Source organism: Xyrauchen texanus, chromosome 26 (genome assembly GCF_025860055.1).
Source record: "Xyrauchen texanus isolate HMW12.3.18 chromosome 26, RBS_HiC_50CHRs, whole genome shotgun sequence".
Taxonomy (NCBI): domain Eukaryota; kingdom Metazoa; phylum Chordata; class Actinopteri; order Cypriniformes; family Catostomidae; genus Xyrauchen; species Xyrauchen texanus.
Window position 1 is genome coordinate 25,465,567 of NC_068301.1, and position 57,660 is coordinate 25,523,226.

The 57,660-nt window shown below is 36.4% G+C and overlaps 5 protein-coding genes and 1 pseudogene across 6 annotated transcripts in view; 5 read left to right on the top strand and 1 right to left on the bottom strand.

Moving 5' to 3' along the window:
- Positions 1-569: 569 nt before the first annotated feature.
- LOC127619940 (V-type proton ATPase subunit C 1-A-like) lies at positions 570-8,905 on the bottom strand. 2 transcript variants are annotated; one of them, XM_052092974.1, is made up of 13 exons: positions 8,631-8,905; positions 8,114-8,253; positions 7,968-8,035; positions 6,206-6,291; positions 5,895-5,989; positions 5,707-5,798; positions 4,284-4,382; positions 4,067-4,135; positions 2,366-2,458; positions 2,014-2,107; positions 1,721-1,818; positions 1,482-1,605; positions 570-1,234 (listed from the first exon to the last, which is right to left on the bottom strand). In XM_052092974.1, the coding sequence occupies exons 2-13, from the start codon at positions 8,243-8,245 to the stop codon at positions 1,139-1,141; spliced, it is 1,146 nt and encodes a 381-aa protein (XP_051948934.1). In that variant the 5' UTR covers positions 8,246-8,253; positions 8,631-8,905; the 3' UTR covers positions 570-1,138. The 2 variants fall into 2 exon arrangements, with proteins under 2 accessions (XP_051948934.1, XP_051948935.1); XM_052092975.1 differs by lacking the exon at positions 8,631-8,905 and having other exon boundaries at positions 6,206-6,338; positions 8,114-8,192.
- Positions 8,906-12,344: 3,439 nt separating this feature from the next.
- LOC127620119 (antizyme inhibitor 1-like) lies at positions 12,345-25,025 on the top strand. Its single transcript, XM_052093222.1, has 12 exons — positions 12,345-12,510; positions 13,505-13,648; positions 14,961-15,137; positions 20,683-20,856; positions 21,002-21,174; positions 21,279-21,407; positions 21,495-21,576; positions 21,693-21,767; positions 21,859-22,012; positions 22,789-22,904; positions 23,510-23,727; positions 23,905-25,025. The coding sequence occupies exons 3-12, from the start codon at positions 15,036-15,038 to the stop codon at positions 23,978-23,980; spliced, it is 1,299 nt and encodes a 432-aa protein (XP_051949182.1). The 5' UTR covers positions 12,345-12,510; positions 13,505-13,648; positions 14,961-15,035; the 3' UTR covers positions 23,981-25,025.
- Positions 25,026-26,924: 1,899 nt separating this feature from the next.
- LOC127619658 (putative nuclease HARBI1) lies at positions 26,925-28,308 on the top strand (annotated as a pseudogene).
- A 3,936-nt stretch (positions 28,309-32,244) lies between these two features.
- LOC127620051 (ribonucleoside-diphosphate reductase subunit M2 B-like) lies at positions 32,245-37,360 on the top strand. Its single transcript, XM_052093134.1, has 9 exons — positions 32,245-32,404; positions 32,893-33,042; positions 33,253-33,369; positions 33,628-33,761; positions 35,052-35,146; positions 35,251-35,384; positions 36,037-36,141; positions 36,231-36,344; positions 36,454-37,360. Exons 1-9 carry the CDS (start codon positions 32,357-32,359, stop codon positions 36,604-36,606), a joined length of 1,050 nt encoding a protein of 349 aa, XP_051949094.1. The 5' UTR covers positions 32,245-32,356; the 3' UTR covers positions 36,607-37,360.
- A 188-nt stretch (positions 37,361-37,548) lies between these two features.
- LOC127620050 (protein LYRIC-like) lies at positions 37,549-49,073 on the top strand. Its single transcript, XM_052093133.1, has 13 exons — positions 37,549-37,565; positions 37,636-38,003; positions 38,883-38,999; positions 40,848-40,932; positions 41,207-41,368; positions 41,519-41,566; positions 42,976-43,140; positions 44,876-44,956; positions 45,176-45,259; positions 45,360-45,460; positions 45,566-45,667; positions 47,464-47,578; positions 47,733-49,073. Exons 2-13 carry the CDS (start codon positions 37,656-37,658, stop codon positions 47,798-47,800), a joined length of 1,476 nt encoding a protein of 491 aa, XP_051949093.1. The 5' UTR covers positions 37,549-37,565; positions 37,636-37,655; the 3' UTR covers positions 47,801-49,073.
- A 2,808-nt stretch (positions 49,074-51,881) lies between these two features.
- LOC127619536 (lysosomal-associated transmembrane protein 4B-like) overlaps positions 51,882-57,660 on the top strand; it is a 15,257-nt gene continuing 9,478 nt past the window's right edge. Inside the window, exons 1-5 of the mRNA XM_052092384.1 lie at positions 51,882-52,165; positions 54,372-54,489; positions 56,465-56,538; positions 56,654-56,776; positions 56,889-56,987. Coding sequence (XP_051948344.1) covers positions 52,073-52,165; positions 54,372-54,489; positions 56,465-56,538; positions 56,654-56,776; positions 56,889-56,987 — 507 coding nt within the window. The 5' untranslated portion in view covers positions 51,882-52,072. The remainder of the gene's footprint in view (positions 52,166-54,371; positions 54,490-56,464; positions 56,539-56,653; positions 56,777-56,888; positions 56,988-57,660) is intronic.

Sequence of the window (57,660 nt, forward strand, 5' to 3'; positions counted from 1 at the left end):
CATGAAAACAATCTCGGAATGGGGATAATGCTTAATGCTCTATTATATACACTAAAAACTAACACAATTAAATTTAAATTAAATTTATTGGTGGCTCAGTGGTTGAGGCTCAGGGTTACTGACCAGAAGGTCAGGGGTTCAAGCCCCAGCACCACCAAGACGCCACTGTTGGGCCCTTGAGCAAGGCACTTAACTCCACATTGCTCCGGGGGGATTGTCCCTGTAATAAGTGCACTTTAAGTCGCTTTGGATAAAAGCGTCTGCTAAATGCATAAATGTAAAATATTTATATACGTACACTGATACTCCATTATTATATTTTTTTTTACATGTAGGCCTTTTAGTACCACCATGGTATTTACCATGGTTTCTATAAATACTATGGGGTATTACCATCACTGTGATAACACCAATGTACTTAGAGCTCTCAGAGTGGAGAGCTATATTGATGGATTTCATTAATATTGCTACCTCTTGATAATAATTATTCAGGATAAGTGCAAATAAATCTTGATTTTAACATGGATCTTTACCTTTGACCATTAAATGAATTAATAGCAAACTTAGGTTCTATAATTTTATTAACTCTGATTGGTCTTTTTATCCAGCATGCGACCATGTATTTCTCTTTTCCATCAAAATATATAAATAATTGTAATCCCACATGAGAAGCACAAACACAGACAAACATGAACATATTGGTTCTTGACAACATAATTAAAGATAAGCACTGCAATACCTGCGCATGTCATAGAGTAAGCTGAGAAAATTAAAAACAAAAGCAATAATTAAATGAACAACCACAATGGGCTTACTGAAAGAGTAGTGATGTTACTGCCTCAGTGTTAAATATTGGACCACACATCCTCAAAAGGACAGATAAAAAAAAAAAAAGGAAAACAAATCCTAATTTGTAAACATATTAAAGCAAAAGCAATTTAACAAGCAATAAAACAACAGATGTGACAGCAAATGCCAAACAGCCATCTGCAGGAATGATGAAGGAATGAAACAGTAAAAGAATGTTACCTGCAGAGAGGTAAAAAGGTAAAGACAGAATAAACAATAAGTCATTAATAAATTATAGAGGCCAGTCTTTGTGTCTCACAAAGGCAGGATGGAATGGTGCATTTTAATTCTATTTGAAGTCTAGGAGGTTGCATTCAATCTTGTAGTAAACATATGGATAGTACTCCTGCTGGCTGAGATTCAGGCCTGGGATGTCCATAGATGCCTATAACGCAGTAAAAGTTAAGTAATTAGCAAAGTTGTCTTGGTGGCTGTAAATCAGGACCCAGATTTTACATTGGACATTGAGTGGTGACCCAACACAGTCCCAAAAAGATTTATCATACACAAATGTTAGCAAAAAAGTATATATTTTTATATGGCTAGTTGCATTTTCTTATTTGCTTTTAGCATTGTTTTTCCCTGCTGTCTGCAACCAATTTTTCAATCAAAGTCAGAGAAAGCTCACTCACATCAATAATATTTGCACTGCTGTCCAAGTGCTTGTAAAGGTCTTGCAAAACTTCTCTCAGCTTCTTCATATTTTTCTTGCTGGGCTGCAACAGCATGGCCTGGAAATTGACGGGCAGCCCGTATCTGTTAGGTACAAATATGGAGGTCATCTTTCTGAATCCCACATCATTACACAATCTTACATACAATAGGGAATGAGATGTGTGGTTTTTCTTCAGCACACATCGACAAACTGTACCTCAAGACGGACTCTGTAAAAACTCGAAGTGCCTTGATGTGTATCCATGCGATAAAGGCCTCACTGAAGTTTACTTTAAGCCAGCGTACCAAAGGCCCCTGTGTGGATGTGCAAAATCAGATTGTACAATTTTATCAAAATGTATCTTTTCTCTTAACTATTACTTAAAATCAAGGCTAATCAAGGCTCAGTGCCTCTCAAGCTGCCAGTGATTTTGAGGTTCTTCATTAATATAATTGTGTAGGAATCTTAATATTCAATAGTGAGTCAATTTTAAGCAGCTGCACGCATACAAATTGCTTCTTCTTGTCTGTGGAGAGCCGATTCATCTCCTCTTTGTCTGCTTTCATCTCCTCTTCATTGTACTGAAATTCACGCACTGTGAACCTGAAAAAAATAAAATCAGTAATGCTGGGTCAGTTTCCCAATATCTACTGAAAAAGGCAGCATCAATGAGCATCAAAAACATACAAACATTCAAACACAATATGATATACGTCTTTGCTTTGTACAACAGTATCTTCTTCACAATCTGAGAATAGATTTCACGTACTCAAAGCATAAATCCAAAACCTAATGGAATTATCTGTTTTATATTTGACTGTGTTAGAATAGGCTGTAAGGCTAAAGACTAAAGAGACTCACTTGTTTTCTCTTGCTTTGTGTTTGAAGTCATCAATAGCCTTCCTGAATAGTGTGACACTAAACAACCCACTGTCTTGGTCCTCAAATAAAAGCCTAATAGGAGAGCAGATGAAAATCATTATAAGATCAACGAACAGTCATTTTCTCTGACTAAACTGAATGCAAGAATAAACTGCTAGTTTAGTTAACAGGGACACAATAAAACACACATCTCATTGGCAATACAAAGTATGTGAACCCTTTGGAATGACCTGCATTCATTTAAAAATTTCAAATCTGGTTTGATCTAAATCTAAGTTTTAATGAACAAACACAATCTGTTTTAAATAATAACACACAAATTCTTATATTGTTCTTGTACAAACTGAATACATCATTCAAACATTCACAGTGTAGTTTGGAAAAAGGATGTGAACCCCTAGGCTAATGACATCAACAAAAGCTATTTAGAGTCAGGAGTTGGCAAACCTGGCATCCAATTAATAAAATGAGATTGGAGGTGTGGGTTAGATCTACTTTGACTTATAAAAAGCACTCAAACATTTTGTGTTTGCTTTTCACAAGCATCCTCTATCGACGTGCACCATGTCTCGCAAAATAGATCTCTGAAGACCTATGATCACGGATTGTTGCTTTGCATAAAGCTGGAAATGGTTACAAAGTTATTTGTTTAGACAAACTGAAATAACTGAGACGATTTAGTACTCTGGCTACTCTCCCTAGAAGTGGCCGTTCAGCCAAGATGACTGAAAGAACACACCACAGAATTCTTGAGGTAAAACATTTTAAAACCTAGAGTGACAGCTAAAGCCTAGAAGGAATCAATTGGAACTGGTTAACATCTCTGTTCATGAGTCTACTATTTGGAAAACATTAAACAGGCATATTGTCCATGACATTATGACCAATTAATGCAAAAAACATCTAATTCCAAAGGGTCCACATACTTTTTCTTATTACTGTATGATACTGTTTTATAGTCCCATCACATTGCACCTGTACTGTAGCAACTACTTACATTTTAAGATGCATTCATTTTTTGCCATTCAGCAACACAATGCACTCAATGTAAAAATTAAGATATTCTCCTGAAATTTTACTGAATTATTAATTATTTTGTATTATGTCTGCATGATAATTGTCACTTTTATTATTATTTATAACTCACAAACTATTACAAATCTACCTGGCATCCTTTTGTATGACAAACACTGATGTGCCAACAGTAACAGTACCTATAAAATCTTTACATTGAGAAGGTTGTGATAATAAGATTGATCTTCATTCAATTGACATTCATTAAATAATCTATTACATTACATAGGCTAACTTGAATAAAATCTTGTATGGCAGCTACCCTGTAAAGCAGCTACATTTTAAAAATAAACTAGATCTTCAAAGGTATCAACACTTTAGGCAGCAGAAGAAAAATACTGGACCGAATCCAAAATGCCGGTTAAGCTAGTTCATAACTCTAGCTTGTTTGTGATTTGAAGTTTAGCGTGTTACATTTGCCCCCATGTTCCCTATTTAAAATATAGTGTTTAAGTATATGTGTATATACAGTAACATGTAATAGAGCAGTGACATAGCATAATGATGTCATGTTTCAAATAATGTATTGTAGTTATGTAATAACTACACAGAACGCTCATAATACTTTTGACAAATCATTTTTGAGAGACTCTGAATGTTACTTACACTGTGGATCTTGGAACAACCATTTCAGCAAGAGTTTCGTAAGTCTTCTGCCAGTCAGCATAACTCATCCTTTTGGCCATAAAGCAACAAATAAGGTTTTAGCTTATTATTTTAGCCAAAATGTATACTGAGTTAATGCAATGAGGAAAAATAAAAAAGCAATTTCTTCAGCATAAATTACAGAAAATGCTAATACAAATACTTTGTTTTTACTTACTTCGGAACAACTACAAGTAGAGTAGTCAGGTATTCAGAGTCTAGAATAAAATCATCTTTCTTGACAATATCAGCCAAACTCCTAGACATCAGACTCCCTCTAGTGGACAAGAAATCTAATTGTAATACATTCAAATTGATTTATGTAACTTTTTCAGTGTTAAAATACTTTCTTCTATCCCAGCTTAATATGCAGACGCAACTATAAGTAAGCCATGCATAGGTCAATTTTCTCAAAAACTGTAAACATGTTCTCTCTATGGCACTATACATTTCCTGTGTTTGTTTTGAGAGACTCACTTAGACCTGTCCCAACAATGTTACTCAACCAATGGTGTTGGGAGCAGGATTGTCTCTTTGTTTGACCAACAGCAGATGTGGGACATATTCAAAAATCTGTTTTGAAAACATTGTTTATTTTTGCAATTCCATTCGGTGGCACTAGTCTGTGTAATTTTGTGTCCATTCTTTTTTCTTTTTTTACCCCAAAATGAAATACTATTTGTTTTTTCTCTTTATTGGTTTTAACACTGATAAATAAAATAAGCAGATACAAGCTCATTTCCTCTTGACCATTTCATTTTCTATTTAAAAAGGAATAAACAAGATTCGGGGGAAAGGCTCAATTTTTGTTTTCCTTCAGTGTTTAAAACAAATAAACTTTGAATATTTAATACGCACATGTGAGCATCACTGAAACGCCCCTTTCATCTGATTGGTCAACTTGCCCTGTCTTCTGTATCCTACTGCCTTCAGCTAGAATTAAGAGTTGGGATCGCTCTGCAAATTTGTCTCAGTTTTCATTAAATATTGACCTGAACCACCACTAACTGTAAACTATGCATGCCATATGTATTAGAATTTGCTGCAATCCCAACTCTAATTCTGTCTGATAGGATTAAGGCACTACAGAAGACATGGCAGGTTCAGCAATCAGATAAAAGGGGCGTTTCAGTGGCGATCAAGTGTGCGTATCAAATTTTCAAGCCAGAAATACATTTTTTAAACAATGACAGAAAATGAAAATTAAGCCGTTTTCCCCTTTCTCTTTATTAATTTTTAAATAGAAAATAAAATAGACAACAGGAAATGAGTTTGTATCTGCTTATTCTATCCATCAGTGTTAAACCCATTAAAGAAGAATCTGCATTTTTCGTTTTTGGGTTTAAAAAGTAAAAAAGAATGGGCGCAAATGTACACGGACCGTAGTGTTGCAGAAATGACATACTTCAGCTTTAAAACCAAAAATGAATTGAGGATTTATACTTAATTTAACAGATCTGTTTCAGACACTTCCCCTTTACATTTTCTTTTCACAAAGGAAATCTTTATTGCATAACTGTGATTGCAAAAGCAAAGTAATCCTTTACTAAAAGGAGTTTCATTATGTTGCAAAAATGGAAATTTAAAAACCTCCGACTTACACACTCTTTCTCTCCAGGCTCTGCAGGTTGCCTTTAAGGCTATTATAAGATGAAGCTCTGACTTTAAGATCATTGTCAATCTGAGACACTTGCTGTAATAAAGAGAAGCAAGGTGTGATATTACATAAAAACCTCTCTCTAGTCTCTACACACAACAAACAATGATAAATTATTTCAACAATCCTAACCTTGGAGATGATCTCTGAAATGTTCTTAAGGGACTGTTTAATTGGATACTTGGCCATATCCCACTGGAAACGTGTAATATATGTGACCAGATCAACTGTATGGAAATAATTATACATTTAAATATTGCCAAACACCATCTCACTTGTTAGGACACTCAAATACCACTGATTGGTTTAAGAGGGATTCCATGTGCTTTTTTAAGTATAATTTGACATGACTACCTGTTAAATATGCTTTATAGTGACGCTAATAATAATCAAGAGAAAAAGAGTTTACTATCAATATGTATTGAGGTTCATTGTTTACTTGCCTCCATTGGCTAAAAGATTCTCCTGAACTTTATCTCGGGTGTCCTCTAACACATCAGCCATGTACTGGGCCACTTTTCTCATTACAGTAAGAAATTAAAAAATATCAGCAGCACGGGGTCAATATACATTTAACTATAAAAAAAGAAAAATAATGTGATTACAATAAAGGTTTATTCCAGGTTCAATACAAGTTCATCTCAATCAACAGCATTTGTGGCATAGTGTTGATTACCACAAAAAACAATTTTGACTCGTCCATCCTTTTCTTAAAAAAAAAAAAAAAAGCAAAAATCAATGTAAAGGAGAAGCACTTTGGCCTGAATGAGGCCAATTTCTGGAGGGTTTAAGGGCAGAAATGTGAAGCTTATTAAAAAAAAAAATTAAGTTTATTTATTTTTATTATTATTATTTTATCCCCTTTTCTCCCCAATTTGGAATGCCCAATTCCCACTACTTAGGTCCTCATGGTGGCGCAGTTACTCACCTCAGTCCGGGTGGTGGAGGACAAGTCTCAGTTGGGGTTAGGTTCTGAGACAGTCAAACCATACATTTTATCATGGGGCTCGTTGTGTATGACAACATGGAGGCTCATGCTACTCTCCGCGATCCATGCATAACTTACCATACGCCCCATTGAGAGCGAGAACCCCTAATCGTGACCATGAGGTTGTTACCCCATGTGTCTCTTCCCTCCCTATCAACCGTGCCCATTTGATTGCTTAGGAGACCTGGCTGGAGTCACTCAGCACACACTGAATTCAAACTTGTGACTCCAGGGGTGGTAGTCAGCGTCAATACTCGCTGAGCTACCCAGGTCCCCCTACTAAAATGAATTTTTCTGTTATATCTCTTGTATTATTTTAGCTGAAAAGTTGTTAATTTGTAACAATGTGTTAAATTGTAATTTTACGGTCATTTTAGGGTTTGTTGACATTACATCATCATCATGGCAAATAAGACTTTTATAACTGATAATAATTTTACACAAAAGGGTTAGTAAGCGATTTTATCACACAAAATCATGTTAACTAGAGGTCGACCGATAACTAAGGTGGTGGGAAAGAAAGATAACCGATTAATCAGTTGTTAGTTTTTAAAATCGATTCAAAGAATGTAAAAAAACAAAAAAAAGGCTTATTCTTTATTTATTATGGTGGGCAAAGACAAAGAATCCAAAATTAATACAATCCCAGATGCAGTTTATTGTTTAACCAAAACATGAAGATTTGGTGCATAGCGCAGGAATTTTAAGTATAAACAAGCCTGAAACACAACAGGGACTCTTATTTTATATTACGAAATGCTAAAAAAAAAAATATCACCATAGAATTTTGCTGATAACCGATAGTTCTATTGGCACTGATTAATCGGTAAAACCGATATAATGGTCTACCCCTTTACCTCATTGTTTATGTCTAGTGGCTAAACTTTGAAAAAGTATTTTAACATTCAAAAACTGGCCCCATTCACATCCATTGTAAGTGCCTCACTGTAACTGAGATTTTTAAATTTTTTTACAGAAAAGCAGTAAGTGCTTTTTAAAAAAATGTTGTTTGATAATCAATGTAATTCCACATGCTGTTGATTGAGCTTAACCTTTATTGAACCCGGAATATCCCTTTAACACAAGGGGAATTATGAGAGTGGTAATGAATTTGAAATAAGTACAAATACCTAAATACACATATAACACAAAAAATAGTATTTGGTGAAAATGAAAACAGATTTCCTGTAATAAAATTATTACTAGTAGACATTAACCTCTCGACGAAAGCGTCCAATTTGGCAAGCTCATCTGACAGCCCTACAAGGATATCCAGAGTCCCAACCTATTGAGAAACAAAATCATGAGACAGATGAGCTATGTGGTTAATAAAAACCAGAAAACACAAGTAAGAGTAACATACTTTAAGGTCAGGAATGTTGAACTTGTGGTTAGTGGACAGGTTGTTGATGTGGGCTGTGGCCATGCTCATCTTGTCCCATGTCTGCTGGCAGGTCTTTTCTCCAGGAGCAGAGATCAACCAGAACTCTGTCATGATGACTACTGAAATGATCAAGAAAAGGGTCCTTAAATTTGGTGGATACCCAAGCCAACAGATGAGAAACCATAACCAAAATTCATAAATTATAAAGGGCCTTTCAAGGTTGATCAGACTTCACACTTCTTGATTTCATTCCAGGTCACGTGTCATTCTTTAATAATAGAACACAAAGCTATCGGATAAGAAAGACATCATGGACATAAAATTGATTACACCATTTATAATCTCAGTAGTGTCAACTGAAATTCCATACGTGACTAAAAATTAAACATTAAAAGCAGTGGGTTAAACACGCTTTTAGTGGTCTGAAAATATCGTATGTCCAGATTTTTACGCCTATCACGATTACAAAAATTAACGAATCCTTGGTAATACTTACCGATCTGTCACTTCAGTAAACTACAAAATAATCCGTTAAAATGTATGCTGTTTTAACAAAACATTGTTGACATCAGAGTTAATTCAGTTGATGTGCCGCAAACCCTTCGAACGCGTCACACTTCAAGTCAGATGATCGGAGGACGTTGTTTTTTGTTTAGTTGACAGTGCGTTCAGGATGCGCAAAATGGATTTTTAACTGCTCATTTCTTAGCGACTTCAACTGCGCAAACATAGCGCAACTATCTGCTTTCCCATTTTATTTCAAGTAAGTATAACTACAGGCCGGAGACCTCCAAATGGGGGCGGAATCTCCATAATAGGATGTGGTTACTCCAAAAGAGAGCGGTTAACTCCAAAAAGGGGCGTCACTTCCACTCATGGCTAAGGTTAGGGAAAGAGTTAGGTAAGGGGCTCCCTATATCTTTAATTTCGGTTTGGAGCTCCAGCCCCTTTTGGAGCAATGCCTCAATCTATATCCTTCTCTTTTATTTGGAACTACAGCAGAAACGGGCCACTTCGATTAAAATGAATGGGAGAAATTGGAACGGTTAACGGATAAAGATTGGCTGTTTTACCTGAAGGGCGGAACTTCCTAATGCCTTAAAAATACTGACATCACCTGTCAATCAACTCCAGAATGCGCATCCGCTTCCGCTTCAAATACGTTTTTTTTTTTTTATTGTAATTTGAGGTAAAAGAAGCAACATTTATTACACACGTGTTGTCAGAATTTACTGCTGATTTAAAATATGTTCTTTTATCGTAATCTTGAAGAACCGTTTTGGAGATTTCGGACTTTCTCCATTCAAATTGATAGGAGCTGCACATGTATTCCGCTCTTTACATAAAAATAGCTGCCCAGGAGCGTTCCAAAAATGGCCGCCAATGGACTGAATTACTAGAAAGTCTTATATTAATTTTGTAATTATTATTATTATTATTTCATTATTTGTGGTAAATTCTTTATTCACAAAAATTAGGTCAGAAAAACACAAGTTTTTATATCTTATAGGATTACAAAATGATGCTTTGTTGATACCCTGACTGTTGTCAGTTTGTAGGCTGCATGTGCCTGTTGCGAATTAAAACAATAAAAGTCTTTCCATTCAAAACTTTTGTAAGATAAAGTGGAAGTACTGCCACCTTAAGATTTGGAGTGGGGAACAGCAGGGTCACGCCAAATAGGTGCAGATTGCATAATATGTGTCTTAACTACAGCATATTTGTACATGTTATTTGAACATAAAAGAGTAGAACAGGGGTTGGTAAAATTAAATGAATAAACAAAGTATTTTCCCAGAGATATCACAATTCAATCAAACAATGACTCAGAATTGATCCACCTTTACTATTCACTTTATATTGCCAAAAGTCAACTAGAAAAATACTATTACGAATTTACTAGAACTGGATTTTCAGATGTTCTAATACAAATGAATCAGGATATTCAACTAAAGTAACAATTTACCAAACAAGACATACCTTCAGAGTAGGGCATGCACTTGTGTTTGGTACTGATTTGTAATAAGTTATTTGTCTGGAAATTAAGCTTTTTAATCTGTTCAGGGACTTATCTGAAATTCTTTGGCAAACAAGCTAGAATCCAAAACCATATGTGACCCATTACCCATCAAACAGCTATAAAAACATCTACACCATACAATGTTATTTGTTTGTTCATGTGTTTGTTATTACAGCTCTGTCCCTGCAGTGCTGACTGTCATAAACCTCATAATTTTCATTATCTGAATTCTACTGTACATTCAAGAATCTGTGATCTGTCGATTGTCTTTTCAAAGTCTCTTTATTGAATTGTTTTGTATGAATGTGTATACTATCATACCAAGGACCATTTCAATATTATAAAAACTTACCAACAGCTATTGTGATAATATTAATGGTTTCAGAGACCAATTTAGTGGAATTACAACATTTGTTAAAAGGAATTCAATTATTCCTTTAAAAGAAAAAACACACACACATAGTAGCTGACACTCTGTACTGTATCATAACACTTTTGGTAGAAATTTCAATGCATGGGTCTCTGAGGGTTAAATGATTAGTAGTCAAGAATGGAAGAAAGAGGGACCCAAACACAGATACACTTCACGATGGAAGGAAACAAAAAAAAAGACAAGCACGTGAATAAATATAACATAAAACCAACTAAACAAAAATGCAAACATAAAATCCAACAGGCGAGAAATCCAGAAAAGACAAGGTAAGATGGAACATATAACAACTAACTAAGAACAGGAACTAACAGGGACTCACATGGGCCACGTAACAAAACTGTTGAGCAAACACAACGATCTGATAGGGAAGACGAGACAAAGGAAAGAATATAAAGAGGAAGGGAAGATTGAGCAGTGCTGCCAATATTCACAAGCTGCCATGACAATGCTGATTGCTGCTGAGCAGTACCTGTGGCAAACAAAAGGAGGAAAACAAAAGCACATGGACAACCTGAGGGAGAGGTGGAGGAAACTGTCACAGTCGAATATCATATTTGCCACATAATGTATAAAACAATCGAATAAGAAACGAATCACAATGTCACAGTCGAATACCATATTCGCCACATAATGTATAAAACCTGACCAAAATGGCAGGATCATGACATTAGTTCAACCAAAAATGTATATTCAGTCCTTGTTTACTCACCCCTGTGTTGTTATAAGCCTATATGACTTTCTTTTTCTTAACACAAAGGGAGAAATTGTGAAAAAAAGAATGTGTGGTCAGTGATGTCATACAATCAGATTATGATGACCACCTCTTCAAGCTTCAACACAAAATTATAATTCAGAAGTCTCAAAAAATTGTTATAAAAGCATACTAAGCATTTAGTTTGTAGTCAAATAATTTATTGATTTCTATGCCCAGCCTTTAAAAATTATATATTTATTTTAAATAAGGCTGGGCATAGAAATGCATAAATTCTTCAACTAAAAACTATTTAGTCATGTTTAGTAAGTTCTGCTCTCTGTTGTGTGCATCTGTGTTGTGTTCTGTTGTCACCATCGCTGTGGCAGACCTGTTTTTAGATAAACATACAAGGTTTTGGTTGAACGGTCCAATGTCATGAGTGCACTGCGTGAACTTTTGCTGTCATGAACACACACAGAGGCCAATTATCAGAGAAAATTGTCATAAAATAATACATTAGATTTCGTTTTGTTTCTCTACAAATAGTATCATATGCTTTTATAACAATCATAAGTCTAATATAATTTATTTTACTTTTGTGTTATTTTGAAGCGTGAAGAGGTCACCATAAACTGATTGTATGACATCACTGAGCACCAGAAAGTCATGGTGTTATAAACGAACAACTCAGGGGTGAGTAAACAATTATTTAATTTTAATTTTGGGTGAACTATCCCTTTTAGATTAAATAATTAAAACGTTCGTCCTCGAAAAGGATATTTGCCAATTTGACAAAAGGTTAAGCAGTACAAACCTCGGCCCATACATGTTTAGAAGAGCGTTGTTCACGAGTTTTGTAATGAAGAACATAATTCTCTCACGAGTACATTTGTCCACGCCCACTAAACCGCACATTTAGATCATGAATATTAATCAGAATCCAGTCATGCACAATAATTAATATTCATAAGTTGAGCCTTCACCGTACTAGGATTTGAACGTTGGCGCTCCACCCCATGTTATTTCACAGCGCTCCCGCCTTCCTTCACCAACCATTTCTTTTTGAGACTATCAGCAGCGTCCCAGTGTTCGTCGACCGAGCGTTCCTAATTCAAGCATATGGCACATACGGCCGCTTTACTTTCTTCTATCTGTGTCCCCACCACTCTTTAAAAATTCCGCCGAAAAAGAGAAGACGATCTTCCAAATCATTCAAGCCGTTATCTCACGTAAGTACAGCATTTGTTGTTGTTTTTTGTCTCCGATCTCTGTGTTGAGCCCGTGACACACAACATGGCGGTTGGTTGCTTGTAGTAGTAGCGCTTGTAACACGGCAACGTGCTTCGCGAAGGACGACGAGAAATGTATTTGAAAACAATTTATGATAGCTATAGGTTTTTAATGATATAAAACTGTAGTAATCTGTAGTTATTCGAAGCGTGACGGATGTAGTTGGATACATAGTTAGTAGCTGAATCGGTGGACCAACCCAGACGCTTATGTTAAATGACGAGCAAACTTATGACATATTACTTATTATAAAAATATGTGTTTAACTTCGTTTCAACAAGGAATAAGACATTCTTATGTAAGCACACGAAATAGACCATACTAACAGTTTGTCTAAGGTCTTTGTTGTTCTTGTTAAACATTTATATTGGTAAAACATAGCATCATGGCAAGAAGACACAGTTCCCTTACCCAACGTTTATTATACCTTAATAACCTTATATTACCAAAACGTAATATCTTTATCACAGTTAATCAATTAACCCTACAAATAAAAAACATTTGTTATCAAATGAGCATCTATCAAACATATGACAGTGATACAGTATGTTATACATGAAGAAACCATGACCTCTGATAAATGTTCAACAGAAACACAAGTTACTTCATTTATTGATTATAAATGTAGAGAGCAAGATAAGACAGTGTTGTTTAATGCTTAAAAAAATGAAAAGAATACTAAGTTAACTAGTCAGGTACAAAGTACAACAGTAAATTTAGTTACTTGATAAAGCCTACAGATGAAATATTGCAACACCAACTTAATTGGAGAACTGGTTGCTTCCCTATCCCTACCTGTAAATATTATGCTGTATCAAAAAAGTTTGTACTGGTTCTACAACAATTTTTGTTGTTGTATTACAGTTTATTTTAACCAAGCAGCAGTTCTTTTAGCAAATATTTTAAAATGTATCTGTATTTCTGTCTCCACAGGGCTCCCCGATCTCTCTGCGAGTGTATAAGCGTTATCCAGAAGGACTAGGGGAGGCCCTCTACCGCGAGCAATTTGACTTCAACGCTGAGCCGCCTTGGGATCCTAGTTGATAAAGGGAGAGAACCATCTCCCACGTCGTCCATGTGAGTAGCAACATTCTGACCCTAAATACTAGATACCTGACCCCATGAAGCATTGATTAATAAATTAATGCTGCAACACACTGTGGTGGATTGTTTATGGATTTACATAACACCATGGGTAGCTTATATGTAACACCTCTGTCCCCTGGGTGGATCGCACAAATCCTTTGGTAATACCATCAAATGTTCCATTGTGCTTCAAAGCTACTGGGATTTAGCTTGATAGGGTCTGAGTAAAATAAAAAATAGCCCAGATTTAGGGGCCTGGGTAGCTCAGTGAGTAAAGGCACTGACTACCACCCCTGGAGTCGCAAGTTCGAATCCAGGGTGTGCTGAGTGATTCGAGCTAGGTCTCCTAAGCAACCAAACTGGCCCAGTTGCTAGGGAGGGTAGAGTCACATGGGGTAACCTCCTTGTGGTCACAATGTGGTTCTCGGTGGGGCGTGTGGTGAGTTGTGCGTGGATGCCACGGAGAATAGCGTGAAGCCTCCACACGCATTATGTCTAAAAGGGGAGTAAATAAAAAAAAAAAATTGTTTGTTTGTTTTCTCCCGAATTTGGCATGCCCAACTCCCAATGCACTCTAGGTCCTCGTGGTGGCGAAGTGACTCTCCTCAATCCAGGTGGCGGAGGATGAATCTCAGTTGCCTCCGCGTCTGAGAAATTCAATCCTTGCATCTTATCACGTGGCTTGTTGAGCACATTACCGCGGAGAACTAGTGCTTGTGGAGGCTTTGTGCTATTCTCCGTGACATCCACGCACATCTTACCACATGGCCCACCAAGAGCATGAACCACATTAGAGAGACCACGAAGAGGTTAACCAACCGTGACTCTACCCACCCTAGCAACCTGGCCAATTGGTTGCTTAGGAAGCCTGACTGGAGTCACAAAGCACTCCCTGGGTTTGAACTTGCAACTCCAGGTGTGGTAGTCAATGTCTTTACTTGCTGAGCTACCCAGGCCCCCACCCCCCATGGCCCAGATTCTTAAAGCCTATGTGTTGTTGTTATTTCTAAACATAATGTGGTGGACTCTAGTTTTGTGGTTGGTTTTCTCTGCTCGTTTTACCAATAAGCCTTTCGGCCTCTGTTGTAACGCATCCGATAAGCAAAAAATGGAACAATGACAGTCTTACAAAGTTTATGATTTCCTCAATTTCTTCATGTTAAGTGGTTGCTTGTAGAACACCAAATATATGGGTTGGTGATGTGGCTGACCACCTTTACAGAAATTTTAGTTGGAAAGTGTCATGTTATTCATGAAAAGTTGTGTTTTAAAATGATCATGTTTTTCATGTTTCTCCAAACAGTTTGTTGCATAACCAGAATACCCCAGCGGCTCAGTAAACTCTCTATGATTGTCGGATTTGCGGAATACGGTTGAGATGAAAGGATTCGTTGATGCACCAAACTACATAATTGAAGTAATTGAGGAAGGAAAAACCCTTGATGATGTTGTCGACAACCATATCTATGAACAAAATCTGGTGAGAGATGTGTTGAAACAGTCTGGATTACATTCCGTTCCCAAGTAGTCTATGTGATACGTCAAATAGGACTGGGTAAAATATTGGTTTTCCGATGCATCGCAATCTTCATTGGAGTAATCTCGATATTGATACTTAAATCCCAATATCAGTCTTTTACTATTTGCGCAACTCTCTACAATGCAAGTAAATCACTCGCATATGGGACCAAATTTTGTCATTATGCGACTAAAAATGTCTGTGGTTTTCCACTGGCTGGTAAATGTTCAGATTTCACTCACCAGTAGTTGAATAGTGTATTTGCGAAGAAGTTCAGCAACCTTTTACTGTGTTGAGAGTAAAAGTTTGGTTTGACTCTTTCTGTGTAATGTGTCAAAAGATGAGATCCATGCAATCCATTTGTCAGTGAATAATGTCTCCTTAAATAACTTTTCAGTTTTTTGACTTTTCTGTTAATTGTTGATCAAAAACAACAAAACATAGAATTTTTATCACAAATAGCACAGATGAGGTAAAGTAGTCCTCTCTCGTTAATATGTGCTCATTTACAGATGCTCTTTACAGAACTTCCGGTTTTATTAAAGAGACAGTACCGGTTTTAAGCATGTGTTCTACAAGTCGATGTAAATATTGCCATAAAACATGCATTAAAAAATAAACTTGTTACAACATGTGATATATTCATTATGATTAGAAATGCACCAATGCTGCGCTCATGTAATAGTATTCGTAAAAATGCTCCAATACCATGTGGTGTAGGAATGTCATTATGTGAACATTCAACACACCGATTAAAATCACGTCATGTCCTAGTGATATTATTTAACAGCAAAAGCTGTGATATAATAAGATAAATCGATTGTTTGCATGCGCAGTGTTTTAAATGTGAGCACTTGTAAATGTGTGGAGACAGTGTTGTGCAGGCATAGAGACAAACTGCTCATACATTTGGAGATCCTTGGCTCATACACAGAAAACACTATTATGAGCATTGCATGCTCTGTTTGAAGCAGATGACAGCAGACAGAGCACTGATTCACTTTTTAGCATGAGTCATATTCAGACTACATTTTTATTACATAGTAGCTTTTTGCAGTTCAATATTATTGTGAATCGCATCCCGACCTGCTTTTCTATATTGGGAATCTGCTGTCATTATGTCAGAACTCCTTGGTTTAACAACACAGAAACACTTCAAAATAAAAGCTCAATTTAAATGAAAAAGTATGACAGAAATAGATCACTACTATATAGTTATGTATATATATTTTACTACTAATAATAAATCAATAGTAAGTCCATTATATTCAAGTAATATTTCACATATGTGATGCTCTATTATGTAGCACTTTATTTGAAAAAAATAACTCCAATGCTGTATTTAGGATTGTGCTGTGAAGTTCTGTATATAAGCACTTCATTTGAATAAAACGAATTGTTATACTTTCATTTGATTTAAATTTTTAATTCATTTATTTAAACACAATTTTGATGATAAAATTTTAATTAAAAAAAAAGTATCTGCGAGTACAAATTTTTTTTATTTTTTCAATCTTTAAAAAATGGTATCCGAATATCCCTGATTATAATATATTTATTCACAATATAAACTTCACCTTATTCAGCCCCACCCCTTTTCAGCGTTCCACGCTTCTGTGCTTTGCCTCTTAACCTCCGGTTTTCATTGAAGCTACTGAGAAGATTCAATCAAAATGAATTACTTGTGGGAGCACAAAAAAGTATTTTTAACCAAGAGTTGATGGTGTGGATCTACACCACCCCTCTACTAAGTGAAAAAATTAGTGAGGTGTTTTTCTGTCACTTTAAATTAGGGGTGCAACGATCGCAATTGGCCGATATTCGTCTTAAATCCGTGATCGGCCTTTTGTGCCTAGAATCAGGGCTGATCTTTTTTGCAGCATGCAGGGAATCACACATACACTGTTAATCTAATAAATGACTGCTTGCTCAGCCCTTGAAGCATTTGAAGCATGACAGAGTGGCCTTTGGAGGATGAGTTATTGGCAGTTCTAAGCATTCACAAATTTAAACTTTCAGATAATAAATCATAGATATTGATGATTTCTCTCATTGGTGCAGATTTAGAGCTTGTAATGGATATACAGTTGAAGTCAGAAGTTTACATGCATCTTAGCCAAATACATTTAACTCAACCGTTACTACATTTTTCTCTTTTGATCTGATTCCGATATCTGAACTCTCTGTATTGGCCGATCCGATACCAGTGTTTTTGTTTTTTGCATAATCAGATTAGATTAGATTTACATTATTGTGTAGAACTATTTGGTGTAGTCTTTAATATGTAAAGAAACACAAACCTCTAACTTCACATTTTTCAACAGAAATGTATAGCTTATTAAGAAAAACTGTATTAACTCATCTACTGGATAGTGTAGCTGCAAAATTAACAGTAATTCCAGTCTGTATTCAGTAGAAAAGTCTTTTTATTTTATTTTTTTTGCACACAAAAAAAAATGTAAAAAAATTTGGTATCTGGATGTTAAAGGATTCAGATCTATTTTTTGTTCAATTAAGTTCTAAGATATCAGTTCACTTCTCATTGACTTTTTTTTTTTTTTACCCATTCCACTTAAATTTGTTAACATAATAATTAATTATTATTATTACTATTATTATTTACTTTTAGAATTTTAAATATAACAGTAATATTCTCAATCATGCACCTTTAACTTTAAAAACCTCTGGCTTTTATTTTGACATTCTGAACTCTCCAGGAAGTCCTGTATGTCTCTTTGTAGGCAAGTTCACAGTAATTTAATTAGCTTCTTATTAAATTTCTGCTAAAATGCACCTCCAATGCCTTTCTAAATGCATATTATAAGTGAACCGAACTATTGAGCATCTACATCTGACATGTTGTTCGTCAGTATCGCTCAAATATTGCACTACACGTGAAGGCTAAAAATAGAGCAGCACTATTCAATAATCTTGCATTCACGTACAACGCAAAGAGAATTTTCGCCTCTCATTGCTCGTGCGAGTTTGACCGCTGGGTTATAAATTTGTGTTTAAACTTGCGTTTGCACGAGTAAAGTGAACCCTAAAGTATTCCCCCTTCTCTTCCGGAAAAGGACAGGAGGAGGGGCTTCTATGACTTTGTTCATAGTAAAGTACAACCAATAGCTGGAATCAAGTAGATGCGCATATTTTCAGAACTTACCAGGTAGTCCAACTTCCTCGCTCACTTTCCTCCAAGCAGTGTCTTTTTCGTCCAGTCTCTGTAAATGAATGACGTGTCATACAATTCCAGGTGCCCACACACCACTACAACAATTTTTTCATACATTTTTCCAGAATTCTTTTGCTACTACGTCAGTAGTAATTTCTTGCTCTAGTTTAAACATTTCCACTGCATAGTACAACTCTACTCGACTCTGCTCACTTTTTTGGGGTTTTCCACTGTGGATAGTACCTGGTACCTGACTTTTTTTAGTACCACCTCGGTCAAGGTTCCAAGCGAGCCGAGCCGATATTAAATGTGACGTCAAAATAACTGATTGGTCGGGGTGAATCGTCACTACCAGCGTCACTGGATTTCCGACACGTGGCATCAACCTGCTAGTTTTAAAGTTGGCGAAAGTGATAACAGTGTAATTTGTTCACGTGAAAAAGTGCCACTTGTGAAAAGACCACGCCGTGTTTAATAAACGAGGTGCAGACGGTCCACTTGTTAGCGATGAACGAAAAAGTCTCTCACCAAGTGTCAGCTGTTGGCCACACACTGCTACCACCAGACCTACCAACAGTGTAGGAGAAAGTAAAAAACTCAGCCACGATGGAGGATGGTACATTTTGTTATGTTAACTCTATACTCTGCTTGAAAGCTTCACTTTATTTAGTTGACTAGTGTATAAAAAGTTGACCATGCAACAACCGCTTAATGCAGCACAATTGCTAACAGCTAGTGGTTGTGTTATTGATTTGGTCAGTTTGTGTCACGTTTAAGATGATGTCACGGCAGTAGAGGCAGTGCAACTATGACGATCATCCCACCCACATTGAGGGGCACTAAACTGCAGTGGAAATGCAAGCTCAGAAAAGTTAAGCGAGTAGTGTTGAGGCAAGTCGAACCATAACGTGCAGTGGACAAGTGTCTTTTGTGATACACAGCGCTATTGCACATCTTCAAGTGGCTTTGAATAAAATGCTCGGGTCATATGAACTACTTCAGTGGGGTTTTTATGTCATTTTTGGAGCTTGATAGAAACGAACATGATTAACACTGGGGTTGGGAACTGAGAAACGGTTCCATTCTTTAAAAAAAAAAAAAAAAAAACGGAATCCTATGATCTTCGTGACTTTTGGTTCAGTTAACGGTTCTCCAGCTTGCAGTTTTCCACCGATGTGGATGGAACACCAGCGCTGCCCGCTACTGACTCCTACCAGTGTATTTAATTCCCGATCTAACGAGTCTCAAGCCGACTCTTTTTACAGTGTGAAACATGCGCTTCCGTTACAGTTCGAGTCCAGAAAGAACCATCCAAATGAGCCGGTTCTTTTGAATCTACAACGTGAAACATGCCCTTCCGTTACAGTTCGATTCCAGAAAGAACCATTCTAATGAGCTGGTTCTTTTGAATCTACAGCATGAAACATACAGTGCTTCCAGTAAAAAGTAATCTTATACTGATTTGCAAGTTATGATTGTCCAGCTCGAAATTAAATAAGAACTGTTGAAGTCTTGCAAGCCTCGAAGTACAAAATTAGGCTACATAAGTCTAAACTGTCTCTGGAACTGTTACTGTTTACTTAATGATGACCTGTGTCTCTATTAAATCAAGCAGTGCAGTTATTGACTTGTTGTTCATATGACAATGGTTAAAGATATAAGTTTGGTTGTATTAAGTGGAATTTTATAAATTAAGAAATTAATTAATGAAATATGCCATTTCGTGTTGGTCTAGATTTCTTTATTTAAAATAGAGTAAGGATCTATTATTGGATTGAATTTATGTCTCAAAATATGCAAACACTCCTTTTACAAGAACTGTATTAAATGTATTTTGTTATCTGCTCTACAAATCTGAAATTATCTCATTATTTGGTAACAGACATTAGAGGGTAGTAAATGCAGTAAGAATTGGATTTCTAAATAATTCTTACAAAAAAAAAGTACTTAAAAAATTACTTGAATCGTTAAGAGGAACCGTGCATAAGGTGAATAGATGGAATACATGGATTTGTATGTTTAAAAAAAATTATAATAATTTGATCAAAATTAAGAAAACAATTATATTGGTAAAATGTATATTTTCATAAAGTACCTAGTTAGACGGTCCCCTACATAATTAACAGCATTAGCTTTAAAGTCATTTCTTTCATATGTTGAATAACTGAAGTATACCCATATGCATCAATATTAGAATTGAATCTAAACTAATTGAGAACTTGTGAATCTGAATCAAATCCGGAAAATCTATAGCAATACCCAGCCCTAATGTCAAATCTTGTTATGAAAGTCTGCTGCTGGTATATCGCATTGTTCATTCAATTTGTTCCTCAGGCTGAAAAGAATGCATTTGTTGTGGCCAACCTTGGGGCCCTAATGCGACAGCATGTTCTGTGGAGGACTACCAATCCCCTCATTCGACCTTTCTACCCAGTCAGTTGTAATGGCAGCCCTGTAGTTATTGAACTCCTGTCTGCACTCGGTGTTGGTTTTGTCTGTGCAAATAAGGTATGGTCTTAAATTGACCTGTTTTACTCTTTCCTTCTTCACTGATGTTCTTGCAGACATTCGAGACATTTGTAAACACATATCTTGAAGAGTCCCTTAGATTTTGTGGTGCATCGTCTTATAGAAAATTATTTACTCTTTTCAGGCTGAAACCAACTTAGTGCTCGATCATGATGTCCCTCCTGAGAATATCATCCTGTCTGGAGTATGCAAGCAGCTCTCACTCATTAAGCATGCGGCCAAGAATGGCATTAACTATCTGGTATGTGAAAATGAGGTAGAGCTTCGCAAAATTGCCCGCGCCCATCCTGAAGCCAAGTAAGTGCTAAAAACAATTTTAGATGTTTACTGTTTTTAGTAGGGTGAAAATAAAGTTAGAAGAATATTCTTCTTTCTCTTTATACACTTGTCTTGATTAACAGGCTTTTGTTGCAAGTGTTTACTGAAGCACAGGTGGAAGAGGCAAGTGTGACCATTGGCTGTTCACTGAAGGGCTGCAAGCACCTTTTGGAAATGGCCAAGGAGTTGAGCGTAGATGTGGTTGGAGTTACGTAAGTGAAGGGATTTCAGGGTCAACATAAAATCTCTAATTCACTATATCCTTTTAAGAGTTTTAAGATGTGCTGCTGTTTCTGCAGGTTCCAGGTACCGGTTTCATGCAGAGATCCCCAGGCATACACCCATGCACTGTCAGATGCTCGCTGCATCTTTGACATGGGGGTGAGTGGGTATAAATTGCCATTATACTGCCAGAATGTAGTCTTGAAAATCATTAAGAGAATTTTAACTCTTTAAGGAATTTAAATCTGCTTAGTCTTCCTTGTGTTATTCCACAGAAGGAACTAGGCTTCGACATGAAGATTCTGGATATTGGTGGTGGATTCAGCGGTACTGAGTTTCAGTTGAAACAGGTACGTCGAGCTTGTTTCATTTGTTTTACTCTTTTTGAATATGAAATATTGACAAATCTCAAAAGCCTATCTTTTTTATGTGTTTTTTCAGATACATTCTAATGTCAGACCACTCCTTGAGGCCTATTTCCCCTATGTGTCTGGAGTGAACGTTATTGCTGAACCAGGACATTTCTATATGTTTTCCTCCTTCACCCTGGCTGTCAATGTTATTGGCAAGAAAGCAGTATACCAGGACCTTCATGGTGAGTACCATTCCATTTTATTTCTACTCTTTAGATGGTCCTCTCTCATCACATTTTCATATAGAATGAATGCGTCTTGAAGTGCATTTAAGAAATATATTATTATTTCTGTAGTTGAGCTTCAGGTGTAAAAGAGGCTCTTAGGCCTTGTTCAGACTGCCACTAAAAATCTGATTTTTTGCATATCCAGATGAGTTTTTGATAGTCTGGACAGCAAAAAAACACATGAAATCAGATTTTTCCAAATCTGATTCAAACCACATCGGGAGGTGGTTTCAGATGCAATTGAAATATGATTTTTTTCAGATGCGTCTCAGTCCGGACGCTCTGGCTGCTCATTTCGGATTTCACATGGTCTTTTGCGTCACTCTTAACGTGACACACAGCGATGACGTCAAAAATCGGTGACTGCAGCACGGAACATCACAATATTTACCAGTCTCCAGAGGAGTTCTGCACCGCGACTGGACAGGGCACTTATTTGGAGAGCGAGATGATGCACCTCCATTTTTCCCGCATCTGTTTTGAAAGCATCGTCACGTGGTTATGCCTACGTCTTTACCAAAGCAACCCATGCAGATAGGTTGGTTATGTCTGAACGCGCAAATCTGATTTGATCACTTGCAATTAATAGTGCGGACAGTCTGCCTGAAAAGATCTGATTTGAGAAAAAAATCTGATTTGCCTGCTGTCTGAACATAGCCTTATACTTTGTGTTGAAGTGGCACTTTCTTTGCCATTAACCTATTTTCTTAATGTGTCTTTTGCACTTTCAGATGAGCTGACCCTAAATGATGAGCCAGAATTTCTGTATTATATGAATGATGGTGTTTATGGATCTTTTGTGGGGAAGTTGTTTGGAAATATAATCACTGCACCTTCTGTGCCCAAGGTAAATAACACGTGTACCACCATAAACAATACTTTGACTGGTTACAGTAGAATTGAGGTGAAGTATTTAAAGGTGCTAATTTAAAAGGTTTTACACATGATAACATAAATATGATGAAGGCTCTAGTCATGTCAGTTGCTCTTAAAGCAGTTTAATTTAGCATTTGGTGGGTCGCCCCCACATGGGAGATGCATTGTGACAACACATGACAACCTGTGTCATGCAATTGACTGTGTTACTACCACTGACAATAAAAACAATATTTTTACCTTATATAGCACTTTCAGCCAATGCCCAAACATAAAGTACATGTAAACAAAACAAGCGAACCAAACTAAATAAAAAACACAATATACTTTCTACAGACAACAACGGAGCCCAAGTCAACAGTGTAGTTCAGAGTAATTGTATTGATATAACAAAATGGAAGACAGTCTTCTGAAGCAGCAGGAGTTATTGAGCAAACTTTGTGCATCCATGAAGATAGGTGTCAGAATAAATTCTAAAACCACTGGTTCTAGTGGAATACGTAAGAGCCAGATAAAAATGTAGTAAATGCACCTTAAAATGTGGATATTTTGCCTTTCTTTTTTTCTCTCTTCTAGATGTCACTCACACTAGACGAGCCAGTGTTTCCTAGCAGTTTGTGGGGTCCTTCATGTGATGCTCTGGACCAGGTGGTAGAGCATTGCCTCCTCCCAGAGCTCTCAGTTGGGGACTGGCTAATTTTCAGCAACATGGGTGCCAGCAGTCAGGAGGGGCCAGCAACCCTCAGTGGCACAGACCAACCACCTGTGTATTACACCATCTCCACAGATGACTGGTAATTGCAACCACATTTAATTTTGACCTTTTGTGCTTTTTGGTTGACTGTTTGTCTCTCTTGTTTAAGAGTTGCTGTGATAAAGGTTGTTTTGGATTAATGTGACGCTAATGTGACCCGACTTCGGATAAGCAGTTGAAGATGGATTGTGATGCTAATATGATGCGTTTTCTCCAGGTTTAAAATGCAGGAGGCTGGGATTTCTCTTGATGACACCATGAAAAACTTCTCATTGGTCCAGTATGGCTTATAACTGAGCCAAACTCCGTCCACTTACCACTTGGCATGTCAACATTCCAACAGTCATGGGTGGAAAAATTATATTGGTGTTGGTGGGGGAAGAAAACAGACATGTTATTGGGCAACCTAATTGATTGACATCATTACCTCAGTTTCTTCCAATTACAAAAAGGCTTGCTTACCTTATTACCCATAAAGAATGACAAAAAAAACCCATATGAAATGACAACAAATGCAACAAAATGGATGACGGTGGAGATGGCACCCAATTCTTGGGTTTTTAATCAAACACTGTTTACATAAATGTTCAACTAATTTAATTTTATTATGTATACATATATAGATTACCTACTGACAGTCTTGTAAATGAGTTGTCTGTACAACATGATGCATTTGTTAAAAGCATAATTTCAATTACAATAGAGTAGTATATGCACAAATAGTCCATGACCCCTAGTATATGGGCAAATTATCTTCAAATTTCCCATGGTTTTATAGAAGAGCATTGCTGCTCTTGCCAAATCATTGTTTCCTCATTACATGTGGTGCGTCACATGATTTGTATTTTCAAAGGTTGCTATATATATATATTTCATATAGTGCTGTATGGTCTCTAGTGTGCTGCCCCTCAAATTTATTTTAACATTCTGCCAGATGGACGTTAGAAGGCAGATTTAAATTATTATATTGTTTTTCCTATTGGTATATTTTTTAAACTTGCAAGACATCATGGCTTCATCAGTGATGACACTCTTCTAAAGTTACACAAGTTTCACCACAGTCAGAAAAAACGTGGCCATGCCAGGCAGTCATTCTCAAACTAAATTTAAAATTGCAAGTGGTGTATATTGCAAATGAACATGTTATGCATCCTGTGTTTCTAGAACTAGCACAGTTAAATGGCTGATTTTTTATTTTATCAGCTCTAAAATCTCACCCCTTGGTAATTTAAATGCCTTTTTGTCTAAGGCACTAATGGACCATTGCCTGTTTTTGACTGTAAAATTGTGCTTGTAAAAGTAATTAAAATATTAATTTAATACATTTCTTTGAGCTAATACTATTGTTGTCATTTTTGTGTCTCAAAAAATATATGTGAATGAATTGTACAGGACAAGTGGAAAGTGTATTGAAAGCTTAGTAAAACGTCCATGAGTGAGTTATTGAAGAGTGTGGGAGGGTGGGACCGGGTTGTAATTATACACACCTGGGGCCTGTACCATGAAGCCGGTTTAGGTGGCTAGCCAGCTATGTTCCAGTTTAGCTTCCGCCAACCCTGGGTTTTAGGTACTATGAAAGTAGCTCGGCTTTAATCGGTGTTCGTTGCTGTCAGAAATAGGTATATCTCAGGTCTGTCCAAGATAGAAAATGCTGTGTTGGGACATTCCATTCCAAATACATTATCAAACATCTGTTTCATATTAAGTTTCATATTAAGAGTGTAAGAGCCCCCTCCTCTCCTTATTTCTTTCTTTCTGTGTGTTTGTGTACTTTATATGAATGTCTATGGCATGGTCCATCAGGCCCTAGTAGAGAGTAGCTTTTTCATATAGGATTTAGGCTCTCAGGGTTTCAAAGGAGACCGACATATGGACTAATTATCTATGAGGTAATGTCTGTTTCTATTGGTTTAGAGAAGTGAACTCCCTCCAGTATTTACATATATATTTGTATGTTATTGAGGAGACAAAGAGCTTTTCTATTCTTTACTTTGCTTCCCAACGTTGGATGCTTTGTATTGATTTGATTCACGACTCAATAAAAGACGGAGAGAAACGGCACTGCTATCGTTTAGAAGACTCTTTATTTCTAACAGTTGCCATGGTATCTTACGCTGCACGGCTAACCTGCTCCGGGGCAGGTTATGTTCTGGATTCTAGTAGTGGGAAGTTCGGATCATTTTACTGACTCGGATCTTTGAGTCTCGTTCAGCAAAATGAACGAATCTTTTTTCGAGTCATTTCGTTCATTTCAGCAGAATATAATTAAATGTCATGTTAAATAGCACAAAACATCAAGTAGTCTACTTACGAAAACGTTGATTCAATTTGAAATAAATAAATAAAAATAAACTATAGGGTAATGCAGCCAAAGCCAATTTATAAGAAACCGAAATGTTAATTTATTAATTGGGTCTTAAGTTTAAGCTATTGCAGTTAGTTCACCTCACCTCCTTTTTCTCCGCCTCTTGTGTCATCGGGTTCGAACTTCAAAACGTTAAAAATACTTAGTTGTCGATGTCGACTCGTCAGTGTCTGTGTGTGGGCCGTGTGGTGTGACACAGCAGCCAATGCACTCACTGACTGCATGCACATGCAGCATACCGGTCCGGATCCGGAAAGATAAATGATTAGTTCAAGTCTCGACTCTCGAGTCTTCGGGTTTGGGTTCGGCCGGGTCCGAGTCTTTCGTTCTTCCTGTCAGTCCCATAGAGACTATGCTGTCAGTACCGGAAAGAGAAATGATTAGTTCGTCTCTTCGGTTCGAGTCGTTCGTTCTTCAAGTCAGACTCACAAACCCATAGCACAGCACTAAGTGCTATGGGTTTGTGAGTCTGACTTGAAGAACGAACGACTCGAAACCGAAGAGACGAACTAATCATTTCTCTTTCCGGTACTGACAGCATAGTCTCTATGGGACTGACAGGAAGAACGAAAGACTCGGACCCGGCCGAACCCGAAGACTCGCGAAAGATGAACTAGGCTAATCATTTATGACTTCATGTACCTTATGCGATGTTGCGCGCATGCGCGGTCAACACAAAATGAACGAATCACTCTCTGAGACAACTCGGTAGTCCCGAGTCATATTAAAGATTCGTTCAAAATGAACGAATCGTTCATGAACGACACATCACTACTGGATTCAAGATCTCAGACTGAAGTTTGACCAATCAGCTGTGAGCAAAGAAACATATAGGTGACGCAACTAATTCCCAGCGTCTGTTCTCTGCTGCAATGGCTTCACCTTTTCTCCCAAATCCTGTGGACATCTCCGCGCAAATTGTTAGACGAGCACTTCGTAGAGAAAGAGTTTTTAGGGACAGACAAAATCCATTTGACTTTCCCGATACTTACTTGTATGAAAGATACAGATTTTCCGCGGAAGGAATGTCTTATCTTTGAGAACTTCTTGAGCCGCACATAACAAATGTGACTCGTCGAAGCCATGCCCTTACTGTACCGCAAATGGTATGTATTGCGTTGCGCTTTTTTGGCAAGTGGTACATACTTGTATGCGGTCAGTGATGCAGAGAATGTAGGGAAAAACACGGTCAGTCGGACCATTCGCAAGGTGGTCCTCGCTCTGCAGGGGTACATAAATAGCTTCATCGTGTTCCCTGGACATTTATCGACCATGTCCATAAAAGAGGGATTTTATAAAATTGCCGGTAAGATATCTTGATTGGGTGACATCATATGAACAAATTTAACCTTTCACGTTCGTTTTTTTTCTTCTGCAAAAAAGCACATTTCATACTTAGAAATATATAATGCAATAGTCTACAGTAGCTGTTAAGAATGATTTTAAATATATATTTTTAATTCGTATGATAGGATTCCCTAGAGTCATAGGAGCAATAGACTGCACACATGTTGCAATCTCCACAGCTCTAGGAGAACATGAGGCAGATTATGTGAACAGAAAGTCCTTTCACAGCCTTAATGTTCAGGTATTTGAAAAATGTGAAGTTCTTTTTATTTGCATTGAGATCAATCTTTAAATAAGTAACTAACAGATAGGACAATTATTTACTGTACATTTCATCTGCAGATGACTTGTGATCATGAATGCATGATCACAAGTTTGGATGCCAAATGGCCTGGCTCAGCGCATGACTCACAAATTTTCCGTGAGTCTATTTTGTGTCAGCGCTTTGAGGAAAGCAAGTTAAAATTGGTACAGTACACTTTCAAGTTTTAATTTGAAAAGCTTACACAATTTTTCCCTTTTCTGTTCTATGACAGGGCTTTTTGATGGCCTGTTGGTAGGAGATCGAGGTTATGCATGCCAGAGGTTTTTGCTAACCCCCTATCCTGACCCTCAGACAGGGCCACAAAACCGCTTCGATGTGGCCCTCAGTAAAACCAGGGTCAAGATCAAGATGACCTTTGGCATCCTAAAGGCACGTTTCAAATGCCTTAGGCGTTTAAGAGTGTCACCAGAGCGGCATCACAGATAGTGGCTGCATGTGCCATTCTGCACAATATAGCCACTATCAGAAAGGCGCGAGTACCACCACAAAACCAGCTTCTCCCTGATGAAATTGACCCCATCACAATTGACCACCCAGCTGGCGCAGCTGTCAGAGATGCAATCACAACACAATATTTTACTTAATAAAAGCACACTGACACTGCTGATAGGTCTCAAACTGTTTTATTGGTCATGTGGCTAGGGAGGAAAGAGAGAAAGAAAAATTACATTAATAAACATTCATAGTGTTCATACAGGGTAACTTGGTTAAAAAAAAAAGTTCACATACCGAGATCTGTTTTTTCCAGCTGTTTGATCTCCAATTTAATTTTTTTAATTTGGAGCCTCCTCAGCTCACAGTCCAGCTCCTTCAGTGAACAGTCTAGTTCTAGACTCCTTTTGTAAAGGGCCCTGACTGAGTCTGTTTCCACCTGAAACAATTCCAACACAAACAATCATTACACGTTTTCTGGAGGTTGATCAAATCACAAAAAGTGGCATGACTTTCTACAAACATAGGACTGACTGTAATTAAGGGTTTAAAGCATCACCTTGTTCACATTCCTTCTGAAGCCCATTGAGGTAGAGGCTTCAGTTTCTGGGGCAGGTTGTGAAAAATCCTACAATAAAAAGAGATGTGTAAGAGCCAGTCATTTAATTATGACATTCAAATGTGTGCTATAATAAAAAGCCCAGTGCATTCACCTCAGCAACTGTCTCTGAAGACACAGACAGAGTGTCTTCATCATTTGGTTCACCCTATAAATTGAAGGCCAATTTAAATCAAAATTGTTATAAAGCAGGTTATGTTCATTGTGTTCTGTCTGGTGTACTGACCTCTGTGCAGGAGACTGTGTGCATTTGTGCTGGCTTCAACAGGGACAGTGTATTTCCCTCTACTGTGCAGAACATAGAGTCAGCCATATTTAACATTTTTTTTTAAAACATTAGTAATGCATTGCACACACATACCCAGTGTCACTTGCTTAGAGGAGCCAGCACCAGGATCAGATTGTACAGCACTTGCAATCCCATCCATAATCGGCCGCCCCTTGTTGTTACTCAGTGCCAACTCCTCCGCCACAGTGTATTCTGGAGGAGGTGGCCCTCCCCCAGTTTTCCTTATGTCACACTTTTTCTGTTTGCCGCAAACAAGTGTTTGTGATTAAATGTTCACAAAAGTAATAAAAGGTTTTGGTAAATACTCAACACTTTGAATTATATTTTTAAATTTTGTTTTGATCTGCTGCCAAGAACGTTTGGAGTTGGGGTTGCATCTAAAAATCAATGAATATCAATCTTTCTTAGGATGTAATATACATTCACACTTTACATACATCTACACACACACACACACACTTATGTATGCATGTATATATCAGCACGAATACACATTTTAATTTTAGCATTTAATAAATTTTTAATATGATTATCCTACATAAATTTACATTAATTGTTTAACTTAGCCTACGCATTAACGCAATCAGCAATCTTCCTCCAAGATTGTTCTCTTGCTTTGGCAGCAGATACAGTGTTACTGCGGGCTTGAAAAACACTCCTATTCATATTTCTGAATAATAATCTCTTGCTCCTGCGTGGAAAAATATATAGCTCTCGCTCTATCCATATCGAACGCGATTGGTTGTTCAGTGTCGACGTCACTCTTTTATGTGCGCGCGTGTGGAGTAATCATAGCTTAAGGATCAAAGCCTGAGTTGACAGAGAAAGTTGATGAGCTGCCTCATGGTACCAATAAAGCCTGATTGCATCGGTTTGGTTTTGTGGACTCAAAACCAATCCTGTAACCCCGAGTTTGTTCAACTACCATCATGGTACAGGCCCCTGGTCTCTTAGGCTAATTAAGCCTCCGAGAGGGATAAAGGCCGATGGCAGACGGTGGTGCGAAGAGAGAATGAGAGTGTGTGTCTTAAGTTATTCATTAAAATATTTATTTATATCGTCAAGCCGGTTCTCGCCTCCTCCTTTCCATTGAACTACGTTACAAAGAGTTATCGAATTCCCAATACATGTTTTACTCACTGATCTGTGGTTTAACTCTAAATACATTTTTGACAGGTGATTTAAAAATATATATGTATTCAAAACCTACATTACTACTAGAGCAGAGGCCTGTACCATGAAGGTTGCTGAATTAACTCAAACCAATCAAATCAGGCTTAATTGGTACCATGATGCTGCAAAGCAACTTTCTCTGTAAACTCAGGCTTCGATTCTGACTTTCAGATTAAATTACGCACTCGTGAACATAACGAGTGACGTTTGCCGTGCACAACCAACCTAAGTTTCTTCAAAACAAGCCGTCCTCGACCTCCGAGCTGAACCAATAACCGTACGTTCACACCAGAGGCGGCGAGAGCGTCAAATCGACCGGAAGTCATTCATTTTCAATGACAGCCAGCGTCTCTCCGCGGCGAGAAGCGGCGCGGCGAGTCTTGGGCGGCGTGGGCGTCAGATGGAAGTTCAAGGGCAGTCAACATTATGGTAATGAGCTGTGACGCGGTTCGGCGGCAACCTATTGGAATATAGAAGTGCTCCGCTCTAGCGAAGTCTAGAGAACACAACCGTGTAAACTTTGGTTCCCACCAAGCATTCGTTCCGAAGATAAAATGGAGGAGAAACGAATTATTGCCGTGACGGGTTTCCCTGTAATATATGACCAAGACCACAGTTATTACTACAAATGTATTTTATTTTTTATAACAAACAACTATAATTTTAATTACTTACTGCCATCGATCGATTAATTATTTTCACATTTTAAAGAGTACATGAGGATATACGCTACTTGTGATAGGTTGGCAAAAAGTAAATGGTCGACATGTCTGGATGTTTAAATTGCGGCCCCTTTAAATATAGTTCACAAAACAAAGCATTCTGAACAAACGTTGCCGCCTATTTCAACTACGTCAGAGCGTCCACGAGCGTCCTTGAGCGTCGAAGGCAGGGCAGCCAGAGCGAATTTTGACGCTCTCACCGCTTCTGGTGTGAACGTACAGTAACACTGATCTTTGCATGAAACCGGCTGTCAGATGAGTCCGCAGGGACCGTCTACAAAGTGCAACACCGAAAAGCGATACTAAAAAATATATTCAATAAATTCACTTTTATACAATGTAGTGTCACCAAAATCCGTTCACACCACTGTGGTTCACACATCAGTGTGAATATTTTTTTAGTATCGCTTTTTTGTGTTGCACTTTGTAGACGGTCCCTGCGGACTCATCCGACATCACGGAATGTGAACATAAAAGGGATTTGCTTAAAAATAAAAAATATTATACATTAATTTAGATTGTTTCCTTCAGATTCTTGATGTATGATGTCCTATCTCATTTAATATTACAAAAGGTGGTCATGCCTTAACTAACTTTCCACTTTATTTGAAATAAAATAGAACATGTAAATGAACGAATTACACATGCTATTTATCAACTATATTGTAAATGGTTATTTGATATGGTTATTCAAAATAACACCGTGTTTTTCTTTCTTTCTCTGTCTTTAGTAAAAAAAAAAAAATAACATACAAAAATTAAAAGCATAAAAAAGGCTAATGATTAATTAAAAAGTGAGCACTTGGAATATTGAAGAAAAAAAAATGGTATGCAATAATGCAATGTATTTGTATTTGGGCATTCACCACTTTCCATAGCAATCTTGTGCTTTTAATATTTTAAAAATGATTATTTTTTTGCAGGTATTATATTAATCCAGTTTACTGGCTGTTTTATGGAAAGCCTAATATTTTATGATTATTTTCAAACATATTTTTTGCTATGGCGAAAGATGGTAAATGAAAAGCAATTACATTTTAAATAAAATACAACACTCTATCTGCTATAAATCTACATTTAGATTCTCCAATAAATTAAGAATCGAGTTAGAATTCAGCATCTGTTAGTGATCTATAATCCAGAACGAAACATGCTGCGGAGCAGGTTAGCGTGTAGGCCATCATTCACTTCTGAGGACCTACAGAGCTGAAATTTTCTTCTTAACATCTTTATTTGTGTTCTGGGACGGTATGAGGGTGAACTATCCCTTTAATTCTATACAGCGTAACTCCGGAGGAGGAGCTATAATTGTGTTTCACTCGGTAGATTACATGATTTCAATGACAGACGATATACAGAGAGCGCAGCTTTACTGCTGTTGGCCATAGGCAGTTATTATGAACTCCAATATGAACAAAACTCCGACTGACACTATACAATATCAGGTAATAGTACATGTATTTTTAGTACATTTAAGCACGTGGTTAAGGCCTACGAATAAATGTTGAATCTGTTGCTGCGTTCTTTCAAAACAAAGAGCGTCTCGCATTTGTTAAAGTGACCGTAACACGATATGTATCGTTATTTGCCGATTGAATGTCTGATTTATTTATTTACTTATCATAATGACAGTTTCAGTAAATGGTGTGTTATGTATCAATGGTTCCGAAAACAACTATAGTCTAAATTAAATTAAATGTTAATATTGAGGTCTAAATAAAGCCAATTAGACACATGGTTATTTTGATTACTATTAATGATTACTATTTTCCTTGAGTTTATGCTGTAATCATCACCGTATTTTATTACATGCACATTTTCGTAAGTAGATTCGTCATCAGTGTGTTCCACAGTGACTAGTTCTGTCCCATCAGTTCTTCCTCCACATGAACAATATGTAGTTCAGATGTGCTCAGTTATGCTTCTCATTTAGAATGGGCACAAGGATGTTGACCTCAGCAGTACTGAAGACGAGCCCCTTCTCAAAGAAAACCCAAAGCGATTCGTCATCTTTCCTATTCAGTATCCAGACATATGGAAAATGTACAAACAAGCTCAGGCCTCATTCTGGACAGTTGAGGAGGTGAATATTTGATTTAATATCCATTACATTTTAAAATTATAAATTTGACCTGGGTTATAATATATTGTTTTCAAATCCCCTACTTGAATGTATTGTAATAACTGTTGTACTTACATAATAATTACAATATGTGACCAACTTGTCAGGACACGGGTATCAACACTGAAATAAAATGTGTTTTAGTCTAAGAATTTTTATATGTTTGTGTAGGTGGATTTATCTAAGGACTTGGTTCACTGGGACAAACTGAAGCCTGAAGAAAAACACTTTATATCCCATGTATTGGCTTTCTTTGCTGCAAGTGATGGGATTGTCAATGAGAACCTGGCAAGTTGACCTCTTTTAAACCTTTAGACCCTTTGTTTTGACTTCATTATAATGGAAATCAATGTCAAGTGTCATGAATCTGCACAGCTGTATAAAGTGGGAACTATTTCTACCTAATCCAACCCTTAAAATAAGTTTTGTTTGTGTAACGTAATGTATTCAGATTGATTTTTCTCAGAGTTGGTGAATTTGGTTATGAAATAGGGCAGTGCAAGTTGTTCTTCCATTAAACAGTTTTATTTTCTTAACTTCTCTCAGGTGCAGAGGTTCAGTCAAGAAGTGCAGCTTCCAGAGGCTCGATTCTTTTATGGGTTTCAGATCCTTATTGAAAATGTGCACTCCGAAATGTACGGCATGCTCATCAACACCTATATAAGGGATTTAAAAGAGAGGTGAGATGAAAATGAGGTGATGTAGCATTCAGTTTGGACCTAGTAAATAATAATAATTAAAACAAATGCAGCTATAGTGTGCTTTTATGCAGGTGACAGGTGCAAGATTCAGTTAAGCACACTTTTTTGCTCTCATTTTCCACAATGTGGTTTATGATCAGATATGGTGGGGTGTTTTTTTTATTATTATTGCTATTTTACAAGAGATTTTGTTGTTGATTTTTTTACTTATACATCTGTGAACAAAATTACATCAGCTTTAAAAGAATAGCTCACTCAAAAATGTGAACTATCATAATTTACTCACCCTCATGACGTTACAAATCCGACTTTCTTCTCAGGCAGAACACATAAGGATATGTTTTAATGAATATTACAGACCGTATTTTCAAATCAGAAGCAGCATTTCATTTTTACAGTTTTATTTTTCAGTCATAGTTTTAGTCTTTTGACGAAAATGTCCTTTAAAATTAGTCAATATTTCATCATGTCATATTCATTTGTTTTAGTCAGTTTAACTTTGACAAAAATGACATCATTTTAGCTAACGAAACTATTATATTTTAGTTGAGGATAATGTGCAAAATGGACGAAAGAGTCTGTCAAAGTGTAACAGACAAACATTTAGGGGAAAAAAATCTATAAACATTTTCTATTTTAAACACGTATATCAAACATATACATAAACATACTGTCCTTGTGAAAAAAAATTATCCGGAAATAATAATGAATACATTGAAGTATTACATTATTTTTAGTTAGTCTGCTGTATTCTAAATTCATCCTGCTTTAGAGATTCTTACTAATTTTCCATGAAAGGAACTTACTTTGTATGTAGCGTGTTTCTTACGGAAACAGCGTGTTCCAAACGCAAATTACACATATTCTGACTAGCGCATCATTTATTTTAAGTTCATCCTAAAGCTTAAAAAGGACCCCAATGTATCATAAAAGTAGTCCAAACAACTTTTATGACGTATGATTGAAACTACTTATTAATTTAAGTAATTTTGTATCTTGACGAATGTTGCATGTTCCTAAACGCTATGTGAGAAGCTCATTCACAGCAGCTGTTTTGTTCACACAAGCCACTGAGCATATGCTTCTCTTATAGTGATCATGAACACATAACAGACATCATTTTTTGGACAAACTATTCCTTTTTTAACAGCCTGTGCCTCTAAACTTTGCACACTCCACGTCTTAAACAAACAGTAGTAGTGTTTATTCAACGTTAAGGCACTTTCTAAACCAAAATATCTTGCACTGAATTACATATTCTTCCTACAGGGACTATTTGTTTAATGCAATCCAAACCATGCCTTGTGTAAGACTGAAAGCAGGCTGGGCCTTACAGTGGATCTCTGACACAAACTCTACTTTTGGTGGGTGGAAAATACAGTTTATGTGCAGTAGAGAATAAGACTACAGTACTGATTATTACAGTTGATTAACAGCTGTGTTTCCTTTATCATTTCTTTATTTTCAGGAGAGCGATTAGTAGCATTTGCAGCAGTGGAAGGCATCTTCTTTTCTGGATCATTTGCTGCCATTTACTGGTTAAAGAAAAGAGGTTTAATGCCTGGGCTCACCTACTCGAATGAGCTCATCAGCAGAGATGAGGTTAGAAAATACAAATTTAAAGGGATAGTTCACCCAAAAATGAAAATTCTTTCATCATTTACTCACCCTCATGCCATCCCAGATGTGTATTACTTTCTTTCTTCTGCTGAACACAAACAAAGATATTTAGAAGAATATTTCAGCTCTGTGGGTCCATACAATGCAAGTGAATGGTGACCAGAAATTTGAAGCTCAAAAAAGGCATGTAAAGGCAGTATAAAATAATCCATGAGTGGATTTATCCATGTCTTCAGAAGTGATATGATAGGTGTGGATGAGAAACAGATCATTATTTAAGTCCTTTTTTACTCTAAATCTCCACTTTCACATATCACCTACTGGCAGGGAGGAGATTTGTAGTAAAAAAAAAAGGTCTTAAATTTTGATCTGTTTCTCACTCACACCTATCATATCACTTCTGAGGACATTGATTAAAGCACTGGAGTTTTATGGATTACTTTTATGCTGCCTTTATATTCTTTTGTAGCTTCAAAGTTCTGGCAACAAATCACTTGCATTGTATGGACCTACAGATTCAAAATATGGAAATACAAATTACAGATATAGAAGTTCTAGTGGAAAAAGATACATTTAAAAATGAATCACATCAAGTCTATTATAATTTTGTAATAGTAATTGTGTCATTTCACAGGGTCTGCACTGTAATTTTGCATGTCTAATGTTCAGCTATTTGGTGAAAAAGCCTTCTTCTGACAGAGTGAAGGACATCATTACAAAAGCTGTGAGCATTGAACAGGTAAATACACCACTGTATCCCAGTAGTGCAGAATGCATTATTTCAGTCATGAATGTGATTGCATCTGTATTTGCTTGTTTTGTTGGAAGGAGTTTCTCACAGAAGCCTTACCAGTCAACTTGATTGGGATGAACTGCACTCTCATGAAGCAATACATTGAGTTTGTGGCTGACAGGTTGCTAACAGATTTGGGTTTGCCAAAGGTTAGTGCTAGTATTGTAGTATTTGTTTTTAATCTTCAAAATCATGTTAAATATTTAATGATTTCTTTTATATTAAAATTGCAAATTTTCCTCATTTCCATCTCCAAAGGTTTACCAATCAGAAAACCCCTTCGACTTCATGGAGTCAATTTCATTGGAGGGGAAAACAAACTTCTTTGAGAAGCAAGTGGGCGAATACCAGCGACTTGGAGTGATGTCAAACAGGATGGACTGTGAATTCACTCTTGATGCAGATTTCTAACTCTGAACTAGAATAGAGTATTCATGTATTTGGCAGCTACAGAATAATGTTAGTCAGTTTATAGTGTTAAGAAATTATCACTCAGGAACTGAAAATATTTTTTTTACATTTGTTTTTGTTTCTTTTTTGTTTCACATAATACTTTTAGTACATTGATTTGATGATTCTATTACCAAGCAAATGTGTTGCCTGGGAAAACAACTTTACCCTTCTGTCTTAAAGGGATAGTTCACCCAAAAAGGATAATTCTGTCATTATTTATTTACCCTCATGCCGTTTCAACTCAAATTACTTTCTTCGCTGGAACACAAACAAATATATTTTGAAGGATGTATATAATATGAAGTCAAAAGGGTCCAAAATGTTAAATCCCCAAAAGGACATAAAGGCATCTTAAAAGTAATCCATACAACTCTAATTTAATCCATGTGTTCTGAAGTGATATGACTGCTTTGGTTGAGAAACAAACCATAAATATAAAATATATGTATATAAGTTCTGCCAACATAATCTGTGGACTCTTATGTCTCTTAAGGGATAATAATAAAATAAAAAAAGTAGACTGAGTCATTTTTGTGTTCAAGCTAGCATAATATAATAATGTTTTAAACACTTAACTTGAACTCAACCCAAAAGTAAATGTTCAGCTTGATGCACTGAACTGAAACCATTATAGAGTCATTTCAGTGAGTTGGCATTGTCTGGGTCTAAAAACCTAGTGAGTTGACTACCTAGACAGCGCTTTTGAACATAACAATACCTCAAAAAGAATATATGAAACTCAATACTGCTGTCTTATATGATATCTAACTAGTCGGCTAACTAGATTTTGAGACGCGCCCTTGTAAGAAGGCGAGAAATATCAAAGCCGCTCCCTCCCTGTTCCGTCTGCAGCTCCCCATCCGTCTCTCCGTGTGGTTCGTGTCCGCCTGCTAAAAAGAGATTCCCTACTTTAATTGGTAAGTTTAGAAACGCCCATCCCGGTTTGAAAACGCCCAGAGATGTAAAAACACCATTACTGTTCTGCAGAGACCTATACTTCGCTGAAAATGGACCAGGACTGGCGAATTTTAGCCACCCAACGAGCGGAATACGTGTCCGACCGTCTCCGTGGGCTGATGTCCTCTGGCCTGGACTTCCTCCGGGCCGAGCTGGGGGTAGATCTGGGCATCCGGCCGAAGGAGTTCCCGTCGTGGGTGATTCTGAGCGCGGCGCTGAGCGTTGTGACAGTGCTGGTTATGGTCGCGGCCTGTGGTCGGAGGACGCGCCGAGCGGCCCCCATCGCTGCTACCTTGAGTCCCAGCACCACAACCGAGACCCAGATCAAATCCTCCGTGCCACCCAAGACTGTGAAGAGCGAACCGAGGAAGAAGAACAAAAAGAAAGCCGCTGACAAGGTAAGCGGCCTATCAATCTGATCGACTAATGAGCTGTCTACCTAGTCCGCTTAGTGGACATCATTTAGAGGCATTATCTAACGCTCGAAACGCGCATGAGCATGTACAATGCTGTTGGTTTAGGCAGCACAGCAGGTTTGCAATCACTGCCAGTGTCTTCCTGTAAATCATAGCAGACTGGCTTGAGTTTGACAGACTAAACGGAGACTAGCACGAGGAACCGGTGAAGTGCCCAAAAACAAAACCATTATTATCATCTATCAGTTCAAAAAGACTTCTGGAGTTCTTGTAAATCCTCAAAATATGTAGCCTACAAAGAACAAATGCTAGATCATTTATATACATTTTCATTACACCCTGCTTACTAATTATTACTTTTATAATTTTTATTTTTGTTGTATGTGTCTCTGTTGGTAGCACACGTGTTTATTTTGTAATAAATTGTTATAATTGTGTTTTTGGAGTAAATAAAAGTAGCTAGCTGACTGCTAAGCTGTCAAAGCTGCTCAGATGGAAAGTGTTGGCTAAGCTTTACTCGCAATTAAAATTGGGTAGTTCTACATTGTTTCTTGTTCTCACTTGCTTTAAGTTTAAATGATTAAATCAGACTTTGTAGCTTTAGTTTGAGTACTATGATAAGACAGACATGATTGGTGCAATAGAGAGCCACGTATGAACCTAGCAGACCGGCTAACTCAACATGCTCTCGCAAGTTTCATTTCACTAAACCCCAATTTTTACTCCGATTTTGTAAAATCTGAAGTAATAACAATTTTCATGGCCTAAGGGAAGTTTGCAAGCATGAGACATGGTCAGTTGTTACGAGGAAGGAAATGTGTAGTTTGAAATGGTTGATTTGTAATTGTCATGTGCTCGCAGCAAAAGGCCCAGGCGAATGGACAGACAGTGGCCGAGGAGGAAACCAAAGTCCCTGAGGAGAAGAAGAAAACACCACCTGCACCGACACCAGTACAGCCACCACCTGCTGATATGAAGGTTTATGCTCCAAGTAGTCATAAGTGTTCTTGGAAGTGTATTTGTCATAATAGTTTTAAGGGTTGATTGGGGGAAGTTTAAGAATACTCTGTTCTCAGTGCACCTTTGTAAAAAGTCATGATGGTAATCATAATATCTGCAGCCAAAAATAATAGTTATTGCAGTTTTTACTTCTATAAAGCCATATTTAACATGGGATGTCCATCGAACAGTGTAAGAGTCTTTACAATATTTAATTTCCTTTTTTTTTTTTGTGATAGGTGGTGGCTGATACCAAGTTGATGGCTAGGTGGACAATAACTTTTGTTCTTCATCAAGAGTTTAGGTTAAATTGATACATTGTAGATTATATAGCCTTTCTGCTCACCATTCTTAATCACTCTTTTGACTTTACAATAAAGTTACACGTGTTCACATTAGTTATCGACATTAGTTAACATGAAATACAAATTAACAATACTTTTAAAGCATTTATTTATCTTAGATAATGTTAATTTTAACATACAGTAACACATTTCTTTTTCAATCAAAAGTTGTAAATGTTAACATTAGTTAATGCACTATGAACTAACAATGAACAATTGTATTTTTATTAACTAGGATTTATCTGCAGGCCCATGAGGATTTATAATAGATTTTTTACTAAATATGAATAACTGCAGTCTTGACCAACACAAAATAGGTATCGTTTTAAAGCTCAGAAGCTGTACTTTATAATGCATGTAGACATTATGACCAAAACTGAACAAGTGCAAATCAGAAATTGTCCATTTTGGTAATTTTTATAATATATATATATAAAATAATAATAATGTCAGCACTTTACATATTATTGTAATCAGTAAAATCATCAAATCGCCATGTGTCATGTGTTGTTGGAAAGCTCTCAAAGAGTAGAATACAACCAGCCTATTTGTTTTACTGCACAGAAATATAGCAAGTAATAGCTAAATGAATGTCTTTGACATTTATGTTTCATGTAAACCGGTGTTGCTCATATGCGGCGTTTTCGCTTATAACTTCACGAAAAATAAACTGAACATAAATTATCGCATACCATTACTTGAGGCGATTATTTCACACACACATCTCATTTCTAAAATCATGGTTGCATCCTATGAAAATCTTTAGTCTTTGTTGTATTTGCATGTGCAATTCGTTTTTATGTGCAATCATTATGTAATATTTGTTTGGAGAGGCTTTTGGACACTAGGATAAATTATTTTGGATTGCTTTGTTGAATTAACACAACATTTTACACAGTTACAGGTGACATGATTGGGAACAAAATAAAAGTCTGAGCCACCTTATTTACACCAGAGATATATAATGTTTTATGTGTTATTGTAAAAGGTTTCAAGTTTTTATTAAAAAAAATGTTTTTATTTCTTAATCTGGATTTTACCATGAAAATAGCCATAGAAGCTTGCATGGCGTTAAAAAAAATAAAACATGCAAATTATTCCGTTATTTAGTTTTAGATTCTGGAAATTGGATACTGTACTTTGGGAATGAAAAGTACTTACAACTTTGTCTTACTACAAGTCTTACTAATTGTAAATAACAATTATAAGATGAATTGTGTGACTGAATTGTTTTGCCTAATGGTGCTATAAAGGTCTCCCTGGTAGTTTTGTATCAGTGATTGAGAGAGTTCAGGTGTCAGTATCTGATAATGCAGACTGTAGGGTACATCCAAAATGGAAATATGTACTTTGACCCAATAAGTTTACTTTAAGATATGTAATATCTTTTGTAACAGAACTTCTGCTAATTTATCACTGTAGTAAGTGTGAGTGGAAGAAAGACTCAAGAAGTTGTAAATGAGTGTTTTTGGCTCCTATGTAGGCCAAGAAAAACAAGAAAAAACCTAAACAAGAGGTAAAGTCAACCCAAGCTGTTTCCTCCACCGATGGCAAGGAACCTGATGAAGGTATGAAACAGTGCTGACATTTTCAATGTTTCCTTTATGCTACACACAAACCTCAACGCAAAGAATTTTGATCAAAATCATTGAATTAATTTCATGGCTAGTCTTGTTCAGATAATAAAATGGCATGGTGAATTTTTTTAGTGTGTACACTTCCTAGTAAGCATCATTATCAGATAATTCAATCTGTTTGTCTGTCAAACACAAAAAATATTTAAATGAGATGTTTAGAGAGGAAGAAAAAAAAACGCTTTCTTGCTATGACTGTTTTTACCAGGTGCTTGGGAAACCAAGGTCAGCAATCGAGAAAAACGTCAGCAGCGCAAAAAGGAGCAAGGTCCTGGAGACAGCTCTGGGAGCCCTGAAGCTGGTGATCGTGCCAGTCAGAAGGTGGAGCAACCAGTGGTTGCAGCAGCAACAGGCACCAAGAAGAACAAAGGTAGAGTCTTCATTAATTTTCTTTTTTGTGTCCTTTTGTGAGTTTTCTCTGAACGCTGTTCTGCAATGGAACTACGTTGATAGTTTTTAAGAAAATTTCAATAAACATGAGGTAGTTTGAGCCATCTGACCTCTCTTCAACTTTTTGTAGAATCGTCACGTGCCAAGGCCAGAAAAGCTGATGCCATCATACCCCCAGGTATGGGATTAAAAGGCATAAGGGATCTCCTGAAAATGAAAATTTTGTCATTATTTACTCACCTTCATGTTGTTCCAATCCTGTATGACTTTCTTTCTTCCATGGATTTTCTTCTTCAGTCACCATTTACTTTCATTGTATTTTTTCCATACAATTCAAATTAAACGTGACTGAGGCTGTCAGACCCTAACATTGTGCCTAACATTTACTTTTGTGTTCCACAGAAGAGCACATGTTTTTTGGTACAAAATGAGGGTTAGTAAATGATACAGCACTTTTTTAAGGGTTAAAGGAACTGTCCTTTAACCCTTAAATGCAATTTCACTAAACACTTACATATTTGGGTCTTTAGAGACCCGGCTCGTATATCTATCAAAAACAGATCTACAAAAAATCAAGACGATTTGAAAATAAAAAAAGTAAATATATTTTGATGTTTTATTTTTCATATATAAAAGAGAAAATGAGGACAAATCAGGACAAATCTAGAACAGGATTCATTACTTTCACTCTGAGACACCACTGGCTGTAAAAACATATTGAGCTATACACAAAATACATAAAAGATACACAAGTATTTTGTCAGGCACTGATGGTGTCTAAATAGACACACAAATTACATAGTCAATTGTATACTCAAATGACAATTGTCATATCATACTTTTCATGTGTTGTACTTGCTATAGTTTACTTCCATGTTGTTTCTTCATCAAATAGCAATGTCAATTGTAATCAAGTCAATCACCGATACAGCAGTGCCACCATCAGTAAGAAATAACAAGTATAATATGCATGTGTACGCACCTATGGAGTAATGATATTTCAATGTTGTTGCACAGAAAATCAATGTGATATGGTATTTATTTGTGTTATATAGTACTCATTTCACTTATAATAAACAAAGAAATAGATATCCTGTGATAATGAACTTGTATAGGTAAAATGAAATAATTATTTTAATAAAAAAGTGCAAAAAAGCAAACAAAAAAAACCCTGACACTTACATTCCTCTGTTCTCTAATGACTTTATATGGTTTTGGTGCTTATTAAAAACCTATAGTGTGTTACACTATTTATACGAGATAGATTGAGGAATGCTATAGAGGTGTGGGCTTAACTCCAAAAAAATGGATGAGGCACAGGGCTTGAAATCCGGTCCCGGGTCTCTAATGACCTGAGGTATGCGTTTAAGGGTTAAATATGTTAAAATGGATCTAACAAGGCTGAGAGTATTACACCCTATTAGTTGCTGAAAGAATGATCAAAATTGACCAAAATATGTCAGAAATGAACATACAAGAGTTAGTGGAAACCAGCAGAGCTTTATGTAGACACATTATGTACAGGCCTACATGTATACCTTAACGCATGAGTTTGAACATAACATGCATATTTCACTTTTTCTGTAGTGACATCAAACTTGAATGATGCAAACTCTGTAAATGGTGACGGGTGGACAGAAGTGCCAGTGAAGGCCCAAACACAAATGAATACTTTAAACAAGGAGAAGTGGTCTGTTGGCAGAAAGACCCCTGGGAACCGTGATAACTCCTCCCAGAAACAAGAATCAGAGGGTAATAGACTTGATTTGCTCATGACCCTGCCTTAACATGTTTGTAGTAGTTGCTGTGGATTGTTTGAGCTATTAGACTATTTTGACAGTTTGTATTTTGATACTACATGTTAGGAGTGCACGATTATAGCAAAAATCATAATTGTCGATTATTGCCCTTGATATTGTAATCTCGATTATTAATGTAGATTAAAATATTAAGTTACCATGACGTCACAAAGTAAGCAACTGTGTGATTCTTCAGAGGAGCAGATTTCAATGGTGGATATGAGCTGCGCTCCAGTTTCTTTTAACCATTTTATTATATTGTATTTTATTTTAGATTGTAATAATGTTTGTTAAGGTAAGGCAAATAAAATGTATTTTAAATGGATACCTATGGTATAGAATACATTTAAATTATTGCTAAATCACTGCTTAAATTATTAGTCCACATACAGTAAATAATATGGCATATATTTTTAACTTATTAACAGCTGATTTAAATTGACCAAGTTACTGCGTTCAGTAAGCCCTTTGGTGGCTAGAAAGGGGACCATTCATCCTGTTAGATCTTCAATGGTGATCTTGTTCATGTTAGATCATCGTTAGATCATTTATGGCCTCAGTGGAAATTAAAAATAGTCATTTGCGATCAGAGTTTCTGCGATTCGTGAAAATGTTAAATCTACCAGCTGCGTGGCAAATGAGTCTCATAAGAGCAGAAGCAATAACAATGACTGTGATTCCTGAAATATGGCTAAACCTCTAAAAAACACTTGGAACAGTTTTTGTACAAATAAAATTCACATTGGCCTAACTACTAACATTGCAAAACAAAACTGTAATTACATTTTTAATAAATTGTACAAAGAAATCGAGCAACGCGACAAACTCTCCCATTACAATGACTGCGGTCACTCACTGCTTGTTTACACTGTTTGAGACCTACATTTCGACGTGAGTCCAGTGACACTCCACACCATGTTCTGCACTCTCTCGAATGATCTCATTAAAAACAAAGCTGTCTAATCAGCATAGTCAATCAATCATTTATGTGCCTTGTAGAATGGGATCGCTTTAGTATTCTTTTCGCTCTTGTTCTAAAGCTTATTTTTAAGTGTCAGGTAATGTTTCTTCATTATTAATTTTTCGTGTGGCACACGAACGGAGCTAGAACGTAAAGCAATCATCTGGGCATTCAGACGGGTTAGGATCAGTATGTCTTTACTGACAGGACAGAGGACTAATCTAAGTGGCTCTGATTGGCCATTGCCATTTAATTGCTCAACAGACATGTTTGTGATTTGGTTAGAATACTCAATCGCTGCAAAAAATGCTGTAAATAAACCATTGATGCAACAGGAGCAGACTTTAATTAAACGCTGTAATCGTCAATTTTCACGATTACATAATCGCAGCAGCCGCAATCGTAATTGCGATTAGTTTCCGATTAATTGTGTGGCCCTACTACATGTATTACTCTGACTGCTGTCCCAATGAAATTCAAAGTAACTTTTTTAGATCCACGAATTATACGTTAGTGTTAGGGTTTAAGACTATTGCATAGAAAGATGTTACAGCATGATTATTGCAATGCTTTACATGATACAAATGATCAGTTGCCCGAAATTTGTGTGCTCAGCAGAACTAATATTTGTTTTTCTTTCGTCCATGGAATGATTTCTCAGGAAATGTAAAAAGCAAAGCAAACTTGCAATTGACATGGATAAACAAGTTATCTTATTTTTTGACAGGGCCATGGACTGGTTTGGATGGTAGAATTAAAGCAGAACTGAACCCAGTAAATTTTACAATGCTTGGCTTGAACACACCAGGTACTTTTAACTTTTTATTCTCACTATAAACCATTTCTTGTAAAGAGCACACAATGCAGACTGTTTGAATTTGCATACATGAATATAGTATTTATATAATAGTATTTAGTATTTATATAATAGTATTTTGTATTTGTAGCATGTATGTATATTGTCCAACACAAAAGTCCTTTTTAATGCTACAAAAATAAATTATCTTTTCATATGTAAATGTCATAGGTGGAAAGACTGGGACTCAACCTAAAATTGAAATGGGTCAATGGGAAAATGTCACTGCTGTTGACAATGAGTGGTCCAGTTTCAGTAAGATCCAAACTTTTAGATGTTTTATACAAGGCCCAAAATTTCAAGAACATTATGAATGCTATTAACTAATGCTATGGTCTGGCTGCTGTGGACACAGGTTCAGACTGGGACGCTCCAACTGAGATATGGGGAAATTATGAGGAACCCAAAGTAGAAGCTCCTGCACTGAAAGAGACTCCAATCTCTAAGCCACTTGGGGTATGGAAAAACATATATCCCAAAATATATTTTTGATTGTGTTAACAGCCTTAATAAACAAGACTATAAGATGATTTAACTATGAAGTATTTGTGTTGATTCCAGGAGTCAAACGATGACAAGGACAAGGCAGATCCTGCTGGAAGTGCTAAATCCAAAAGAAGAAAGAAAAAGAAGAGACCAGAGGAAGAAAGTTCAGCCAATGAGGTAACAATTGTGTTGATCAACAAAATCAATATCTATCGTATCAATACTTTGACCTAAAGGTTAAAGGGGTCATATAATGCTATTTTTGTACAAGTTAATATGAATCTTTAGGGTCTAAATGAAAACTTTGTAATATACTTTTATTAAAAATTCTCATTAGTATTTTAAGAAAACACAATTTTTACCTGCTCAAAAACAGCTCTGTTTTCAGCACGCCGTTTCAGAGCATATGACTTTAAATGATAATGAGCTTTGGTCACCCCGCCCCTCCGTTCTGGAGTTATTCTCCGTATAACTGTTTTTTTGACATTACTTCTTAATCAGTAACATACAAGTAAACCAGGTGTAACTTAGTGTTACCATGTTAACTGTAACACCTGCGTACACAGTTTTTAATAACACAATAACCATAACGCGTTGTTCATTATAAACGTGGGATTATGAATTATATTGAGAACGTTGTAACGTTATGGAAAACATGCCGTAATGTACCCTGAGTGTAAACATTAGCCACATTCATTGTGAAGCGTGCAAGCGATTTGCAAAGATTAATATAAAGGTTAATAAAATGTTACACTTACTTCTTCTGGAGGTGCAGAGGGAATATAAATAGTTGGTACCGAATCTTTTTTCAGCAGCAGCTTCTTAGCAAAACCAGCTTTATACTGACCCTCGTTTATAAAGCAGTCTGGTGAAAAATGATTCGCGCAAACATGAACGCATTGACGTTGCTCGTGGGGAATATTCCCATCGTAAACAAAACTCAACCACTGCGTCTTCAGCGGTTCAGATTTAGGAACATCAAAATGACTGCTGTGTTCGTTATTACACCGAAGAACAGAACACCACAATCGCTTAGGCGCCATTCTGCTCCAGTGTATCAACAATGATGACGGACTATGATACAATCCTGGGAGGGGCGTCCGACCGTGTGACGTCACACGGTCGAACGGCTCGATTTGAGGCAGGGGAAAATATATAAGGAGATTAAAACAAAAACACTGGATGGATTTTTATCATAATAGGATGGTTGTGTACAGGCACAGCCAACACACATTTCAGTACAATCAACTTGAAAAAGTGCATGTACCATTATATGACCCCTTTAAGTATGCAATTTTGACGTTAACCTTTTTAGCTCTGAAAGTGTTTTTAAAGATTTCCTGTTTCAGTGGCATACTCAAAATTAAAGACTTATAACTCTACAAAAACAACAACAAATGCAAGGCGTGTCAAGTGTTTGGTATCATTTTAAAGAAAACTTTACAAAAAATGTAATGATATAGATTATATAAATCTATTTTAGATATAAATTCTGAGACTCTCCACTTCAACTTTTCACACAACTTTTTAAGAGCTTTCTTATTTTTCTGATTGAACATTTTATATCTCCGAGTAAATAATGTAGCTCCGAAAAACTGCTTTTGTTTTGTTCCCAATCGTGTCACCTGTAACTGATTCATATTTGTGTTGATACGACAAAATATTCAAAAGTTATAGCATTACAAAAATAAAATATCCTAGTGGCCAACACCATAAACTATAGCTTTGTATGTTTGAGCATCCTGTCCCACCCAAACCAGCTATTTTTGCATAACAGTAACGGTGTGAATTTGGTGTGAACTATCAATTTGTTCCAAATTCTCCAACCGAGATGTGACAAAAACAGGAAAAATCTGTTTGAAAAGAGTATTTTTGCAGTTCCTTTTGGTGACACTAGTGGCACTGAAATTATACACTTGTATCAGCAGTGCTTGAATTATGAATGCCATTATGGTTGTGTGTTGTTGATCCAGGTGACCCAAGAGAGTTCTGCTCCTGTGGAGAAGATTGTGACTGTCAAGTCCAATATTATTTGTGTGCCAAAGGAGGAGGTATCCAAGCTGAATGTCCCTCCACTGTCTTCGCAAAGTGAGTAAATAAGAAATGTTATGGCTTTTTTTGGTTTATATTTTATGAATGAAAAGTGTATACAAAAAAAAAAAAAGATATATGATCGTAGAAACTAATCTGTTGTTTGAAAAATAATCAAACTGAAAGGAATCCTTTATTTTTGCTGCCACAGAGAAATCTGATCAGAATTGGGAACCACCGAAGCTAGTTCAGAAGAAAAAGGCCCGGAGGGAAACATGAACCCAGAATATCGTCCAGGATAGCTTATGCAAATAGATTGTTTATGCAATAATTACACAGTACATAATTTTATACTGAATACATTTACTGTGCTTTTTAAAAAAAAAATCCAAAATGGCAACAAAACTGAGTTGAAAGAGTTAAGGTGAAACAGTCCATGGACTGGAACACTAATTATGTGCACTATAATGGTTCACTGAGGTTTGTTAAGGAGTACTTATCCTTGATATCAAACACACTTTCAGTGGAGCAAAACATTCATGATCGTTATTTTACAATGGATACTAAAGTCATTTTGAAAGGTTTAAAATCCTGAAGTTGAACAGTTTAATTTTATTTGGGAAGTTTTGAGGACATTTGCATCAATTACTGTTCCTGCGATGCTTTTCATCCGTCCTGAGTGTGTGTGTGTATATATATATATATATATCTTACCCACATAATTGGGTACCTGGATTTTGGAGATGTTTGGAGTAATAACTCTTCCTACTTTTTTTTTTATAAATCAACTCTTACTTGACTATAATGCTTAATATCTTGCAACCTAAAATAGAAAAAGCCACGCCATATGTATAGAACCATAAGGGCTTTTTTTTTCTATGGAAAAATATTTTTTAATTGCACTGTGCTGAAGGTTGTAAAAATCCCATTTGTATTTAATTTAGTTTTTTTCTTGCACAATGTGAACATTTAAATCTTAATTGTTTTTGTTTTGACATAGTAAATTTGTAGGATTTTGATTAGGAAAAATCAGAAATGATTAGAGCAGCTTTAATTCCATGACACTAAAACGGATATCAGTATCAGGAATCTGTTGCCTTAATCAAAGTGTATGCTCTTTGTTCTATTTCTCATTTCAAAGTAATTTTAACAGGAGTCGTGGCGTTCGTGTTCATTTCAAATTGTATTGATGGCAGTGCACTTGCATGAACTTAACCATTTATAGTGATGAAAAATGTCCCGATTCTCTGTCCACTCCTTCAAGTACCACTCACTGTAAAAAGGCTTTGATGAATGAGAATGGATGTGGGGGGGATTTTAAATGCATATTCTTATTTTGATTGACATAGTGGTATTTTGCCCATGGTCATTTTGTACATTTTGGTAGATCATGTGTTTCCGAGGCACTCTGGTCTTGCCTGCCTTAGTTTGTCATTCTAGAGGTTACTCATACAATGTATTTCTACCAGTTTATGGATTAAAGAATGATCATGTTTACTTAAGTCAATGCAATATTTCTATGTTGATTTGTTAAATAAAAAAAATTTGATACTTGGAAGTCTTGTAATTTTGTTTTCCTCACAGCAGTGTATTCTAGCTAAAGGTGGATACTTGTATTACTGTATTGATTGGATTTGTCTTCCTAATCTGATAATATTAAAACCGCATGCACCAGAAAAAGATACAAATCCCTGTTAGCAGCCAGTAAATGGATTCATAGGTTTTTACTAGAGTTTGCAGTATCCAGACCATTGGAGTGTTGTCTTGTACCAGGTGTGCAGACTCTAACTTACCTTTCCTGCCTTTTTTTTTTTTTCTTTTCTATTTTTTGTTGCAAAAATCCTCTTTGGTAGCCTTGCTACTGTTTTTGAAGGGAGAAACCTAAAAAAGAAAGAAACATGTAACATTGTGCTGCAAGGCTTCTAGATTCAGTACAATTGTTTACTGTTGGCTGTAGGCCTTCTAAAGCAGAGATCATACGTTAACTTGATTAGAAATTAACAATATGGCTTTATCTTGTAGGGGACTCTAAAGCTTCATAAATAAATGATATAAAATGTATGTATATATACAGTGGCAAGACAAAATATGTGAATCCTTTGGACTTGCTGGTTTTCTGCATTAATTGGTCATAAAATGTGATTCATCTGCATCAGTCACAAGTGTAGACCAATCACAATGTGTTAAAGCTAACAACACAAACAATTATAATCTTTCATTTCTTTACTGACCACATCCCTTTAAATATTCACAGTGCTGTGGAAAAAGTAAGTATATCCCAAGGCTAAAAATATCAACAAAAGCTAATTAGAGTCAGGAGTTGGCAAACCCTCCATCTAATTAATTAAATGAGTTTAGAGGTGTGGGTTAGAGCTACTTTGACTTATAAAACGCACGCATACATTTTGAGTTTGTTATTCATAAGAAGCATCTGCTGACGTGGACCTTGACTAGCAAAAAAGAGATCTAAGAAGATTATAATCAAAAATAGTTTGACAAAAATAGTAAAAGACAACACTGACACTCCACAATGCTACTGAATGGATTGATGAAACTAAGGTTGAATTGTTTGGGAAGAACTCTCAGCACTACATATGGCTTAAAAGTGTCACCGCATACCAACATAAAAACATCATTCCAACGTTAAAGTACAGTGGAGGGAGCATCATACTTTGGGGCCTGGACCTCTTACCATCATCAAGGGAAAAATGAATTCCCATGTTTATCAAGACATCCTACAGCATAATATCAGGGTTGAAGTTCAGTAGAATTTGGGTGATGCACAAGGACAATGAACATTACATTAAACGTTCATCCATTAACATTCACCCTAAACATGAAAGTAAATCCACTACAGAATGGCTTCAAAAAAATAAAATACACCCAGTCAGAGCTAGACCTTCACCCAATGGAGATGCTGTGGAATGACCTCAAGAGAGCCGTTCACACTCTGGTCAACACATCCTAAGAATATGGCTGAGCTGATCAATGGCAGAGCATTATCAGGGTTCCCATACTTCTGACTAATGAATTTCCAAGATATTACATACTGGAATTTTATAATCATTTTAATTGAGACGGATTGGCTAATGAATCATTCAGATCAATTTGTGAAAAGTTTAGACCAATTTATTGAAAATAACTATTCAGGTGATGCAATATTTCAGAGCAGAGCAAAACTAGAAAAAAAATGTATTCACAAGAAAAGTCTATTATTTTTAAGATATTTTTCTAGGCCTGGAAAACACAAATATAAAATGTTTCAGTTGCAATATCTACAGGTGCAATAGAAAGGATCAGCCATATTAACCTTTGCATGGCAAAATTTGCATTGGGCATTTCTTCGCAACCAAAAGTTCATCAAGTAAAGTCCAGTGGCCATGGAATTTCGCTGTGGAAAGGTAAATGTAACAAGCCGTAAAACAGGTGCCTACAGACAGCAAGTCAGTAGCCTACACAAAATGGCTAAGTTTGTATAAAAAAAATTATTTGACACTATTTACTCAAAATTTACTTCAAATATTTCAAAGACAGAAAATGTGCATTGTTCATCAACAAGGCTGACAGTAGACAATGGTGGAATAGCAACTTCTATAAACCGTGCAAGGGGACACAGTTATTGGTTTATATCAGTAATCTAAAACTGGTATTGTTTTTAACTCAAATATTGGCTAATTAATGGATTTGGTTAATATATTGATTTCTATTTCTCATGTAGGCCTTCACATGAAAGCTCTGCATTCCACTTAAAGGTAGTATTTCATCCTCTGAAACTCGCAAAGAAGAAGGGCCAGATGGACACAACTTGGATTAAATTGGAGCCTACAATTGCAGTTTGAGAGCATTTCACTTCTTGTATAACCACCATGTTGTTTTTCTGCTGATGTTTAAACTTACTTACATTGGCTAAGAGCTTTAAATCCCCTGATATAGTGATGAAGCTGCCGCCCACTTAGGCTTAGCGAGCTCATCGGTATTGGCCATCTGCTCACCTCTTCTGTCACGCAGTGCTTGCCCTTTCCTAATCAACAGATCCCTTCATATCATTTTAATGGAGATTATATGAACACTTTTGTAAGCAGGAGGAATAAGTGTACATCTAAATGCTAATGTTTTCATATACATATAAACTGTCACTTCAGGGATATCGTTGTCAATATACATGCTTTAAATGTAGGTGTAAGATATAAACGAATAGTAAGCAAGAAATCAGCTGTAAGGAAGCATTTCATACTCCTCAAACATACAACAAGCAAACACACATTTTAATTTCCCGGCTTTAACAGTGACTTCTTCTGGAACAGCGCCACTGGGCCGCTGACGTCACTCGAAATCTCCCCTCCGGTCACGTGGCGTGGAGATGAGCTGGATTAATGCAGCGGCGAACAACCGGGACTGTAACGGAAAACGGAAACAACTTCGGATTTAACGGCTATCGAATGGTGCGACGGTGAGCGACTGCTCTCGAAAGCCACCTAGTTAAAAAAAAAAACATAGTATCGAGCCGAAAGATCGTACAGGCAATAGTTGTGCAGTTTTCTGGACGTAAAGATGATTTCGCCGTGGGACAGATGGTACACGACCAGCTGCTGCCTGTGCTGTCATGTACGGACGGGCACCATTATCCTGGGCATCTGGTATATGGTAAGACAAGCAACATTTATATCTAATTTTCATAACAGGGAGCACTTTTATAACCAATAAGCATTTTACATTTGATAAATTAAGAAATTAGAATTGTTATTTAATGCCTTTTCTAATTCAGAGGAATAAATAAATTGGGCTTTATCTATTAACATCTATTGTGTCACCTATCTGAACAGCACATTGGGCATACTAGATATACCCTATGATGTCCAAAAATGTTTTCTTGTGGCAACACAATATGCTGTCCAAACCAATGCATTCAGACGTAAACTGAATTAAAGACCCAAATCTATGAAGCATTAAAGGAATATTCCGGGTTTGATAAAAGTTAAACTCAATTGAGAGCATTTGTGGCATAATATTGATTAACACAAAAACATATTTCAACTCGACTGTTCTGTTCTTGCAAAAATCAAGGTTACAGTGAGGCACGTACAATGAAAGTGAATGGGGCCCATTTTTGGAGGATTTAAAATGGCAGAAATGTGAACCTTATAATTTTATAAAATTTTACAAAAGCACTTAAATTAATTCTTCATTTAAAACTCATGTATTATTTGAGCTGTATAGTTTTTTAAATCGTCAATTTTACAGTTATTTTAAGGGTTGTTGACATTACATTGTCATGGCAACAAAGTTGTAAAATTGTCTATAATTTTACACAGAAAAGGTTAGTAAGTGATTTTATCATAACACTAAAATTATGTTTAATATTTAGATCTTGTAGCTATACATTTGAGTATAACAGTGAGTATTTTAATGTTTACACGTTGGCCCCATTCACTTCCATTGTAACTGCCTCAATGTAACTTTGATTTTTGCTTTCTTTGTGATAAGAGCCACAAGAGCCATAAATGCTGCTGATTGAGCTTAACTTTTACTGAACCCAGAATATTCCTTTAAATTATGCTGTGATTTAATCACTCTGATTAAGTAATAAAATATTGGCCATGGTATATTGTGAATATGGTCACGGCTGAAGGGGTTGTAGGCTTAACGTCATGACAACACTCTTCAGCAGTGACTATATTCACAATATGGCACAGCTTTGAGTGCTTTAATGCTGTGATAAAACGGTCACCACACAATTAAAATATTAAAGAAACAAATGTTCATTAAAATGTTATATTTTTAATTAAAATCATTAAATGCCATCCTTCTGCTAGAATAAATAGTCCCTAGTCCCAGAGCTGTGCTTTATCATGAATAAAACACGGCTGTTGACCAATCAGCATCCAGGACCGGAACTATCCGTTTTATATGATTTGGGAAACAACAGTGTCATACTTCCTTCTGGTCTTAATCTTAAAGTTCAAGCATGTTTTAGAAACTAGAGCTCTTTAACATAGTATAAATAGAAATAAAATCCTTGACGTCTTGCTTGAGACCGTTACTAAAGAATCGTGAGATTAGACCTGAATACAAATGACCAGGAATACAAATTAATACATGATCAGGAATATTCTGGTCACCTCCAGTACCTTTTTTTTTGCACTGCAAGGAGAGATAGAATTCATTAACCTGAAATCTACACTGAGACCTTTATTGACACAGATAGACAAATGCAGTCAAAAGATTTGATTTAATATTATATATAAATATCCTTTATGTGGAGATAATAGCATTAAATGGTTGCTGTGTTTAGGGCTGATGTAGTTTGGTCTGCAAACTAATGAAGCTGTTCAACAGCTGTCCAATGACAAATGAAGCTGTCCAACATTTCAGCAGTTCAGTACGTAGAACATTATGACAGTTCCTTTTTTCCAATTTAAATACTTAATGCCTATACTTTTATATTCAAGATATTTTTTATAATATATAAATTAATGTATTGATTAATAAGGCAAACCTCTAAACCTTTTTCATTTGGAAAAACCTGGAAATATCAGGTAATCTTGATATTGGGATTTTCAAGCCTGGTTATTGAAAATTTGTAACATCTTAAAAAGTCATAAAATAAAAATAATATACATTTCTACCATGAATATAAGCTCAATTTGTTTATGTTTCATTGGCCAAAAATTGCTCTTTGTGAGTGTAACCTCTATAAAATGAGATCATACAATAATCACAAATGAGTCTTGGAAGTTAATTAGCCTAAAAGTGTAGGAATACAAAATTCCTATTTTACTAATGGTCCTGGTTTTCCTTGGTCTTAGAAATTAATTATCCAAACATGTCACATGATATCTCTTTCTTGCAGCTCATCAATGCAGTGGTTTTGTTAATCCTGTTGTCGGCCCTCAATGACCCAGTCCAGTACCACTACCACCTTACCAGTTCAGAACTCGGCACAGATTTAGACGTCATGGATGATGCAAGTACGTTTGAGTAATTTAATATCCCTTCGCAACCTGGCATCATCAACTTTTTAAGTTCAGCCAGAACTCAAGCTTCACAGACTGGTATACTATTTCCTGGTGGTATCAGCATATCTGTGAGTGCTGCTACAGATTCTGGCTCTGTTGACATTGATTAAAATGGACTGTCCTCATCAGCAGGATTAAAGTTATGATTCCTTGCTATTGGCCTGTGCTGCTTTGCGTTTGGGCTTGGTTAAATGAAGCCTGTTATATGTAAAAGTCGCTCAAGTAGACAGAGTGTGGAGTGCAGTTTAACATATGGAGGGGATTAAGTGTACGGAGTGATTTCAAAGGCCACTATCAATGTTCTAACAGATACTTACATTACTGAAAGCATGAGCAGGTCATATGAAGTTAATAGAGTTACAGAGTATCATTAAAAGCATCTGAGATTTATTGGCTGTCCGAGTGCAGCCCAGATTTTCTCGACACGCTCACAGTCTCATCTGTGCGTATCATCAGTGCATGTGGCAGCCATTGACCGTACTAATAGAGTATCATAAAGCAGTCATAGTGCGCATGCGTAGAACGCGTTCGTATTTGCTCACGGTCAAAAGAGTATACTTTTAAAGGCAATGAAATCGACCAGGCACAGTCCGGAACGCAGAAAAATTAAGTATAGCCTACCTTTAGTTTACTTGTTTTTCCTCCTGTTTTTGCTTACAATGCTATATTTGTCTGTAAAGTTTCTTTGTATTTCTCAGTAACATGAGAAATGCTTGTGTTTTAGAGAGAACGTGAGTCATTGGTTGTTTTGGAAACAGCACTATAGATAGCAGGTCAGGTAACTAGTTCATCGAGTGACTACTGAATGTCTTATGAGCAGCTGGCTGAGCTACTTAAATTTTTTTAATTCAGGCAGGTCATTTTACTGACTCATATATATGTTTCTAGCTTTTCTCTTTAGATTTAAAATTATTAGTAAGTTTGTTTCTAGATGAATCAAGATGAGTCTTCTTTTTAATCTTCTTTTCCAAAAGATCCTGAAATCTTTGTCAGAGAAACAGTGTTTAAAATTAAGCACTCACAATTTCCAGACTGATCACAGTGTAAATTCGACAACAGGAGGTCGAAGGTTGTGTTGTTAAAAATCGATCTGTGCTAACTGAAATTGGAATTACTGCTCCCAGTGGTCAAAGCTGAAAGTGTTGTTGAGGTGAAATATCCACAGGGTGGCACCAAATGTAAGTTGTATTTTTAGTTGTAATACAGTCAACAGGAATGCATATTTGTATTACCTCTACCCCATAACCCAAACCCCAACACTAAACCTAACTGTTATTGGAGTAAAAACATTATTTTAGAGCTAAAATGTAATCTCTGAATTGCGCTCACCATTGTTTATGTGATCGCAATTACTGCTTGGTTTCCACGGGACCCGTGTCTCAGAGATTGCTTATGAAGCATGTTATCAGTAGTGCTACAGGGAAAGGAAAACACTTTCGAAATTTTTGATAGGGGGCAGCAATTTCCTGGTACTTGAACATTTGGAAGCAGCATGTCGATTTCCTGTGTGATCGTGTTGGAACAGCGCGTGTGTGTGTGTACAGGGATCTTTGCATGTTTAACATTGTCAGTAGGGCTCAAAACATTAAATTCAATTACTTTTTATCTAACAATCGTTGAAAACGTTATTGGTGAAAGTGAATTTTTGTTGCAAGCCAGTTCAGTGGAAGTTTTATGCAAGGTAAAATCTGCATGATAGGAGGTGTGCTAGAAATAAAGTTGAGCAACATTCTTCACAAGAAAATATAAATGAAAAGATCTATTTTGGGATTTTAATAATTGGTAATTTTTTTTTTTTATTAATATTAACAATTAAGGCCTGACTTTAAAACATGTTTACCCAATACTTGCTTAGTTTATACATGTTTTGCAATTAGATCTAATATTGATGATGCACTATCTCATATAATTTGTCTGTTCTCTACAGATATGTGTATTGCTGCAGCAATTTCATTGCTGATGATTTTGATTAGTGGAATGGCAACCTATGGTGCATACAAGGTTTGAGAACTTACTTGTCAAGCTTTAAATCCGTTTCTGATTATGATTAATTTATTATAAGTTTGTTCTACCCAACTGAGCAGTTTAATGACATATGTTCTTTTCTTGCCTTTAGCAACATGCTGCCTGGATCATTCCTTTCTTCTGCTATCAGATTTTTGACTTTGCTCTTAACACACTAGTAGCTATAAGTGTGGTGGTTTACCCCAACACTATACAGGACTACCTTCAGCAGTTGGTAAGGATCTAGTCCACACAAATGTCAACCTTTTATTTTGATTTGTCGACATTGCCAAATATATTTGTATCACTTTATCACGTTGATTCTCTATGCCTTTATGTTTTAACAGCCTGGGACCTTTCCATACAAAGAGGACTTGATGTCCACAAACAACATGTGCCTAGTATTAGCAGTGCTTCTCTTTGTTGGATGCATCTTAGCCTTCAAGGTATTACGAAACAACTATACATTCAACTGTACATTGTAATCTGTTTTACGCAAACACATGACCTTTAAGAGCCGTCATTAAAATAAGTGATGCCATGTTTCAGTCACAACATTTTAGTTAATTAATGGCCAGATGGGAAAAGCTGTGGGCCTGTATGATAACCAATGGACCCTTTTACTTGAGCTTAACACTCTGTTGTCCTTCCAGAGGCTTGACTTTTCCAGTAGACTTCAGATGTGATACAAATCGCTTTATGACAGCCTGTGCACATTAGAGAGAGAGCAAGATTAGACTGCTGGGATAAACACACTGTGCTAAAATTAACCTCTTAGCTTCTCTCACATACATTTGTATGTTTGACAGTGTATTAGGCTGTTTGTTACATTGCAATCTAATAAGGAATCAATCCGAATCCTGAAAGAGTGAACATTGTCATTTATTTCAATTGTAAATATGTTGAAAAAACCCCCCATAAAAACAATTTAGACTCATTTGGCAAGAGTGTTAATTGGCCTTTTATATAGAGAAGGTCAGATCAAAGGGTTCATTTCTTTAACAGGAAAAACAGACATTCCAAACAGTGGACTGACCAGTTTTTAGATTGGTTAGCACTGTTATTGTTTTGCAAAATTTATGCTGACTTTGTTTTCAGGAAAATTTCTAAATGAATTGT

Excerpts from the sequence above, each read along its gene's own strand:
- LOC127619940 (XM_052092974.1), bottom strand. The coding sequence starts at position 8,245 with ATGACAGAGTTCTGGTTGATCTCTGCTCCTGGAGAAAAGACCTGCCAG. Across the intron at positions 8,036-8,113 it reads TCAACATTCCTGACCTTAAA|GTTGGGACTCTGGATATCCT; the intron begins GTATGTTACTCT and ends GTTTCTCAATAG. Across the intron at positions 6,292-7,967 it reads TTGGACGCTTTCGTCGAGAG|TGTAATGAGAAAAGTGGCCC; the intron begins GTTAATGTCTAC and ends TTAATTTCTTAC.
- LOC127620119 (XM_052093222.1), top strand. The coding sequence starts at position 15,036 with ATGAAAGGATTCGTTGATGCACCAAACTACATAATTGAAGTAATTGAG. Across the intron at positions 21,577-21,692 it reads GCTGCATCTTTGACATGGGG|AAGGAACTAGGCTTCGACAT; the intron begins GTGAGTGGGTAT and ends GTTATTCCACAG. Across the intron at positions 22,905-23,509 it reads CTGCACCTTCTGTGCCCAAG|ATGTCACTCACACTAGACGA; the intron begins GTAAATAACACG and ends TCTCTCTTCTAG.
- LOC127620051 (XM_052093134.1), top strand. The coding sequence starts at position 32,357 with ATGAACTCCAATATGAACAAAACTCCGACTGACACTATACAATATCAG. Across the intron at positions 33,762-35,051 it reads ATAAGGGATTTAAAAGAGAG|GGACTATTTGTTTAATGCAA; the intron begins GTGAGATGAAAA and ends TTCTTCCTACAG. Across the intron at positions 36,142-36,230 it reads AAGCTGTGAGCATTGAACAG|GAGTTTCTCACAGAAGCCTT; the intron begins GTAAATACACCA and ends TTTTGTTGGAAG.
- LOC127620050 (XM_052093133.1), top strand. The coding sequence starts at position 37,656 with ATGGACCAGGACTGGCGAATTTTAGCCACCCAACGAGCGGAATACGTG. Across the intron at positions 38,004-38,882 it reads AAAAGAAAGCCGCTGACAAG|CAAAAGGCCCAGGCGAATGG; the intron begins GTAAGCGGCCTA and ends ATGTGCTCGCAG. Across the intron at positions 44,957-45,175 it reads GCTTGGCTTGAACACACCAG|GTGGAAAGACTGGGACTCAA; the intron begins GTACTTTTAACT and ends TAAATGTCATAG.